Here is a 72,089-nt window from a genome sequence, read left to right on the forward strand (position 1 = left end):
GATGCAATCCTTACCTTGAATCCTTACCTAGTTATACAGATGGGGCACCACCATGGACACCCGCTAACAGGGGCCGTGGGATTACGTCCCGACCACTGAAGCGCAACCCTAGAGGTCTCACCTAGAGGCCCCAAGGAATTACACGCTGACACGGACCAACATTCATAAATCAGCAATACAAGGACATTCAATCATATTTGCAATTTCATACCAACCCCTGGGATTAATTCCTCATACGCATCACATTTGAATTCATACCACATATCATCACCACCCCATGAGTCTAAGGCCTTATCTCATATCAACACCATGTTACTTTAGTTCCAACCCACTCATTCATTTCACATGCCAACTCCCCACATTACCCATCATTCACCATTTATGAATCATGTCACGCATATATAGCAATCAATTTGGTTTATATCCATACAGAAGTACTTGTATTTCATCATAGCAATCATATCCAAACAATTTCAATCAACCAAAAGTAAACGCACAACCAAACCCAACATTGTCTCGATCAACCCTCGCACAAGCTGAAGGGTCTCGCTCAGGCGAGTCCCCTTCGCTTAGGCAAGGGCTCAAAAAGGGATATCAAGACGCATGCGGGATCTCGCTTAGGCGAGACCCCTCTCGCCTGGGCGAGATGTTCGCTCGCTCAAAATTTGAGCGGGTCTCTTGTTTGGGCGAATCCCTGTTTGTCTCGCCTAGGCGAGAATGGCTCGCTTGGGCAAGATTAACAGGTCTCGCCACTGTTTCACCTGCAGCAGCCATGTTTTTCAAACCAACCAAACATACAAAGTATTCTCACGCATCAAATCGAAGGATTAATCCATACAATCAGCAACCAACCCAAGCACAAGCCAAAACGACACAAAAACTGAAACCCTAACTTCCCGTACCTGGAAAAATGCTAACCGAACTTCGACGCGGGACCTCGGAGCACAGCCGCTCGAGTGATGGACTTGAAGAACTGGTGGAACAGCAGAACAGTGGAAGAAAACGGGATTAGTTCGAACCCTAAACGGTGAAATGCGAAGAACAACTTTAGGAAGTAAATACAGTAGGGTCAGAATCACTTACGTGGAGTAGAAATCACTTCTTGAGCTTTTAGGCGGACTGGTTCGAGGTGGGAAACAAACCCTAGCAGAGCTCTAACGGTACAGTGGAGAAGAAGGCGGTTGCGAATCTGAGAATGAATAAAGTGTGAGCGTTAGGGCACCCTGGACTAAGCTTTAACCTTTGGGCCGACTCTTAGGCCCATCAGGTTTGGGGCAGCCCCTTTTATGTAAGGCAGAAAAAGAACAGGGCCTTACAATAAAATTTAAAAATATTTTTAAAAAAATATAAAAGGAAAACAAATATTCATATTAAAATATCTTTTAAATGTTTGTTTACTTGAATTTTTTAAGGTTAAATTATACATTCGGTCCCTATTTTCGTAGCAAAATTTGAATTTGGTCCCTCAATTTTTTTATCTCAATCTGGTCCCTATTTTGGGAGATTTGATACAATCAAGTCCTTTTCGTTAATGGTGTAGTAACGATGTTAAAAGGGGTGCCACGTGTCAGCTTTTGGATTTTTTGGAATATTCTATGAGTAGATGTTGTTCGAATTGTATTGTAATATTTTATGAGTAGTTGAACTCCCTCATGTCCAGGTTTGATGTAATCAATTCCGATTCTATTCACTTCTACTCCTTGGGTATTTATCTTTTCTTTCATTCAATTTTTTGGGTTTGATTTATGCTTAATGATGGCTTGATTATCCATGTATTTAACTAGTTTGGATTGAGTTGGGAAACTGGTCTCAAACTGTGGTCCAACCAAATCATCACACATGTACTAGATGATCCATGGCATACTATAGTAGATGCTAGAGGAGAGAGTCTTGCAAATTAAAGCAAGGACTCATTCTACCAAGAGTTGAGGAATCGCATTGGGTTTGGAGTCCTTAGGTTCTAGTGTATTAGTGATGAACCTAGATCTACAAAGAAAGAGTACTCCTAGGACATTGATTTGCAAAGTAAGTAAACAAGATGGTAGTGGTGTAGTAGAAGAAGATGAGATGAAATCAATTCATAGCCCCAACTCCAGTCAATCTATCTAATTACTACTATTTTTATTTACTTGCACTCTCTATCAATCAAAAAACCCAAAAATGAAACTACCAATATAGTTGTTAAATCCTTGTGGATATGACACTTGTTAATACTTCTACGTACCAATACACTTGTTGGGAAATAGTTGTTGAGAAGTAGTCATCATTAACACAAAGGTAAATCCTAAGGAACATAACAAGGAAGGATCATTTTTCACTTCCATTTATGGACCAGATGTTGGAGAGAGTGGTTGGTCAAGCATACTACTACATTTTAGATGGATACCAGACTATAATCAAATAATAGTAGATCCCAAGGACTAGAAGAAAACTTCCTTCACATGTCCATTTTCTTTTTGCTTATAGAAAAGTGTCCTTTGGGTTGTGTAATGTCTAACTACATTTCAAGGATACATGCTAATTATCTTTTCATATTTGGTTGAAAAGAGCATTCAGATTTTCATGGATGTTTTCTTTGTTTTTGTATCATCATTTGAATTGTGCCTATAGAATCTTAATACAATGTTGAAAAAATGTGCGAAGACTAATCTAGTTATTAACTGGAAAAATTTCATTTCATGGTCAAAGAAGGTACTGTGATTGGACACAAAATCTCTCAAAAAGGCATTGAAGTTGATCTAGCCAAAGTAGAGATCATAGCAAAGCTACTTCCTCCAACACATGTCAAAGGAATCAAGACTCTCCTATGGCATGTTGCATGTTATAGGCGCTTCATTAAGGTTTTTTCAAAGATTGTTAAACATCTTAGTAATTTGCTGCTTAAAAGTTCCAAATTCACACTTGATGATGGTTGTTTAAGTGGTAAGGTTAGTGGAATTTCGTATATGGAGGAGTCTTATGAAGGAATAATGAATATAAACACATGAATGCAGCCTATTTGATCGTAAATCTAGTGGAATCAGAATTGTAGGGGTTGGAATAAGGTTCGTAGGTCTTGAGGAAATTTCTGGGTTCTTGGAATAGCAGGAACCGCTTGGTGTTCTGATTCACAAAAAAACGTTTTTCTTCGTACTTTTCACGCAACAAGAACCGTCGGGCGCTAGTTTAGTCCCGCTAGGCGCCACCTTCCTCACTTTTGGGCGCTAGGCGCCACCATTTTTCTGGTTTGTGCAGTTTTCAAAAAACTACATTTCCCGGTTCGTTAACCATCCGATTTAGGTGAAATTTTGACAGGTGGTCCATAACATGTAGTTCTTCACTTTGAATGGTGGAGATGTTATTTGGAGGTCAGTAGCTAGAGATATATGTTACTCAATATTGCTAATTTTGAGTCTTTAGAATACATGAATAAGCTCTTGATAATTTCATGTAACTTATAATGAAGCATGATTGGGTTATGTGGTAAGTCTCTATCAATTTGAATGTCCCTTTTGGTTAGTCACATGTTGAGAATTGGTTATTGGTGAATGCATGTGCGTCAATATTAATTTGCATTGGTGCATGGGATCATGTGCTTAAATTGTTAGAGTGCTGCTACTTATATTTATTTAAGCATGCGTTATGCATAAGTTAGAAGTGAATGCTAGCATGATTTAAAAGAGGGAATATATATATATATATGTATATATATATATATATATGTATATATATTATATATATACATATATGTATATACATATATGTATATATGTATATATATATATATATTATATATATACATATATATATGTATATATGTATATACATATATGTACATATATGTATGTATATACATATATATACATATATGTATGTATATACATATATATATGTATATATATATATATGTATATATATATATATATATGAAATGTGAATGGATTGTTTTTACTTGTTCTAGGTGCTGAAAAACTAGTACTGCACAAGTACTGGTGTAGCACTTGGCGGTGGTGTTTGACCGCCAGATGATGGCTACAAAACCAGTAGAGAATTGAAGCGTGTTACACCTGGCGATAAGGGTTGTCCCGCTAGGCGATACTTGTGAAAATAATAGCATTAGAGGCGCTTGGCACCTAGCAGCACGTGTCCCCCGCCAGGGGGTCTGGAAGCCTTTTGCGCTTGGTGACTCGTGTGGAATGCCAGGCGATTCTTTTTATGAAGCAGACATTGTGTTTTGCTTGCTTTGGATGTGCGTGGTCTACGAGGCTTTAGGCGATATCTCAAGGGTCAGATGCTGAAGTATTCTTGGAGTTGTGGCTTAGGATGGAGGGTAATACAAGCATTCTTTGAGTTGTGGCTCGGAATAGCGAGTGTTCCCGCATGTGTTCTACGAGTGATGGCTTGTAGGTTGGCAACAACAATATCTTGAGATTATCAATCAAAGACATAGAACATGGATTACATGGTGGTGGCAATGTGGGATGAGACCAAAGGATGGAGTTCTTTGATGTGTGTGTTTTGTTATATAAATTGTTGTATATGTTTCTATCCATTTTAAGTTCATCCTATCTGTGTGTGTTTGACGATGATCGTGTACGTGGTACACGGGAGCAAATGATGTTGCAGGTGGTTTTGGTGGAGCGTAAAGCCGGAGCGTGGGCTAGTTGGGAAACTTTGTGGCATCATTTTATCATTTGATGAGTTTTAAGGATTTTATTGTAATCATTTGAATTGTAGAACTTGGCTTTATAATGAGACTGATTTTGATAATGTATTGTGTTTATAAAAAATTGGATTTGAGTTGGTTTTATCAATGTAATAAAGTTTTAAATTTCCCACATTTTTGGGAAATGATATTTCAGTAAATGATGTTTATTTATTATTTCTTTGATTTATTATTTAAATTCGTAATATCTGGACGGGATGTTACAAGGATCATATTAATTATGCAACCACTGAAAAGCAACTTCTTGCAAAAGTGTATGGATTGGAGAAGTTTTGTCCTTTCTCCTTTGGATCACAAATCATAGTTTTCTCATATCGCTTTGTAATAAGTGCCTCTTGACCAAGCTTGATTCTAAATGGAGGTTGATCAGATCAGTTTTGTTGCTGCAAGAATTTGATTTAATGATTAAGGATAAGAAGGGTTGTGAGAAGCATGTAACAAACCACCTATCAAGAGTTATAAATGTAGAGGTAACAAGTAAGGAAAGGGATATTCCTAAAGAATTCCTTGATGAAAATGTGTTCTTAATTCAAGCAAGACCTTGATATGCTAATATGACACATTTTAAGGTTGTTGGAGTAATTTTAGAGGAGTACAATTAGCATCAGAAAAATAAGCTACTTAAAGATGTACAAGTTCATATGAGATTACCTTCACCTTTTTAAGATTAAAGGATATGGTTTTCTTAGAAGATGCATTTTCGGTGAGGTGATTAAATACATTTTGTGGCATTGTCACAATTCACCATATGTAGGTCACTATAATGGAGAGAGAACAACTACAAAAATTCTCCAATCTGGATTTTGTTGGCCCTCCATTTTTTGAGATACTTATGAACATTATAAAAAGGTGTGACAAGTGTCAAAGGAAGCCTTACAAGGTGTGTTAGAGTTGGGTGTCTTCAACTGCCAAGGAATAGACTTTGTTGGTTTGTTGCCAATGTCTTACTCCAATGAATGTATCATGGTGGTTATGGATTAGGTTTCAAAGTAGGTTGAAGGTAATGTAGTTCAAAAATATGATTTTGGAACTATAATAAAATTTTTAAAGTGGAACATATTCTATAGATTTAGGTATCAAGAGTACTCACCAATGATGGGGATGAAGGTATGACTTGGGTCGTCACAGAAATTTTATGCAATTGATGGAAGCATGCCAAGACCTTCAAAGAGATCTTAGATTTGCTTCATATTATAGAATATGAACTCTTTTTATAATTTTTAATGTTTATATTTGGGCTTTATTAGACCATTAGTCGTGTTGGGCGTTTTGTGTTTAGGACCATAGTATATAAGCCCTTATGAGACACATTTGTACACCGATTTGAGTAAGTGAAAATTTGAGTTTTGCTCTCAAGTCTTAAGGTTCTTCTTCAAACCACAAATCCTTATCGTTGAATCTTTGATTCAAAATGACATATCTTCCTCACTTATCTTGGAATCTCTTCCAAGTGACATGTCTTCCTTCCATTACACAAATCTCTCAAATCAATATCTCCATTTTCCCTCTTTCGTTCTAGAGTTCATACCCATTTCTGTCTTATACCCAGATTCACAATCCTAATCCAAAACAAGACATATATCAGATGGTGGTACTGATTTTTGTAAATAAGAAGTTGAAGAAGGTGTTGGATCACTATAATGTGAAAGATAAGGTTGCACATCCTTATAATCCTTAAAAAAATGACCAAGTAGAGTTCTTTAACAAAGAGCTAAAGAGAATTTTAAAAAAACTGTTCTAACCTCTAGAAGAGATTAGGCATTGAAACTAGATGAAACTCTTTAGGCCTACAACACAACTTTTAAAATAACAATTTGTTGGTTCTCAAGTGGGTATTCACCAAAGTCCCACATCGAGTAATATGAAGAAGAGAGTAGTAGAAAAATACTATAAAAGTAAATAGTTGGTTTTAGAGTTGTCACCACAACTCAATAGGTCTTTTGGGTATATGAGGGGTGTAAGACCCGTGAAAATTAATTAATTAAATAATTAATTAATTAATAAATGCGGGTAGAAAGAGCCTTTATGGCATTAATTATTGTTTGATGTGACGTGGAAAAGTGCTAGCTCAAATGTTTGAGAGTACTTTAATTGTGTGAGAGGACTTGGGGTTCGAGTCTTATGTATGCCAATTATGTGTTGTTGTTTTATTATTAATTTTTAATAATATGTATGAGCATGGAATTGGTAATGTAAGCTTATACTGATTGGAGTGTATCACAAAACTTGAATTTGGTTGAATTGGTTGTGCATTTGACTTGATAATTGATGGGTTGTTGGTTCAAACCTGGTTGGGAAAGAAACTAGAACTTTATTTTTTTTAAGAGGAGAGAATTAAGTGCTATTGGGGGAAGACTTGAGAGGAAGAATTAGGCGGATTGGGAAATCGGAGAAGAACCCTCAAAGGCTACTAGTTTGGTACCAAGATTTCAGGTTAGGGGAGCTGAAATCCTATTTTTTTCATACTGTTGTGATATATATATAAAATTCTGATGGGTTTATGCCATGAAATTAGAGCTATGTATGATGGAGATTAGGGGTTTGGGTGCTGTGACAATTACTTTAACAAATTTCTCAATCAATTGTATGAATGTGAGTGTTTCTATACTGTATAGATGGTTTGTGGTTCAACTTGGGTTCTTGGGAACCAAATTGTGCCCAAGTTATGTTTATATGATTGTGCATTGTTTCTTAATTGAATGGTATGATTTGTTGTGTGAATGGGGCAAGGTTGGGCGAATTGTGTGCGTGAGCAGAGTCGAAACCCTACAAGTCTCGCCTAAGCGAGTCCATCTCGCCTAAGCGAGAGTTGCAGAGTCTCATTTTTGGTTCTGGTTCGCTTTTCTCACCTAGGCGACCAGGGACAGAGTTGAGCGACTTGGTCTCTCGCTCAGGCGAGAGACACTCGCCTAAGCGAGGTCACGACGTGACCTGAGTGTTCTGAGCGTGAAACCTCGTCTAGGCGAGGAGTTGTATGGATTTGAGCGAACCAAGGTCTCGCTCAGGCGAGACAGAATTGTGTGTTTGGGCGAGAGATGACCTCGCCTAGGCGAACAGACCTCGCCTAAGCGGGATATCGTGGTGAGGCCACTGTTTCACTCTCGCTCAAGCGAGGTGATTCAGCTTGGGCGAGACAAATGCACTCGCTTGGGCGAACATGCGTGGCTTAAGCGAGAATGGCGAGGAGCCAGGTTCTTATGTGTTGTGGTACTGAATTGCTTGGTGTTTCCTAGGCTAAGGAAATCATTTGCATGTGTTTATGGTGTTTGGGCTTAAAGGACTAAGTCCAATAGGGGTCTGGGATGTGCTTGATGGTTAGACGCATGATGGGCATGGAACTATGTAGTTCCCGTCAGCTGCTAAGTGGCGAGGAGTCCTTAGTATGGTGATTACATGCGTCGAGCGCACGATGGGCAAGGAACTGTTATGTTTCCGTCGGCTGCTATTGGGCGAGGAGTCCATAGTATGGTGATTGTGTGCGTGCCATGGTCCGAGCGAGAGAGGCTTGGATGTTTTATTATAGACGAGGAGTCTGTAGGGAAGGACTATGAGCGAGATAGGCTCATAGGGTTAGACCACGAATGGGTTGGTTTCGTGGGAGCACAATGAAGTCCCAAGACCTAGTTCATGTATATGACTCATGAAGGATTATGAGGTCATGGTTGGGTAATTTGAAAATAATGAAATACTTAATCATGTTATTTTTGGGATGGTGGCATATTTATTTCATGTATGTATTCATATATTGTGCATAACTCACCTTCTCTGTTTGTGTGTGGCGATAATCGGATAACTTGTTATCCGGGAGCAGATGATTTGACAGGTGAGACAGGAGATGCTTAGAGGCGAAGTGCAGGGACTACCTGGGCTTTTGAAAGGATTTTCATATTTAGACTTTTGATGTAAATTTATTATGTTGAATTTTGGTGGATTTTGTAATAATGTAATTGCGAACATATTAATTATGTTATATTAAAGTTTTAAATTTCCCGCGTTTTGGGAAATGGACTTATAATAAATGTGATTTTTATTTTCTTATTTTTATTTTATTAATTAAAACCCGTTATATCCTATCGAGATGTTACAAGGGGGCTTGGATAGTTGTGTGTCATTGGAAAGTTTGCAATTTTTGCAAGAAAAATTGCACTATGAAAGGTTTGCAATTTTGGTCCACAAAAATTGTACTATGAAGGGTTTGCAGTTTTGGTCCATAAAAAATTGTAAGAAGGTTTGCAATTTTTGCTAGAAAAATTGCATTTGGGTTATAATACTTATTGTTGAGTTTGTGGATGTAGACCTTGAGGTGCCGAACCACGTTAAATTTCCTGTGTGCTTCCACTTGAAGAGATTATTATTTTTAATGCGTGATTTCCCAATAGTGGTATCAGAATTGAGGTTTTGACCTAGGGTTTCTAATCAAGGGAGGAGGAGGAACAATTTGGCATACTGACCAGAATCAAAGTCCTTTGAAGAGAGTGGAGTACATGGGTGGCGAGATGCTCCCAGATCTACGGAGGAGGTTGCAAATGGTGCTCGTGTGGCCTAATGAGTGATGTACAATGGAGATCTGATTTGTGTGAGTCGTAGTTTGCGACATGTGCGTGGAGGAAGTGCTCTGCGGTTTACAAATCTACTATGGTTGTTGCATCTGGTGGACTGCAATGTTTTGTAATGTTCGATCTGCATGGTGAGGGTGGAGCTCAAGGTGGCAGTGTGATGGATTCCCCTTGAGTGTTAGTGAATTGTTAGTGACAATGATGTGAAAGTTGCCGCCAACGAGTTTGATGTGCAAGACGGTAAGGGTCGTTGATGGGAAAGATTGTCACCATCAAAAAGTTCGTGCAAATCACCAATAGCAAGAGCAGTTCAAGAAAATTTGTTGACAGAGTGTCAAATGTTTGTTCCAGAGCATGTGAGACTTTTGGTGAAGGGAGGATATGTTGGTTCTCAAGTGGGTATTCACCAAAGTCCCACATCGAGTAATATGAAGAAGAGAGTAGTAGAAAAATACTATAAAAGTAAATAGTTGGTTTTAGAGTTGTCACTGCAACTCAATAGGTCTCTTGGGTGTATGAGGGGGCTTGGGTAGTTGTGTGTCATTGGAAAGTTTGCAATTTTTTCTAGAAAAATTGCACTATGAAGGGTTTCCAATTTTGGTCCACAAAAATTGTACTATGAAGGGTTTGCAGTTTTGGTCCATAAAAAGTTGTAAGAAGGTTTGCAATTTTTGCTAGAAAAATTGCACTTTGGGTGATAATACTTATGGTTGAGTTTGTGGATGTAGGCCTTGAGGTGCCGAACCACGTTAAGTTTCCTGTGTGCTTTTATTTATTTTTCTGCTCTTATTTGTGGGTGTGCTTCCGCTTGAAGAGATTATAATTTTTAGTGTGTGATTTCCCAACACAATTGGATTAACTCCATTCCAATTGATGTATGGTAAAGCTTTCCACTTGCTTGTGGAACTTGAACACAAGTTGTTATGGGCCTTGAAAGCCTTGAATTTTGATCTAAAACCTGTTGGTGTGAAAAAGAAACTCCAGATCCATGAATTTGAGGAATTAAGATTGCAAGTCTTTGAATTTTCCAAAATCTACAAGAACAAGGTGAAGGCTTATCATGGTAAAAGGATTTTGAGAGAGATGCGACCAATTTGTGCTACTATTTAATTTCAGGTCGAAACTCTTTTCAGGAAAATTGAAATCAAAGTGTTCATCGCCTTATACTATAGAAAACATCAAACGTTATGGAGCAATAAACTTGAAGATGCAGTGGCCAAAAGGAGCTCGAAAGTAAATGAACAAAGGTTGAAGGTTTATCTGCGTGATGAATTTGAAAGACTTGCTACTATCACTAGTCTTACTGATCTTTGAAGATTTCAGACATAAAGCTAAAGACATTAAACAAACGATATTGGGAGGCAGCCTAATCAATTCTTCTATATACTTTTTATTAGTTGTCTTATTTTAACATTTTCTATGATTAAATGTATGATGATTTCCAAAAGCGGGGTTCTTTTTACTAGGCAGGAAGAAAGATAGAATTTAAGAAGCGTAAACTTTAGCAAAACAAAATTTGGCAGGTGTAGTGCTAGTCTTGGAGTTAAGCCGTAGAGCACACCCCCTCGCAAATGACACGCGATTTTAAAACACTCAAAGACACACATACCACTTTTCTCTTCTCTCTCCATCCTTTCATCTTCAAAACGCTCATTTTATTTCAAATTTTCCATCTTGTCATTGTATCAATTCAGAAGTAAGCATTCTTCATCATTAATTTTTCTTTCATTCTCATCAAAATTCAAAAGTTAAGGTTCACTATTAAGCACCATGAACTATGGCTTATAAACCCACTCCTTGTTTTCATAATGCATGTGCATAAATTGTTACTTAGTGCTTTAATGATATGTTTCACGCTACATTAGGGTTCAAAGCTGATTCCAACAAGATAAAAAGAACCAAATTTATTATGTTTACCCCTGCATACCCACATTCATGCCCTGATCATCCTACATTTTGGAGTTAGTTGCATTTTTCCTAAATCTGTAAGCACAATTTCATTTAGAATGATTCATTGCATTTAATCATGTTCATTCATTGATGTTACACCTTGTGATTAGTTAAGTAGGTCAAAAGAGTATAATTGGTGTATGAGAATTGCTTGATTAATTTGTTTGCAGTATTTTTGAAATATTCAATTATGCATAGTAGTGATCGATACAATCTATAAAAAAAAAATTGTGTCGTGTTAATAGGTCATAATATTGATTTTGTTATAAATGGCACCAAAGTGAAAGATACTCATGACCATTAGGCCACTACAAATAAAAAGGGTTGTTATTAAATCAAGACATAAACGGGAGCCCAACCTTGTAATTGTGGAATCCACTAAAGAATCACCACAAGGGTTGCATCATCACCAACACTTGCTAGAAAGAAAACACCATCACTAGAACTTGCAAGATAAGGAAACCACCTCCCTCATCTCCTAGAGAAAGAGCAACTCTTGCACCTCAACATGGAGGCATTCCAACACATGAAGTTAGAATGTCAAGATTGCATTTCCTTTTAAAGCAAAACAATTCAAGTATGCATAACATGAAGAAAGGTTCATCTTAAAGGAAAAAGGGAGGAAATTCTCTTACCTTGTGTTTGGATGAAGCATTTCAACAATGCTAAGAAATTGAAATGTATTGTATTTGAATTGCTTGCAATTAAATTTCCTTCATTTTCTAAATAACTTGTTTGGATAAAGAAATAAAAATACCTTACATTTCAATTTCTTGTTTGGATAAAATAATTGAATTTATTGTGAGATAAAATTTTATTTTACAATTATTTATTTTAGTCTTAATTATGTTTTGAGTTCATGATAAATTTGGAAACGGGTTGGTCAGACTTGTTAGGTCAATAGGTCGATCGGGTCATTGGGTCTGCCCGACACGTCTGGGTCGTTAGGCCCGCCCGACACCTCTAGGTCATCTGGCCTGCCAAACCCGTGTGGGTTATCGGGCTCGCCTTTCCTGCTTGGGCCATCGGACTCACTGGCACGTCTTGGTTGTCAGGTTGGTTCAGCCCGTCTCTGTCTTCGAGCCCACCCGGCTCGTCTGGGTCATCAATCCTATTTGGGTCGTCAGAATCGCCCAAGCTGTTTATGTCGTAGGGCCATTCCGGTCCGTTAGGGCCGTTGGTCCAACCCAACATATCTAGGTCATCGAGCCTACTTGGGTAGTGCGTGTTGTCGGGCTTGACCAACCTGTTTGAGTTGTCAAGCCCGGTCGACCCATATGTGTGATCAAGTCACCTCGTTTGTCTAGGTCGTGGGGCCTGCCTAATATGTCTGGGTCGTTGAGCTCGCTCAACCCATTTGGGTCATCGGGCCGTCTCGACACGTTTGCGTCGTCAGGTTAGTCCAATCCATCTAGATCGTCTGGCCAGCCCAACCTGTCATGGTTATGGATTTTGCTGGGTCCGTTTGGGATTGAGTCTAGAGTGTGAGGTTGAGTGACAAGAATTTCAAATTCCACCTTTTTTTAGGGTATTTGAATTTCTTCTAATTTGTCTAATTGAAATACTTCAACAAAATGCATGCATTTTAAATGCTTTTTGATTTCTCTATCCAAACAAAGTATTTCATTCCAAAGAATTTCAAATTCTCCAAATAAATGAATCACCCTCTTGAATTGCCTCATCCAAACACACCATTAGGGAAATATGAGAAATTTACATCTTCCACAAAGAATAAGCACTAGAAAAAACTTATCACTCATGATCATACATACAAAGATCTCATTGTATGAAAGTTCTATGTTAATGCATATCTATTGAAGATTGATGACAAGGCTTTGATATCTTGGGTGAGGGGGAAAAGGATCAATTACAATAAGGTGCAATAAAACAATATTTCCAAATTTCCCTAAAAATGGTTGATGAAGAAAGGGTAGAGTTTCAAGCAATGATGAAGGTTGTTACCCATGAAAATATTGCTACACAATTGTGTGTGGTTGAGAAGACCTTTAAATTGGGCAGAACAACGCAACTCTAAAGGATATTAAGGATTACTATGAGGACTCTAACTCAAATATAGGTCACCTTCCTATTCTCCATGTGTGACCCCAAATTCTCGTGTTTCTGGGTTGTTAATGGACAAGGCCCAACTGATTTATTGCATCATGCGAGGGTACACGATAGATGTGGTTGATATGATCATTGAAGAGATACACAAGATAATCATCCTAGAGGCTACATTAAGAGGTACTGCAAAGCCTCAAGGATTCCCAATCCTCGTCACATGTTTGTTGATAAGTGTCTAATTTACTTATAATTGCCTATCATTTAGAAATCTTAGTAAACCAACCCATTTTGCCTTTAATTACAGAATGAGTAGTAGAGAAGTTATAAAACATTCAAATTGATATGTTTGAGTTGTTTTTGCATGTGAAAATTTGGTATTGAGCCCCACAGTTGACATTGAGAACCATAAGGTAGTTTGCTGAAGATTCTAATATGAGTTTACAACTGAGCAGCGATATCGACGGTAAGCCTTACATGAAGAAACCTTCACTATACAAAACCTTAAGCTTTATAATTGGAAACTAAGCATCAAGAGAAAACCAACATGGGTAGGAAAGCTCCATTGTTGACCACCAAGCTAGAAGCTATTGCATGGAGGAAACCCACCTAGGGAGGAAACCTCATGGTTGATCAACTTCTTGGGAGCTGAAGCAACACATTATTTTTCTGTAAAAACAAAGCATACCTCTGTTATTTGTATGTTGCTTTAGAATATTTTAGCAGTTCAGTCCCAAAGTTCTTAGGCACATATTGTAATATCCTTGGAGAGAACAATGAGAGGAGGAAAACTACTCCTCGTATTAGGAGTAGAATTTGTAAAACCCGAGAAATTTAAATAATTAATTAAATAATTATATAATAAATGTGGGTAGTAGGAGCCTTTAAGGCATTTAATGCGGATTGTAATAACATGGAAAAGTACTAGCTTAAGTGGTTGAAAGTACTTTATTGTGTGAAGCGACTTGGGTTCAAGTCCTATGTATGCCCTTTATATGCTATTTCATTTATTATTATTTTAAATATGTGTTGGATCAAGATGAGTGATAATATAATCATAGAATTATATAAATTATCACGAAACATGAATTAGTTGAATGGTTATGCATTATTTTGACATTTGGCATGATATAGGTTCGAACCTTGGTGAACCCAAATTAAACTTTCTTTTTCCCAAAATGGCAATTAAACTCAAGTTTAATGGTATTTTCGTTTTATACCATTTACCTCTCATTAAGACCACAATTCGTGACCAATCAAGAAAAAGAAAGAGTGGTTTAGGGACTGTTATTATTGCATAGCCTTAGGTATACGAAAATTTAGATTGTAAAGTGAGAATTGAGGGAAGCAAGGAGATGTATTGAGATAGAGTCAAAGGAACGTCATTGGTGATCAAGAGGGAACTCACAACAAGTCCAAAAGTAAGCTAAGGAAACCAAGTTAGGGGAGTTGGACCTTGCGTTTTACTTCACGTCATTAATTGTATGAATTGTATATTGAATTGGATGCATATACACTACTTATTTCATGTATTCTTCATGTTTCTGGAATTTTCCAGAAACCACTTCCCTGGTCGCCAGGCGCCGCAAGCCACGAAACCCAGTTCTGGGTTTTCCTATGAATAGCCTGGCGGTGGAAATTGACCCGCCAGGCGACGTGAACCAATTTTGGTTCAATTTTGATGTTCTGGATGTTTTGAGATGACTCTAATTATAGGGAAAGCAAATTTTAATGGTTAAGGGGTGATTGGATGTCAAACATCATTGAAATTCATTTAATTGAAGGCTAAATTGGATGAAAAAGTAGGAATATTATCTTAGGGTTGATGAATTGGGAATTTCTATAGTAGCAGCAATCTAAGGGGAAAATGTGAATGAATTTAGGAATGGGAAGTGTTAGGGATGAACCGTAATCCCAATAATTGGGATCCTATCCTATGGAGTCAAAATTTATGGAAATCAGAGTTGTTGTGAAGGGGGTAAGGTTTGCAGGTGCAGGAACCGCCTAATGGCACCCATTTAGCCGCCAGGCGCCATACCAAAGAGGTGTGTGGTCTTCTGTTCACGAAAAACGCTATTTTTCGTACTTTTCGTGCAAGATGAACTGCCGAGCGGTAGTTTAGTCCCACCAGGCGCCACCTTCCTCACTTTTGTCGCTAGGTGCCACCATGTTTTTCTGGTTTGCACAGTTTTCGTAACACTACATTTCCCATTTTGTTAACCGTCCGATTTAGGTGAAATTTTGGCAGGTGGTCCATAACATGTGGTTCTTCACTTTGAACGGTGAAGATTGGATTTGGAGATCAGTAGCTAGAGATATACATTACTTAATATTGCTGATTTTTGAGTCTGTAAAATACACAAATAAGCTCTTGATAAGTTCAAGTAACTTCTAATGAAGCATGATTGGGTTATGTGGTAAGTAATTTTTTAGTCACATGTGGAGAATTGGTTTGGTGAAGGCATGGATGTCAATATTAAATTGCATTGGTGAATAAGATCATGTGCTTAAAATTGTCAAAGTGATACTGCTTATATTTTGTTTGAGCATGCTTGGGATGGTCTATATGACTAGGGGATGAATGCACATGTGAGGTGCTATAAGGCCTGAAACATTATAGATGATAATGCTTTTCATTAGGGGTACTCTAGAATGAGAGCAAATGAGAGCACCCAATGTGAAGTGTGTTTGAACCTGAACAAAACCAGTACTGCGCAAGTACTGGTATAGCGCTTGGCGGTGGTGATTGACCCGCCAAGCGACAACGTAGAAATAGGGGTTTCTGGATCACGGTGGCGCCTGGCGGAAAGGATGGGTGTGCCATGCGGAGTCTGCAGTTCAGTAAATACTAAGGCACGTGACAATGAAGACTAAGGCACTTAGCGCTTAGCGGTACGTGTCCCCCGCTAGGCGATCTGGAAGCGGCAACGCCTGGCGGTACGTGTCTCCCGCCAGGCAATTTTGCTACAACAGATTGGTGTTATACTTGCTATGATGTGCGTGATCTACAAGGCTTCTAGGATATCTTAAAGGTCGACTTGCTGGTGTTCCTTGAGTTGTGGCTCGGAACGTATCCTTTGAGTTGTGGCTCGGGATAGGGGTTAAGCACGTGGTATTCCTTGAGTTGTGCTCGGGATAGGGGTTAAGCATGTGGTATTCCTTGAGTTGTGGCACGGAATCACATCTCTTGAGTTGTGGCTCGGGTTGGCGGATGAACACGAGGAACTCTTGAGTTGTGGCTCGGGTTGGCGAGTATTGCCGGTGTGAGTGGGCTGGTTGTGGCCAGTATGGATGGGTCCAAATAGATTGACCTCCTCAGTAATTAGCTGACGAGTTTGGTAGTCTTGGGACGTTACGAACTATGTTCGTATTGGAAACTCTACCTGGTGTTACGGTGTGTGATCCGTAGCATGGTTTCCCGCACATACTCTATCGGTTGTGGCCGATAGGTATGGCAACAAGACACCTAGAGGTACTCACTAGAAGATGTAGAAATCGAATAACATGGTGGTGGCCATGTGAGGTGATATTAAAGGATGGAATTCCTTTGGTGTGATTGTGTGATTTGTATATTTGTGCCATATATATATATATATATATATATATATATATATATATATATATATATATATATATATATATATGTGTGTGTGTGTTTATTTTGTTAGCTCACCCTATCTGATTGTGTTTGGCGATGATTGTGTACGCGGTACACGAGAGCAGATGATGTTGCAGGTGGATCTGGTGAGGCTTAGCAGCGGAGCGGGGAAAACTCATAGGAATAGTTTTATAGAGTTTTATCATTTATGGTTTTGGTATTTTATTGAATTTTGAGAAGATTTGAACTTAGAGTTATTTTTATTATGAAATAAATTATTTGAAATTTCCCACGTTTTTGGAAAATGGATTTAAAATAAATGTGATTTTATTTTCTTATTTTGTTTTATTATTTAAACCCGTAATCTGGTCGGGATGTTACAAAATTCATTTTCACCAGCTAAAATCTTCTAAGTTGAGGTTGGATCTAAGTTCTTTAATTCTCTCTACAACATTTGATTCAATATATTTTATGTTCTTGTTTATGTGTTGGTTTTTTGATTTACTTTATTTCTTTGGTGACTTGATCAACCATCTTACTTCATAAGCTTAAATGTAGTGGGAACTAGTTTAAGTTTATGTCCAATCAAATTTCCTAAAGCTTATTAAATGCTAGGAATAGATCTATGGTTTTAGTTGGTTTAAAAGGCCTAGTTCATTAGTGCAAAGAATCATTCAACCAAGGGTGAGAATAACACTAGGTTTGATAACCTTAGGTTTTAAATGCCAAGGATGAATTTAGAATTACCTTGAAGAGAACTTTCAAGGACACTAAAGTAAAGAACATAATTTATAACGAGTTAAAGGTAGTGCAATGGAGGAAAAGTAGCCAAGTTCAATGCCAACATCTTAACCAACATCAATTATTTTCATTATTTAAAACAAACCTTTTTTAAATCTGTCAAAATTTTATAATTTCATTGACAAACGTAAATAGATCATAGATTACTTATTTATCCAACCAAATCCATGTTATGACCTTGTTGTACTACAATTGAACCAGTACACTTGCTAGAAAATTTAGAACTGTAACTAACAAGCAACACTTGTGCAAAATGCAAGGAGTCTTAGTCCCTCATCATCCAAGAAATAATTTAAGGTTTCCCATTAACAAGGCCTGCATGTAGTTCAACTACACAAACTTCACTAGATAATGTTTCAAGCCTAACACCCAACCTACAACCAAGTTCCAAAGCTTAATTTCCTTTCCATCACTACAGGCAGTAAAGAGAGGCAATCCATTCTCTGATGGCTTGAGTGTCTTATGTCCAACAATAATTAGTTACTACACACTGAGCCTATAATGCCATTCATGAAACCCTCTACAACTTTTCACAACAACAACAATAAAGGCCTTTTTGGTGCATGCACTACAATTTCTACAATTTTTGTCATTGCCAAGGGATAATGCTTTCTTCCAGAGGGAAGCAAGTGTAGTAGCATCATGAGGACAATCACAACAACCAACATAGCAGCAACACACCATGCTAGTATTGAGCTGGCCAACAAAAAAAAATAGATCTAAAAATATGCAAGAGGAAAGAAGGGAAAATCTTCTAAGTTTGAAGATGAAGAATTTTTTAACAATGTGATCCGAGAAGAGGATCCTGATTGAGGAGAAAATTGAAGCCACCACCACAAAAAATAGACTTCATTTTTAATTTTTTGGAAATTTTAATTTCTGTTTTTAAATTTAGTATGTAAATTCATATTTTTACTTTTGTTATATAGTTTGCTTTGATAGCTAATTTGTCTTTTAGATGAATATTTTGGATATGTTTTGTGAATATTTTGTACGGAATGCATTGAATATTTTTCTAGAAATAGGTTAGATTCAAAGATTTAAAGGGGTAAAAGTTAGGAAAAATGTTTTGTCCTAATGCTTGATAGATTAGATTCATTGCAAAGATAATTCAAATTTGAAAATCGTAAATGGAAAGTGTTCCACCTAGTGAGAAGAGAGAGCCAAATACTAAATGGCGAAATGAGTGAAACGCCTTTGTTGAGTAATTTCATTGGTTTTATGTTGAGTTTTTGAATTCTATTGAACATAAGAAACATGGAAAGGATCAAGGTAAGTTCATTATTGAAAATTTGAAGCCTAGAGCCAAACAACTAACCTAGCGTTGTGAATATATCCTTTTTTGAACCTCAACCTTAAATACACACATCCAAAGCATGAAAAAAGTTATACATCTCATCTTTCTTACTAATGAGGTAGATAAAATAGTAAGTGTGTTATAAAGTTTGAAGGAGCTGTTTTAGAAAGAAAAAGAAAAGAAAGGTGAAGGTGATATCAACTAGTGGACAAAGAGAAAAAGATAATGAAGTTTCATAAAAGTATAACTTTGCATTCAAAAAGACTGAGTGAAAAAGTTTACATACCTATGAAGGGATTGTCGCAACCAAGATCGCGGAGGGACGACGAAAATAATTTAAAAAATATAGAGGAATCGCCACCATAGTTTATTATGGAAAACTATAAAAAAAACCTTAAAAAAGAAAAAAACTTCAAAACCAAATTTGGGTTAGGAAGTAGGTTACGTGTGGGGAAGATATTAGCATTCCACAACGTATGTCATAAGACAGTTTCCTTTAATTAAGCATGCAAGATAAAAAAGTAGATGATTTAAAATATTTATTATTTCCCAAAACTCAAACAAAATAAATACATATACAAACTAATAAAGATAAAAAAACAAAATTATTTTTTATTTTTTAGGGCCCGACAAGGATTGTACCTCGCTCCTACGTATTTTCTCTAGAAAATCAGGGATAATGTAGTTCTTTATAAAAAAAAGTCATTGTTTGATATTATTATTATTTTTTTTAACTTTTAGATTTTAATATATATATATATATATATATATATGTATATATATATATATATATATATATACATATATATATATATATATATATATATATATATATATATATTATTAATATCAAGAGAATCTGAGGTTCAACATGATAAAAGAGTTAGTTATCAAGCAAATTTGAGACTTGACATGATATTCAATAATAATATAATTTTTTTATTTTTTCTTTATTATTTTTTTAAAAGAGAAATAAAATTCTACGAAAAGATTTCTAATTATCAAAATAATGGTATCCCAAATAAAAGAAAGAGAAAGGTTGGGCATATCAATGACGAACCCAAACCCAAAATCACCTAACATTCGAACTCCAAACACATTTAGCCATACAATAGGTCAATCAATCATACACTTGATATTATAACAGAGTCTCAACAATACATTAATAACATTAGGAGCAAAAATAATTTACCTTTCAAGGTCACAAATAGAACAAAACCGACTGAAATGATAGTAAGGTGACCCCTTTTGTGTGTGCTCTGGTAATAAAAAAGAAGAGAGGTCTTTCAATTTTTTTTTCTTTTGTCTTGCATTAGAGAGGTTTTGTGCTTATATAGACACCTTGGGATACCACTGAAATCCTAGTCTTTAATTATAATAAAATATAGAGGAAGGAATTGGTCCCCGATGAAACATATTGTATAAATTAAATTGTTGCATAATATCTAGGGTATTTATTATAATTATTAACAAAATATTGTCTGTAATTACTAGAATTATATATTTTTCGGTAATGAAGATGTTGATCAAATCATAACATATTATTCATATAATTGATTCTAATTATTACCAGATTTCCTTCTAATTATTAAAATCGTACCATTATCTAAAAAATATTATTATCGAAAATATTTGCTTCTAATTATTAAAATAATATTTTCTCTGACTGAAAAATCAATGAGACACATCACATAAGTATAAATTCAAGATATTTATTATAATTATTATGACGAATATTGCTCCTAATATTATACCCTTCTCTAAAAACAAAAATTATAAAATGTCCTTTTTTGACATGTCATGTGTAGAGTGTAAATAGCAAACAATGGGGGTGAAAGGGTGTACAAAACATTTGAGCCTATGAAAATGGTGTGATAATTAAAGATAAATTAGATTCTCCCTTCTTTTTCTTTTGTTTTCTTTTTTTTTTCATGATAGAGTTAAAGTTAAAAAACCTACCATCAATAAAAAAACACATTTTATTTTATTTTTTATTTTTTTATTTATTCATTTATTCATTTATTTATTTATTTTTTAACAAAACATATGCATTCACCAGGACGAAATTGAGTGTTGATAGGGATGAACAAATTGTTACATAAAAATAGATGGGTTAAATATGTTTTAGGTCCCTAAAATTAAAGAATGAAAAAAAAAATATATATATATATATATATATATATATATATATATATATATATATATATATATATATATATATAGTCCTTCTAATCCAATAATGTCAACTTTCTTTTAAGTGTTCACAATGTTCTAGATTGACATTTGATTGGAACTTATCAATTGGGAACCTAATTTGGCCTTTAATACGTCAAAAGAATTTTACGCAATTGGATTAGAAAGACTATATTTATTCATTTTTAAAGTTTGCACACCAAACTGTATCAAATTTTGGGACAAAGGCAAATTCCAATTTTGTGTCCAAGTTTAATGACTAAAACCATATTTAACCAAAGAAAAACATAGATTAAAGTAGTAAAAAAGACTAGGTGAAAACTTTTTTATACAAAAGAGGAACATAGGCACATTATTCATAAGGTTGGAAAGGAAGGAACTCATGATACATGCATATTATTGAAATCTCTTTTATCAATGAGTCTTACTCATTCTGAAAACAAATTTTCTTGACAACCGAACCCCATTAGAAGCCCTTAAATACTTTAGTTATCCATGCTAATTGTGCGTACATTGTGATTAGAAACAAGATACAAAATTGTGTAAGATCTTCCAAGGTTTGGTTAGAAAGAAACATTCAAACTAGGAGGATTATCTCTTACATTTGAATGAGACTTATGGGGAGAGATATTTGTGTTCTTCTTAAACTATGAAACTGAATTGCAATTGTGTCTTGATTATTTTTTAAAAGACTCCATTTAGTACGGAAAGCTCTACCTTGAGAATTTGAATTAAAAAGTCTTTAGTATAATTTTTAAACTAACCAGTGCAAACCTTTAGAACCGTTTTGTATAGTCTTTAGACTTTGTTTGAGGACAAACAAAAAGCTAAGTTAGGGGGAATTGATAAGTGTCTAATCTAGCTGATTTTATATATGTTTTTAACACTTTCCATGAATGAATTTGACATAGTTTTAGTAAATCAACCCTCTGTAGCTTAAAATTATAGAATGAGGTACTAAGATTTACACAAATGTGAAATTAATGATTTTTTTATGAAAATGAAACACTTTTGCAAACACCGAAGAATGATTTAGCTGAGCTTCAGAAATGATTTTAAGCATTGTAAGGTAGTTATGGAAAATTCAAAATATGACTGTTATGTAAGTATTGAAATGGTTAAAATGCCAAGAAGGAGGGGTTGAATTGGCTAGTTAAAAAATATGTTGAATTTTAAAAACCTAAAACAACTTTCAATTGAATAAAATCGACCACCAAGTATGGATTTGGACAGGACACTTTCAATCGATCAAAAAGAGAATTAGCCAATTGATTTCATTAAACAGATAAAGTACTGATAGAATCAACAAGTTAAATCACGAAACAATCATTGAAAAACAGGGAAAATGCAGAAATGTGAGTTTGTGATTTAAGTCAGGAACAATATGAAAGATCAGTCAAGATAGGTTCAAATGAGTTAAACAAACATGAGCAATGCTGCAGATAATGACAAATCACACAAGAATTTCAAAAAGATTATTCAAATCAAAATTCTTTAAACTTTAAAGTGTAATACAAGAGATAAGGGTTAGAGAAAAGAGCAATGCACAAGATTTTTATACTAGTTCACTCAAACCTGAGCTACATCCAGTTAGTCAAGGTAACTTGAGCCTGACTTTACACTATTTCAAAAGATTTACAATGTTCACAACATCACAATTTCAAAATATGTAAGAACACCACCCAATGACTCTTGAATCACATGAGAATCAAATCAACACAACAAGACACCTCTTGTAGACCTGGAAAACCACCAAGCCTAACCTGAAAGCTTGAGAACGACCAAAGCCACCTTCTCCAAGCTTCAAACACCAAGCAAAAATGCTCTAAAAATGATCCAAGATCAATCTTCAATAGCTGAACATTGTATGATCACGGAAGAGAGAATTCCACAGTTTCCAAAAAGTTTTCGCGCTCAAAAATGGTTTTCACAACTCTCTTTCAAAAAATACAACTTTTATAGTCAAACTGTTATGAAATTCAATAGGTTGATTTTCAAATCAATCGGTTTATTTCACTTAACTATAGTAAAATAAGTCGATTACGAAATAAATCAACTGATTGAATAAGTATTAATTAAGATTACTCCAACAAACCTTTTAATATGTTAAAAACCCATTCAACAAATTAAAAGACACCATTTAACCTGTTGAAAAACATTTCAACAGATTAAAAGACATAACTAAGACCTTATACATCTATTTTATGCAAAATGGTCTACAACAAGAATTACAATCTTCAAACTTGTTTTCCCCATGATTAATCCTAATAGAGAGCACACATATAAGGCTTGATCAACATGTGAAACATTAAATCTTCACATCTTCATCAACGTAAGCATGGTTCCAACATATTCCAAGGAAATGACTTCAAGTACCTTCATCAAATATTTAAGCACTAAATCATCCAGGCAATTTGTGCCAACATTCTCCCCCTGATTTAATGAAGCCAACCTCCAACCTCCATTGCATATTGCTTCCATTGGGTCATCCTTTATTGAAGTGATGAAGTGTCATCTAAGCATCATATTCCAACTTGGCTTGAACTTGTGAATTTGAAAAATGTTTCCAAAAGTAGTACATACAAGATAATAACCACACACAAATACAAATGCTCCCATATCAATAATATGGGTTCAATTCCATTGATTTCAAATTTTAATGATCCAATTTTTCTCCCCTTTGGGATTTATCAAATAGAAGTAGAGCATTAAGATCACAAACAAAGAATAATCTTTCATTGATCATAGCACACGATACATCAAACAAAAACTAAAACAGTGTAGAAAAATAGATAACTAATACATTTAACAGACTGAAATTTAAAATTAACCAATTGAAAATTTGTAGAACACATAACAAAGCAACACAACCACACAAATGTAATACATGATCTTAAAGGCCAACACACTCAATCATCCTAAGGATTGTTTCTGGTCTGGAATGAAGTTAGTAGATCATGAATGACATGGATTTGGTCATCCAAATCATTGAACCTCTCATTGCAAAAGGTGTGATGTGCATTTTGAGACACATTAAGTTCATGCAGTTGATGCAACACCATCCTCTCAAACTGTGAGTATACAAGGCTCTGTCTTCTTGAGGGTTATAGGGGATAATGTCCATTGGTCCAATAGTGGGTTCTTGCTCTTCCTCTTGATTTGCTCCACTTGGGCCAGCTCATGGTCATGTGCACCACAAAATATCCACACATTTCCCACCTTGGTAAAGCCCATCTTCTGCATATTTTGATTGGAAATTTAGTTCAAAAGTCCAATTGACTCTTCCAGTTCATCTTCAACATCAACACCAAAGTACTCTATGAACTTGGACACCAAAACCACATAGGGCAACTTGAAATTTGTGATCCTTTTGGCCTTAAGCATGTGATCATGAAGCACAAAGATCCAATCCAATTGCACATTGTGTTGGATGCAATACATAAGGATCAAATCTCCCTCATTCAATGTAGAATGGTTGCTCTCACGTGGAACTATGATTTTTGTGATGATCATAGCAAGAAGCCTTTCATCCACCTTGACACCACCAACATGGAAATGCTTGATCTCAACAACAGGGTTCCTTAAGCATTGGCCAAAATATTGGACTTTGTTGAACTCTAGCATAGCACTAGTTTCACCTTTCCTCACTTGAACACCTTTTGCCTTAAGTCCAACTACATCCTTCCAAGCCTTCTTGGATATCTCCATGTGGACTCCTTTAACACTAGACAACAACATATCATTCTTGAATTGCAAGTTGGTGAAAAATATCTTCACCAAGTCAAGATAGATTTTCCCTGATAGTTAAAGGAAGGTCTTCAACCTTTGATGTTTTATATGTTGGAAAAGACTCTCAAATCCTTATGCTGTCAGCTATGAATACCTCAACACCTTAGGAGTGTTGGTTTGCTTCCTAGTCATCTCAATGAGGAACACTTGGATGTTGTCCTCATGTCCTTCGAACCAAGCCTCAATTCTCCCATGGTGATCTTGATTTGGAGATCTTGGAGTGGGAGAAGTGGAGTGTTCTTATCAGATTAGGAAGCATGTTGTTGACGACGAGGCATGATGACTATGGGTGTGGTTGTTTCTGAGGGATGTATGATGCAAATGTAAGTTTTAAAGTGCAATATTTATAATTGAACAAATTGAATTTTAGAAATAGTCGATTAAATGGTGTAAATTAATGCATCTGATTGTAGTATCTCAAGAATTCATGACGTTTCTAATGAGTTTTTATGAATGAATCAATTAGTTCAGATCATTCATGCTTTTTGGTCAAACAAATCAGAAAAATCAACACATGGCTGATGAAAAAGCAACACATTCTTCATGTCTAATATGCCTAGTTAATCTCTTAGCTTGTTAAACCTATCTCTAACTAATGGTTTTGTGAACAAATCAGCTAATTGATTTTCAGTTTTAACAAATTGAAATGATATCTAATCTATATGTGCTTGGTTTTAGAATGTTGTATTGGATTCTTGGTTAAGTTGATGGCACTAGTATTGTCACAATACAAGAGTACCTTACTTAGCTTTACACCATAGTCTATCAGTTGATGCTTCAACCGTATGACTTGTGCACATCCATGTCTAGTTGCTATGTATTCAGCTTCAGTAGTGGAGAGTGTCACACATGCTTGCTTTTTGCTATTCCATGAGATTAGACTTGAGCCAAGTAGGTGCAAAGTTCCACTTGTGCTTTTCCTATCCACTTTGCACCTTGCATAGTTAGAATCTGAAAAACCACTAAAAGTTATGTTAGAATGACATGGATACCATAAACCAATATTAGTTGTTCCTTTCAGATACTTTAAAATCCTTTTTAAAACTTATAGGTGCGACTCCTTTGGATTTGCTTGGAACCTTGCACACAAGCACACGCTAAACTGAATATCTGGCCTACTTGTTGTAAGATAGAGCAAAGACACAATCAATCCTCTATATTTGGTTGAATCACCTTGTTGCCCAACCTCATCTGCATCCATAAGACAATTTGTAGCAATTGGAGTGACAACTTCCTTACAATCCTCCATTTATAACTTTTTCCCCAAGTCAAAATAGTATTTTGATTGGCTTAAAAATGTTCCATGCTTGAGTTCCTTGACTTGCAACCCTAGGAAGTAGGTAAGCTCACCCATCACGGACATCTCAAATTCTCCCTGCATAGCTGCAACAAACTCTTCACACAAGGTGTTATTATTTGAGTCAAAGATGATATCATCAACATACACTTGAAAAAGTATAACATCCCTTTTATGTTTTCTAATAAAGAGTGTTTTATCAACTGCACCTCTAGCATATCCTTTTGATAAAAGAATGTTGCTTAGCCTTTCATACCATTGTCGTGGTGCTTGTTTCAAACCATACAAGGCCTTTTTTCAATTTGAAAACATGGTTAGGATAAAGATGTTCCTCAAAACCAAGAGGTTGTGATACATGCACTTCTTCATTTAAGAAACCATTCAAGAATGCACTTTTCACATTCATTTGATGCAATTTAATGTTACACATGTAAGCATATGCTAATAGTAATCTCATAACTTCTAGCCTAGCTACAGGTGCATATGTTTCATCAAAATTAATGTCTTCTTCTTGATTATACCATTTAGCAACAAGTCTAGCTGTGTTTCTTACTATATTACCATCTTCATCCATTTTTTTTCTAAAAACCCATTTAGTTTCAATTATATTCATGTCATCACTTCTAGGAACCAGAAACCACACATCATTTCTTGTGAATTGATTAAGTTCATCTTGCATAACAACAATCCAATTACTATCATCTAAAGCATCATTCACATTTTTAGGTTCAATTTGAGATACAAATGTAACATGTTCATAAAATACAAGTCTATGTCTAGTGGATACTCCTTGTCTAATATCATCAATAATTTTGTCCTTTGATAGCCCTGTTGGTTCTATCCAATCCTTTGATAAGTTGTTGTTTGTAGTTATTTCAGTCGGTTATTTTCCTTTTCAATCGATTGATTTTCTACGGCATATTTATTTCTATAGTAGATTGCTTTTCCTGCAGTAAATCATCTTCATCTGCATTCTTTGACACTTGATCTTACAAATTTGGGTTAGTTTCATCAAATACAGCATGCTTGGACTCTTCAATAGTCATTAGTATTTTGTTATAAACTCTATATACATGACTATGTGTAGCATAACCAAGTATCATCCTCTTTTATAAGCAAGTAGTGTATGTTATATGATGCATGATGCAGATCAAACAAGTATATATTGTTGACTCTTTTTCCTATCAACATAATGCTACCACACGCATCATAGATAAGACAATGATTAGGTTCAAACATAACTTTAAAACCTTTGTCATAAAGTTCACCAAGGTACCACAAGTCTTTCTTTTCACTAATGATAACCTGCAAAACAAAAATACATTACATGGTACCCTTTGATAGGTTGGATCCAACATGGTTAAGCCTTTCTTAATCCTTTTGGGATCCATTTCATAAAGCCCTTAGGTACATCATATTTTCTAGCTTTGCAACTTTTAGAAATATGCCCTTTTTCTCATACAATAATTGTAAGTTGTCAAAGAAATATCACTTGATACATTCTTGGAAAAGAAATTACCAAACTCCTTGACTTTCTTTTCATTAAAAGAGTTGTAACCAATTCCAACTCTTCCAAAAACACAATTTTGAAAGCCAAGAACAACGTCCAAGTTTGCTTTTCCTCTTGTGAACCTTGCACATGTTTTTATAAGGTATTTGATTTTATTTTCCAAAAGGGTGCAGTTTTCATAAGGTTTTGCAATCAACTGATTTTCACTACAACAAGTTGAATTATTGTAAATCATGTCAAGATGTTCAAAATCAACTTTTAAATCGACTATTTCTGTTTCCAGTTGATTAACTCTGTTTTTCAGCCAGTTGTTTAATCCTTTCAATCGATTGTTTATGACAAAAATTTTGTTTGATTCACAATGCAACTTTTCAAAGTCATGTAACAATTGATTATAGTCATTCTTGTCTATAGAGCTTACTTGATTTGATGAGGATGACTCATATTTAGCCATGAGGCACAAGTTGGCTTTCTCACTTCCTTCTAGTGATGAGCTACTTGTTGTATCATCATTATCTCCCCAAGCATTGTAAGCATGTCTTTCCTTAGGCTTGCTTTCCTTTTTCTTATCTGCACTTTTATCCTTATTAAGGTTTGGATATTCAATTTTGATATGTCCTTGTTTCCCAAACTTGTAACAAGTAAAATTAGAAGTATTATTTAAATAAACTTGTTTTGATTACCTTTGCTACCTTTCTTTTTTAGATACTTCTCAAACCTTTTGACAAGAAGATTCAAGTTCTCATTGTCACTTGATTTAATCACCTCATCCCTAGGTTCATCATTCCTCTTGGTGCTAATCTTCAAGGATACATTCTTCACCTTTTTCTCACTTGACTCTAGCTCATTTATCCTTTGCATCTCAATTTCATGCTCCCTTAGCTTGCCAAACAATGCAGTCGTTGTCAATGTTGATAAGTCTCTTGATTTTGAAATTGTCGTGACCTTTGGTTACCAAGATCTATCAAGACACTTGAACACCTTGATGTTTAGCTCCTCTTTGTCAAATTCCTTACCCAAATCTATGAGATGGTTGACAATGTGAGTGAATCTCTTTTGTACTTCTGCTATGAACTCTCCTTGTTGCATCTTGAATAACTCATAATCTTGAATCAAGGCATGCTTCCTTGCTCTCTTTACATCATTAGTCCCTTCATGTGTCACTTCAAGCACCTCCCACATCTCTTTGACACTTTTACATTGGGAAACTTAAAAAACTTCTCCATCTTCAAGGATGACGTGAGGATATTCTTTGCATTGCAATCATATTGAGCTCTTCTCTTTCTTTCTTTGTCCATTCAGTTCAAGGTTTGTCAACCTGTTTATCATCAACAATATGTTTAGGAGTGTAGGATCCATTCAAGATTGCATCCCATATTCTTTGATCAATTAATATACTTTCATTCTAATTTTCCAAAATTGGTTATTGATACCACTAAACATAGGGGGCCTATGAATAGAGGCACCTTTAGCAAAAGGAAGCTTGTTTTCAACCATTTCAAATAGTTAAAAAACAATTTTAGTATCAAACTTGAGTAAATTTCAAAAACCTTGCTCTCGATACCAATTGTAAGTATTGAAATGGTTGAAATTCCAAGAAGGGGAGTTGAATTGGCTAGTTAAAAAATATGATGACTTTTAAAAGCCTAAAACAATTTTCAATTGAATCAAATCAACAACCAAGTATGGATGCAAACACTAGATTGGACACTTTCAATCGATCAAAAACAGAGTTAGCCGATTGATTTCATTAAACAGATAAAGTACTGATAGAATCAACAAGTTAAATCACAAAAAAAGTCAACTGAAAAACTGGGAAAAATGCATAAATGAGAATTTGTGATTTAAGTAAGGAACAATATGAAAGATCAGTCAAGATAGGTTCAAAATGAGTTAGACAAACAAGAGTAGTCTTGCAGATAATACTAGATCACACAAGAATGTGAAAAAAAGATGATTCAAATCAAAATTCTTTTAACTTTAAAGTGTAATACAAAAGAGAAGGGTTATAGAAAAGAGCAATGCACAAGATTTTTATACTGGTTCACTCAAACCTGAGCTACATCCAGTTAGTCAAGGCAACTTGATCCTAACTTTGCACTATTTCAAAAGATTTACAACATTACACTTTCAAAATATGCAAGAATCAAACCAACACAGCATGACACCTCTTGCAAACCTGAAAAACCATCAAGCACAACATGAAAGCTTGAGAAAGACCAAACTCCAATGGTAGCACAACCTAGCCTACCAAAACCACCTTCTCCAAACTTCAAACACCAAGCAAAATGCTCTAAGAATGATCTAAGATCAATCTTCAATAATTGCACAATGTATGATCACGAAAGATAGAATTCCACAGTTTCCAAAAAGTTTTCGCGCAAAAATGGTTTTCACAGCTCTCTTTCAAAAAAATACAACTTTTATAGTCAGATTGTTACGAAATTCAACAGGTTGATTTTCAATCAATCGGTTGATTTCACTTAACTTAAGTGAAATTAGTCGATTACAAAGTAAATCAACTGATTGAATAAGTACCAGTTAAGACTACTGCAGCAAACCTTTTAATCTGTTAAAAATTCAATCAACAGATTAAAAGACACCATTTAACCTGTTGAAAAAAAATTCAACAAATTAAAAGAAATAACTAAGACCCTATACGTCTAATTAATACAAAATGGTCTACAATAAGAACTACAATCTTCAAGTTTGTTTTCCCCATTATTAATATAGATAGAGAGCACGCATACAAGGCTTGATCAACACGTGAAACATATAATCTCCGCATCTTCATCAACCTAAGCATGGTTCCAACATGTTCTAAGCCAATGACTTCAAGTACCTTCATTAAATCTTCAAGCACCAAATCATCCAAGCTATTTATGCCAACACCTTACAGCTAAGTAGCATGGAAAGTTGTTGAGCCATAAAATAAAACCATGTTGATAAGGAAATCTTTAGCACCAAGCATGGAAGCTGAGTTATGGAAGAAAACCCTCTAAGGGAGTAAACCTCAAGTGTTGATCACCAAAGTAGAAGTTAAGCCAAAAAGGAAACCATGCATACAAGGAAACCTTTACAACTAAACAAAATAAAAGAGGTTGAGCAACAATTTTAATCTCTATAAAAATATAGTGTTACCGTGTTTTAGAGAATGTAGAAAAATATACCATCTTAGGGTTTTTTTTTTCTTTGTGTTTATTCTAAGATTATTAAGAGAGTCATAAGAAGGATGCAAAAAATCCATATTCTTGTAACTAGATTCCTCATTATGTTGAGGTAGATGTAGTTTTTCTAATTCTTTGTATTGCCACTTCTTTTATTTGGTATTAATGATTTGGTTTGTATTTAATTGCTTGGATGAACTGCTTTAGAGGAACATTGGATAATGGTATTAATATATTAGATTAGTAGCAGGGCAGTAGAAGAAGATTAATGAAGTTTAACCTCAACACAATTGTCTTTATCAATTAATTCAATCTCAATTAATTATTGTTTTACTTTTTCATTATAAAATGCCAAAACATTATTTTATTTCAAATCAAGATAGATTTAAGTTACTCAATAATCTGAACAAATCTATGTGGATACAACATTTTTTTTTTGCTACAATTGACCCAATACACTTGTTAGAAGAAGGAAAACAATCAACAGAGGAAAATGATGAATATAAAAATAATGTATTATTTTAGAGCTTTCACCATTTAATAAAAGCATTTGAATTGTGAGACAACCATGTGTTTCAATCAAGGGAGACGCCTATTAGGGTAATAGATTGTTATAAGGGAAGTAATATAACTTAGTGGTTGTCCTTGGTCTAAAGTGAAGATTTACATGAAAGGTAATCATGAATGTGAAAAATTGAAAGGGTGGATTGTTTGTGTAACTGTCAAGGGCGCCAGATGAAAACGCCTAAAAAATTAGTAAAAATTAATTAACATAATAATTTATAATTATATTAATTAATTTAATTTAATTTAATAAATTAAAATTTGAATGCTTTTATTTCATAAAAGATAATGAAACTTTACTAGAATTCACGTCTCTCCTACTCATCTTTTTATTATTTAGTTATTTTAATATACTATCATGTTAGTAACGACATAACTATAATTAACCAAATTTTGTTATTTTCTAAATATATTAACAAACTATATAACATATTTTCTCAGCAAATTGACAATATAAAATATATTAAAGGTAAGGATTTTTTTTATAGAAAGAGATAAAGTTTAATAAATAATAAAATTTTATATAAATTTTAAAGTACGAAGAAAAGAATGGCATGATTAAGAAAAGAATGGCATGATTAAATAGAAGGAGAGTGCTAAATTGAAGGTAAAAGATCAAAATTTTTCAGTGAGTTATGAAATATGTATTTTTAATTATTTATTTTATGATTTCATAGATTTTGATTATAAGATTTTATTTGTTCTTGACCATGTTTAATAGGAAAAAATTTTATAATGTTTTTTTTCTTTGATATGTATGGAATTGAATAAAAGTTGGATGCAAATTATTGATAGAACTTTAATGAACTTGCATTTATTGATCTTGCGGAAGTACAATTAATATGTTGTTCATGCAAAAACTGCAATGATAATCCTTTTTGTCTAAAAGAATCATACACGAGCACTTCATCACAATTGAGATAATTGCTTTGTGTGGGTGTGTGCCGAGTAAAGTCAAGGTGTTACTCAAATATATTGTGAATGATGATTTATGTGTGCATGATGTGAATTTAATTATTTCCAATGAGGACATACTACATTGAAATATAGTAGGTGATGTATTGAATGAATAATTCAATGTAAGAAATTATCCTAACTATAATAACATTGGACTCACAAAGAAAGATGTTAGGTGATGAGAGTTAATGGAGATTCCTTGGATCAGTGTGAAAGAGAACTGTTGCAAGCCAGTTATACAAAATTTACCCTGACATATGAGTAGAGGACTTAGTTCCTGATATGTGTGGTTCTTGTGAGTGAGGGATAGTATTGAGGTGCAACATCTCAAAGTTTAATTCAATGCACAAGCCTTCTCAAAGTATAGCCAAATGTTTATGATATAAGTTCAAGCCATATGTGTTCTCAATGGATTAAGCTAAATGAGATGATAATAGATTAAGCCAGATGGATTTTTATTTATGGATATTTGATTTTGGTGTTTGTGAATGATACTTTTTTGTATGAATATATGATGATAAATGAGTGTATGATGTTTTATAAATCACTAGTTTAACTTTTATGGTTGTATTGGATTTAACTACAATGATTGTGTGATACACATAAGTAGATGATGATGCAGATAAGAGTGCTCAGTAAAGTTGAACAGATGAGAGAGTTGTGTGTTTTGTTGTGATATATATATATATATATATATATATATATATATATATATATATATATATATATATATATATATATATATAAATTAACTTAATACAAATATTTTATTATTTTTATTTATGATATAATTAACTTACCACCAAAACTTAATATTAGTATATAAATTATTAGCATAATTTTTTGTGTACACTAGGGTCAAGTTAAGATTATTACTAATATTTTCCTATTTTTATTTATGATAAAATTAGTTTCGTACATATACTTAATATTATATAAAATTACAAGAAAATATTTTATTAAAGTAACCAAAACTTGTTAGTCACACATTTACAAAATAAAATTATTAGTTACTAAAATAGTTACAATTATGAATAAAAATTTATAATTGGTCTTTAAATTGGTTTATAAAATTTAGCTACCAAGGTTTTAACTGCCAAAGAAAATTGGATACTAAACATTAATTACCAAGGTTTATGTTACGAAAGTAATTAGTTTCTAATTAATTAGTGACCAATTACAATTTTTCATTCATAATAGTGACTATTTTAGTAACTAATATTTTTTTTTTGTTATAAATTGGTATCCAAGTTGGTCACCGTAACGTCTCATCTAATAAATAAACTTAATTAAATGAAACATCACATAAAATATTATATAAAGACCACACAGTGAAGTATATTTGCATCCACCATTACAGTCATCCAAAAGTATACTTAGGAAAGATAACTAAGGCACACCAAGATGCCATGAACAATATTTAAAAAGGTTCCAAAGGCTTGCTCATAAGCAAGGGATTACAAAATAATGAAAAATCCTTCAAAAGTGGGTTCAATAGTGAGCCCAACACCAATCCATGCCCAACTAAGTTGTAGCATTTCCATCGCCACTACGATCACCAGGAGTTCCCATATTTGCTCACACCAAGAGATTGGTGATCATTGCAAAAAGGAAAACCACACACAAGAAGACAATACAAACAAGAAGGGTAAGCTAGAGTAAAAAGGTTTTATCATACAATTAGGCATGCAATTTAAAAGTTAAGAATACAGATCAATCATACAAACAAGTGATAGTAACCAAGCAAGACTCTAAGACTCAATTATCTAGATACATATAATCGGTCGGATTCACTTGACGCTTGCACTTGTGGTGGCCTCTATGTTCTGTAGAGCCATTGTCAATGGGTTTCACCATACCACGCACAAGGTTAGCCTTCAAACATCTAAGGCCATTATCCTGCCAAAGACTAGGGCGTCCTGCTACTCTCACCACTTGAGTCAATTTGCTCTACGTGAGACTAACTGACCCTTTAGTGTTTCAGGATGCAATCCTTACCTAATTATATACACTAAGGCATCACCACATAACCTTACTAAGAGGTTCGTGGAATTACGTCCATCACATATGACACCACCATGAATCTCACCAAGAGATTCATGGAATTACATCTAACACATACCATAGCCATGTCTCACCAACCAACCATAGATTTATCATGCATAACCAACTCATACCAATATCAAACCAATCATCACATCACGTTTCATGACTCCATTCATACCAATATCATCAACTCAAATCCCAATATATCACATAGAGCATACATGGCATCATACTTGAACTGTTTAAAGCACAAATCATCCAATCATGTGAGACACACAAGAATACAATCAACTTTGTCAATCTCGCTCAGGCTGAAGAGCTCTCGCTCAAGCGAGAGGAACCCCTCGCTCAAGCTACCAGCTCTCGCCTGGGCGAGACTACAAAGAGAGGTCACATCGAGGCCTCGCTTAAACTAGCCCATCTCGCTCAGGCGGGTGGCCTTCGCTAGGCGAACCCTCGAAATAGAGAGCGGGTGAGCTGCTACTATTCTCACTCAAGCGAGAGCTTCACGTTTAAGCGAGAGCTTTCGTTTTGGGCGACCACCCAGCTCGCCTGGGCGAGTTCAGTAGAACCCACCTACTTTCATGTGTGCAAACCAGATTCAAACAACTCCATCAATACAAACATCGTATTAACACATGACCAACAACATATATCAAGCATTCACAACTTAAAGTAGACCAAACAGGTAAAAATAACCAAAAACAATGAACCCTAGCCTCCCTTACCTTGGTTAAACACTAAATCGAAGAGAATGAGATCCTTAGCGGACTAGCACCTAAAGCAGGAGCAGCTAACGGAACTGAAAACAACATAGGGGTGAACGAAGATGAGGCTATGATAGAGACTAGCGTGGAACCAAAACTAGAAAACATAAAATAAACACAAGGGAGCTAAACTTACTTAATGGGGAACATTCACCAAGCTTGGAGGAAAAATGGGGACCAAACCCTAACAAAGCTCATTGTTGTAGTTCTAAGAGGGAATAGGAACAGCTTTTGGAAATCGGCAAAGTGAAAGGGTTAGGGCTAGTTTTGTGGTTTTAGGACCCTATAGGTCAGCCTTAGGCCCAACAGATTAGGGTAGGCCCTTAAACTTTTAGGATAGAAAATAAATGGGCCTTACATTCTCCCCAATAACAAATTTTTGACCTCAAAAATTAAGAGTTACCAGGAAATAGATATGGATGTGACTTCCTCACATCCTCCTCTAGCTCCCAAGTAGAGTCACCTATCCTCCGGTCCTAGATGACTTTGACAAGACTGATTGGTTTTCCCCGACGTTCCTCCTCTCAACGATCCTCAAGAGCAACGGGTGGTACTTCCATCATAAGATCCTTCCTTATCTGTACATCCTCGGCTTCTAACACATGAGATGAGTCAAAGACATACTTTCTTAACTGTGAGACATAGAATACTGGGTGGAGATTGGGCAACTAAGGAGGCAAAGCAATCTCATAAACCACATGCCCAATCCTCCTCGAGATCTGATAAGGGCCAAGAAACTTAAGAGAGAGCTTCCTTGAGCAGAGAGCCCTTCCCACGCCAGTGGTTTGGGTCACCCTAAAGAACACGTGATCTCTAGCCTCCAAGGGTCTCCTTCTAAAGACAACATAAGCCTTCTGCCTACTCTGAGAGGCCTGTAACCTATCTCTCACCATCTTCACCTTCTCCGTAGTCTGTTTCAATAACTCTAGCCCAACAAGCACTGCTTCTCCATCTTGGTACCAACATAGAGGGGTCCTGCACTTCCTGCCATAAAGAGCTTCATACGGCGCCATTTCGATGCTCGCATGGAAACTATTGTTGTAAGTGAACTCTATCCAATGCAAAACTCCATCCCAAGCACCGAAATGATCCAGCATGCATGTCCTCAATAAATCCTCAAGTGAATGAATCGTTTTCTCAGACTGACCATCAGTCTGGGGATGATAGGTTGAACTCATGGTTAACTTGCTATCCAAAGCACTCTACAAAGTCTGCCAAAATCGGAAAATGAACCGTGGATCTCTATCTGAAACTATACTCGACGTTACCCCATGCAATCTCATTATTTCCTTGATGTACAGCTAAGCCAATTTGGCCATAGACATTCTCAGGTTCATCACCAAGAAATGACAAACTTTTGGTCAATCGGTCCACCACAACCCAGATCGTATCGTGACCTCTAAAGTTTCGTGGTAAATGGGTCATAAAGTCCATAGTTATGCTATAACATTTTCACACCAGTATGTCTAAAGGTTATAGAGTTCTCTCAAGCCTCTGATGCTCTACCTTCATCTTCTAACATGTCAAACAGGCGAATACAAACTGAACCACATCCTTCTTCATGCCCTGCCACCAAAAGGTCTCATTGAGATCTTGGTACATCTTAGTCATGCCAGGATGCAAGCTAAGACAACTCTTGTGTCCTTCCTCAAGGATCAACCTCTTCACCTTAGCATCCCCAGGTACACATACCCTGCCTTTGAATCTTAGTACATTGTCCCTACCCAAGGTAAACTCTTTCGCTTCTTCTGATCCGAGCAATTCTCTCACCCCGTTCAAATTGGCATCCACCAACTACTTTTCCTTGACTAAGTTCAAAAAGTCACTAGATACAGTCAGGGTACTACACCTAATGAACTCGGATCCCAACTCAACTTGTAGCTTCATGTCACTAGATCTCTCTAGTAACTCCATCTCCTTGATCATAAGGTGTACAGTATGCACCGTCTTCCTACTCAAGGCATTTGCCACCATATTCGCCTTTCCTAGGTGGTATAAGAGTTCAAAATTGTAATCCTTCAAGAACTTTATCCACCTCCTCTGCTTCATGTTCAACTCCTTCTGATCAAACATATACTTGAGGCTCTTGTGATCACTAAACACACAGAATTGTGCACCATATAGATAGTGCCTCCAAATCTTCAAGGCAAACACTAATGTCGCAAATTCCAGGTCATAAGTAGGGTAGTTCTTTTCATGCACCTTAAGTTGCCTCGAAGCATATGTCACCGCCTTCTTCTCCTACATCAACACACAACCAAGCCCTTGATGAGAGGCATCACAGTAAACCTCAAAGGGTTTACCAATATCAGGGATAACCAAAACCGGAGCATTCATCAACTTTTGCTTAAGCTCGCGAAAGCTTTCCTTACACCTATCTATCCAAGCAAAAGGTTGGTCCTTCCTGGTAAGCTGTGTTAGAGGCGCCACTATTTTGGAGAATCCTTCTATAAATCTCCTATAGTAGGCAACTAAACCCACAAAGCTTCAGATCTCTGTTGCTGACTTGGGACTTTCCCACTTTATCACTGCTTCCACTTTTACTGGATCCATAACTATGCCCTGTGCAGATATCACATGTCCCAAGAGTTGTACTTCTCCCATCCAGAATTCGCACTTGGACAACTTAGCATGCAACTACTTCTCCCTATGAATACCAAGCACCAACCTCATGTGCTTGGCGTGTTCCTCCCAAGTCGTGAAATAGATGAGTATGTCGTCTATGAAGACTACGACAAACTTATCTAAGAAGGGCCTGAAGATCATGTTCATGTAGTCTATAAATACAGCTGGAGCATTGGTCACACCAAAAGGCATAACCACATACTCGTAGTGCCCATATCTAGATCTAAAGTTGTCTTTTGGACATCTTCCGCCTTCACCAAGATCTGGTGATATCCCGACTATAGATCAATCTTGGAAAACACCGATGCCCCATGCAACTGATCCATCAGATCATCTATCCTCGGAAGGGGGTACTTATTCTTGATCATCATCTTGTTCAACTACCTGTAGTCCACACAAAGGTGTAAGCTCTCATCCTTCTTCTTTACCAACAACATTGGTGCTCCCCATGGCGAAGTACTGGGTCGTATAAATTGTTTCCCCAATAGTTCCTCTATTTGTTTCTTAAGTTCTACCAACTCCGTTGGAGCCATGCGGTAAGGGGTCATCGATATTGGACCGATTCCTAGTACTAGATCAATAGAGAACTCAACTTTTCTTCTAGGAGGCAACCTTGGTACTTCCTCCGGGAACATATCCTCAAACTCGTTCACCATTGGTATAACTGACATCCTTTCCTCTTTCTCCACCTCTAGATTTGTGAAGATGATGAAGCACTACGCGCCACCTTGAATCTCCTTCATAACTCCTTGTGAAGACAACAACTCAAGCTCCTCTGAGTTGGAGAACAACAACCTTTCCTCTTGATAATCTATAAGAATGCGATTGACAGAGAGCCAATTCATCCCCAAGATTATTTTCAAATCTTGTAAAGGTAGGCATAAAAGATTTACTTTGAATATGACCCATATACCTCCATTGGACACCTAGCATATAAGGATGACGTCCTAACCAAACCCGACGCCGGAGTAGATACCACAAAATCATATTGCAACTCACAAACTGGTAGACCCAACTTTTGAACACAAGTTTCTAACAAAAAAGAGTGTGTCGCTCTAGAATCATACAACACATAATAGTTTTGTCCAGCTATCACACAACAACCCATAACAAGGTTACCTGAACTAGTCACCTCTACTCCGATCATAGCATATACTCTGCCTACTGCCTGAGGCTTGTTGCCTCTTCTCCTCTACTGGTTCTAGACTGGGGTCGGAACTGGTGTTGGAACTAGTGTCTGTGCTACTGCCCTCACAAGAGTGGGACAATCCTTGTTGAAGTTGCCTTCCTTGCCACAGTTGTTACATCTCTTGAAGCCCACTAACTGAGGACAAACACTCTTCATGTGTAGTCCTCCACACTAATAGCACTGCACTTTGCTCAATTGGGGAAGAAAACCCTCTAGGCCCCTAAGACTGAGGGTGAGGCCTAGCATATGGTTTTCTCCTCTCTTCATGCCTAGTTTTGGACCTAGATGGTCTACCAACTCTTTGCTGTTGGGGGTGTTGAGCTTCTACTTCCACCTTCATCCTCTCCATGACTCTAGTTTTCTCCACCAAGACTGCAAAATCCTTGATGGAGAGTGGAGCCACCATTAAGCGACTGTCTCCCCTGAGACCATTCTCAAATTTCCTACATCACCACTCCTCATCTAGTAGCATGGTGTAGAAATGCTTGAGGTGTTTAAACCTATCTGCATACTCAGTCACAGACTTGTTTCACTGGGTCAACTGGAGGAACTTCACCTCCTTAGCGTATCTCACGCTATCAGGGAAGTACTCGGAGAGGAACTTCCTCCTAAATGCTTCCCATGTGACTGGCTCCTACTTCTCTTCCATAATAGACTTCATGCTAGCCCACCAGTGTTTTGCCTCTCCAGTAAACATGTACACTACAAAGGCCAGACTACTCTCCTTTGGGCACATCTTAGCATCGAAGATTCTTTCCATGTCCATCAGCCACTGGTCTGCGACATCAAGACTGGTCTACGACATCAAGACTGGTCTTGCCATTGAACTTAAATAGGTGGTGCTTTAAAAAGTCCTTCAAGCTTCATTCCTAGTGTGGAGGCCGTGGTTCCGGACCGTAGACAAGGTTAACAGTCTTGTTCTCCTCAAATTATCGGAGGGCTTTCATATGTTGCCTCTAAGCAGCCTTAGAAGCCACCCTTGCAACCTCCATCTGCTGCATAACTAATTGTTGTTGCTCCAAAGATGTCGCATGTCGCTGCACAGAAGCCTCATACTGCTGCATCATAGTGTTGCCTTGTTGGGTTAGGATTGCCACTGTAGCCTCTATCGCCCTTGCAATATCTAGTGCATCGCCTCGAGGAGGTTGAGGATTTGTACGAGGAGGTGCCATATCACTAGGCACATAGGAAAAACCATCAATCAAACTTGATTAGATGAGAAACTTAGTTAACAACACTAGGAAGACACAACTAAAGCTAAGCAAGCACACAAGTCCACATACTCTAAGGAACGACCGCTTTGATACCATAAATGTAATGGTCCATTTAATAAATAAATTTAATTAAATGAAACATCACATATAATGTTATATAAAGACCACGCAATGAAGTATATCTGCATCCACTATTACAGTCATCCAAAAGTATACTTAGGAAAGATAACTAAGGCACACTAAGATGCCATGAACAAAATTTAAAAAGGTTCCAAAGGCTTGCTCATAAGCAAGGGATTACAAAATAATGAAAAACCTTTCAAAAGTGGGTGCAACAGTGAGCCCAACACAAATCCATGCCCAACTAAGCTGTAGCATTTTCATCGCTACTACGATCACTAGGAGTTTCCATATTTGCTCACACTAAGAGATTGGTGATCATTGCAAAAAGGAAAACCACACACAAGAAGAAAATACAAATAAGAAGGGTAAGCTAGAGTAAAAAGGTTTTATCATACAATTAGGCATGCAATTTAAAAGTTAAGAATACAGATCAATCATCCAAACAAGTGATAGTAACCAAGCAAGACTCTAAGACTCAATTATCCAGATACATATAATTGGTCGGATTCACTTGACGCTTGCACTTGTGATGGCCTCTATGCTTTGTAGAGCCATTGCCAATGAGTTTCACCATACCACGCACAAGGTTAGCCTTCAAATATCTAAGGCCATTATCCTGCCAAAGACTAGGGCCTCCTGCTACTCTCACAACTTGAGTCAATACGCTCTACGTGAGACTAACTGACCCTTTAGAGTTTCAGGATGCAATCCTTACTTGAATCCTTACCTAATTATATACACTAAGGCACCACCACGTAACCTTACTAAGATGTTCATTGAATTATGTCCATCACAAACGGCACCACCATGAATCTCACCAAGAGATTCATGGAATTACGTCCAACACATACCATAGCCATGTCTCACCAACCAACCATAGATTTATCATGCATAACCAACTCATGCCAATATCCAACCAATCATCCCCGTCATGTTTCATGACTCCATTCATATCAATCTCATAAATTCAAATCCCAATATATCACATAGAGCATACATGGCCTCATATTTAAAGCACAAATCAAATAAATCATGTGAGACACACAAGAATACAATCAACTTTGTCAATCTCGCTCAGGATGAAGAGCTCTCGCTCAAGCGAGAGGAACCCCTTGCTCAAGCTACCAGCTCTCGCCTGGGTGAGACTGCAAACAGAGGGCACGTCAAGGCCTCACTTAAGCTAGCCCATCTTGCTTAGACGAGACTACTCTCATTCAAGCGAGTGGCCTTCATTTAGGCGAGCTCTCGAAATAGAGAGGGGGTGAGCTGCTGTTGTTCTCGCTCAGACGGGAGCTCCTCGCTAAAGTGAAAGCTTTCGTTTTGGGCGACGACCCAACTTGCTTGGGCGAGTTTAGCAGAACCCACCTGCTTTCATGTGTGCCAAACCAGATTCAAACAACTCCAGTAGTACAAACATCATATTAACACACGACCAACAACATATATCAAGCATTCACAACTTAAAGCAAACCAAACAAGCAAAAATAACCAAAAACAGTGAACCCTAGCTTCCCTTACCTTGGTTAAACGCTAATTTGAAGAGAATGAGATCCTTAGCGTACTAGTACCTAAAGTAGGAGCAGCTAACGGAACTGAAAACAACATAAGGGTGAACAGAGATGAGGCTATGATAGAGACTAGCGTGGAACCAAAACTAGAAAACATAAAAGGAACACAAGGGAGCTCAACTTACTTCGAGGGAAATGTTCACCAAGCTTGGAGGAAGAATGGGAACCAAACCCTAACAGAGCTCGTTGCTGCAGTTCTAAGAGGAATAGGAACAACTTTTGGAAATGGGCAGAGAGGGTTAAGGTTGGTTTTGGGAATTTGGGTACCCTAGGGCAGTCTTACGCCCAACAGATTAAGTTTTAGGACAAAAAATAAGTGAGCCTTATAGTCATTATAATGACTAACAATTTTTTGTTATTAAAATTGATTGTTAATGAGATATTTTATTGTAGTATAAATTATTGGCATAATTTTAAAAGTATTAGTTTGATTTTATTGACAATAAGTAAATAAATTATTTCAGGTATTATATGTTTAGCTAACGAATGATTATTGAATGATTTATGGGAAAATAAAATTAATAAAAAACTCTAAATTTATAAAGTAAAATAAAATATTTATTTTTCAAATTTAATTTAAAAATGAATTAATTTCAAATTTTAGACATAATAATTTAATATATTAATTCCAACATATGAAATAAAAATATTTCTTTAATTTTTTAAAATTACCATTATATAGACCTCAACCTAATTTTATTTGAATTGTAAGCTTAATCAATTGGATTAAAGTTGAGCAACTTTAATTTACACCATTATTTGTTAGACTGCTACAATGTATTTTATGGAATATTTGAATTGGCTCTTTGTCTTAGTAGATTTTATATTTTTTAAAATATTATAGACTCCATTTTGTCTCGAATTAAAACTAATTGTATACAAGTTACTTGCGTACAGAATTATTTTAAATAAAGATTTCAAACAAAACTTGACTTTTATAAGTCCAATAAAAAAAAGCCTTTATTTTATAATAATATAATATTACTGCAAAACATGCGTAACTATATATTCAACAATTTTTCAATTCCGTACAATTATTGAGGAATCTAGCAATCCATGCAGAGCAAAACTAGTGAGAATCATGCCAACTAATTCTGAACTTTATTAAATCAATATTTTGATGGTGCTCAACATGTGAATGTCACAAAATTAAAAAAATTAAACTGTGAAGAGTCGATAATCTTTAATGCGTGTTTGAATAAAAAAAAAAAATCTTTAATTAAAAACCAATTTTAAAAAAAAAAAATAGTTAACCACGACTAATATCAACTTATAAAATTTAAAATATTGATTACTAAAATAATCATTATTATAAATAAAAATTATAATTAATACTATATTAATCATGAATTAATTTAAAACTAATTTAAAAACTAATTTATTTTAATAGTCAAAATCAAGATAACTAATTTTTAGTAACCAATTTTTTTTAATAGTTAATTTAATGACTAATTATAATTTTTTATTCATAATAATATTTATTTTAATAACTAACAATTTTAAGTTTTGTAAATTAGTATCTAAATTGGTCACTATAGTTTATAATAATTATTAATCACTAAAACCGGTCACTAAGTTGATGTTTATTTATGCACCGATTAAAATAAAAATATTTAGTAAAACTTCTACCGATTAAATGATGTATTAATTAATTTTAATTTGTATATAAAGTTTATTTCTTTTTATTTTTAAAAATTCTTAGGAAGAAATTTATTCACATATATAATTATTTTATGTTTCTTTCTTTATATATTTGACAACAATTATTTTAAGAATAATTTTGACAAAAACTATCTTTCATGTTAAATATTTTATTTTCTTGAAATTTAATTATTTTATTTTCTAATTAATTTTAATCAATTTAGTTTTAAAAAAGAATTAATTGTACATGCAAAAATAAGTAAAGTAATAATTCACCCTTCTCTCTGTCTATAATTAGAAATGTTTTTTTTTCTATGAGAAGAATTGTTGTATGGACACTTTCGTGAATGCTTGATAAATTAATTTTCATTAAAGTTATTTTTGAAATAAAGTGGTTTATTTTTTAATGTTTTAATTTAAATCTAAGTTACTAAAAGCATTTTGAAGTTAACCTAGGTTTAACTTAAAATCAATTTTAAACTCATAACTAAATTTTCAACATTAAATCAAGTGTATAAATATTTAGTGAACATTAAAAGTATTAAATGAACTCAGTTTTGAACTCGTAATTAATTATTTAACATTAAGTTAAATATTTAAGAATACTACACAAAAAATAACTTTAATATGAAAACTAATAAAGTGAGTTTTAAACCATGTTAATCACCTTAATCTAAATTATATTAGAATTTGTATTAATAATAAAAAAAGAGGTTCTTTGGTATGGACCCATTAAACAAGGCTAGTAACTTACAAGAACTTTTTTAAACAAAGTATCGTAGTGTTGTTTGTTTAATATACATTTTTTAAACTGTCATCTAATTTTAATTAACATATAAAACGTTAGGTTGGGATACTCTTGTCGGTATGGTCTTATTTTATCATCAATCAATAGGAAGGTTCAAATTGACCTATCAATATTGTTTTGGTGAATTATATATATATATATATTATCAATTTAATACGTCAAAATGTTGCTAAACTATGTTTTCAAATTTAATTATACTATCATTAAAAAATAATGATTCATATTTATTTCAATTAATCTTTTTTTTCTCCATATTTAAATAACTCTTACATTAAAATATTTTAGAAAAATAATCTACCCAAATCAAAATCATTCATTAAATAATTAACGAGACAACTAAGTCTTTGTATAGCAAAAGGATGATGTAATTGGGCTCATTTTTAATCCATCTACCAATTGATACGATGCATCACGTTAACAATTTTGCGGCTATTCTTCCTGCACCCCTATACCCATATTAAAATACCCTTGATTAAAAAAAATAATAGAAACCTAACATAAGAGCCTCTCCCTCTTATGACAGAAACGCCACAGCTGCACCTTCGTACATCTGCACCTCCATTATCGTCTGAAGGGTTAATCTCCATAGTTGAAAGGAAGCATGCACCGTAATTAATGGCAAACTTTCTAACCATGACCAAGCACATACAAGAAGAATGAACTTCATTTATGAAAGGTGGACCCAAACTCTTATGCTCTTGGACCATAATTAATTGTAAATAGTAGATTAGGTTTATTTTGGGCCCTATATAATGGGTCAGGTAATCTAAGATTTTCCTTTTGCACCTTGTATCATAGGCCAAATAGTGTAGGATTTTGAACCTAGAGAAGAAAAAACTAAAAGAGACGTCTTTGGATGGTTGACTTTAACTCAACATGTGCATATTCAAGCTTGGAGAGCAAGGTTGAGGGTGTCTTAGTCCTTTCCCCTTTTGGAGAGGCATGGGACACATGCTAGGACATGTGGCAAGCTCTCCTTTTGGTCCCCAAGTTAGCAAAACTAGGGATTTTACCTTTCATTTTGGAGACACCTCTAGGGTTTCTTAGGTTATAATATAGATCTCTTCACCATGTAAAAAACACTTTTGAGATAAGTAATGTTATGCTTTCATTTTTGTGCCATGTTTGTCTCTTAAGTTACCAAAGGCTAGAACACCCTTTTTAGGTTTCCTCTATCCACTTTTCTATAAACTTGTCCCAACCTTTCTTGAGAGCATTCAAAACACTACACCATGTATCATAATATACGCATACACTCACCATCCATATAACTTTTGCAGTCACCTTGCCTCTTCTCCATGCTTAGAGCCACCTAGCTTGAGGAGGAGACCTTCATTTAGTATCAAGAGCTTTGGTTCTTCAAGAGCTTTGGTTCTTCAAGAGCTAAGTTATTCGTTACCTTATTCTTATTTTATATTTTTCGTATTGTTACATGTTATTTTTCTTCATTGTCTTATTTTTTTCTCTGTTCATTTTGAGTTACATGGTTTTATTTTATTTTATTTTTGTTTCATCATTTGAACCATTCGATTTTTACCTTAAGTTTCCATATGGCAAGAAAGGTAAGTGGACATGAGAGATATTATTTAAATTAAAAAATAATACTTTAAATCAAAGTGAAAGTAGGATAGTAGTAAACGGATTCAGCTTAGGAAATCATATGTTTAATTTCTACTATGTGCATTGTCAACCTCACCTCTGATTTTGTCTGGATAAATAAAATGATTTTAAAGAAAATTATAATAATAAATATAAAAATAATAATAGTAAATAAAAATAGGTAAAATAAAGTTTATAAAAAGAAAATTTAAAAGAAAGTTAATTGTATTCACGCACACACTATGCTTCACTAAACTCGTGCACACTAACTGAACCCACAATCAATTTACTTACCTACACTATAAAACATAATAGAAAAGCATTCTGGGGGATTTTTTTTTTGAAGAGACATATTGAAAAGGAAAAGCAGTGGGAAGTTTAGGGGATGAAGTTTGGAGAATCAGAGAACAAATTGATTATTGGAAATTAAAGAACATAGTGAAAGAGCAATCAGTGTAGGGTTTTTTTTTTTTCTTTTTTCAGTGCCATTTTGATATTAACGTATCTTTTTTGTCACTTTTATTTTTTATTTTTTGTTGATTGATTTCTCATCTCTTATTCAGATATTTATTCGTCAACATACTTTGCATTAAGAATGTGTCTAATTGCTTATGATTTAGTTTTTTGCACAAATGATGTGTTTGATGGATACCTATCGCTACGTTACTTTAATCTCTCCATTTGCATCGATTCATCTTCACACGAGTAAATCTAGAACCACGGATAGAGTTTCATGTACAATATACAATGTTACAGAATAATTGAGCAAACTAGGGAATCAAATTTCAAAATCATGTTTCAAATTATTTGTTGAAGGTGCGAAAGTAGAAGGAAAATGTTGGAGTTGGCTTGGGTAAAGTGGACTTAAGGTTGCATGTAAAGAATTGTGAGAGTATGAATGAGTTGAAGGAGCGAAATTGGGTTGAGGCGCAATTGTGGCATGGCGAGCGACGACGGCCTTTACCTGTGGTAGGTTTCAAATCTTGCTCATTAGTGGAGGGGAGAGGATAGCAACTAGCGACGCCAGTGAGTGCTCTGATGGTAGCCTGCACTAACCAAATGTTTCACTACGGGTAGCATCCAAAACTCAGAAATGTAAAAAAGTTAGATGCAGAACACATGCAACATTGCACTCGTCACGGATACGATACGTGTATTAGATACGACACGTATCCGATACGTCGATATGTTTATTTTTAAAATAATAGGATACGATACGTGATAGATACGTGATATATGAATAATGAAAAACGTACAATCATTCTAACAAACATAATAAATATATGATTGTTAATGTGTGAATCCAAATTTTCTAATTAGAGACGAATTATTTTGGTAGTCAAAACCTTGTAGCTAATGTTAGTGACCAATTTAAAAATCAATTCATTATTGAAACTATTTTAATTATCAATTTAGAGACCGATTATAATTTTTTGGAACTATTTTAGTTGTCAATTTGGTCACTATATAGTGACTAATTATGATTTGTCACTAAAATTGGTCATTATTCAAAGATTTTATTATAGTGTACTACTACTTTATAAATTAGATACTTCATTAATAAGTATCCTAAAGTATCGGATACGATACCTGTCGAATACGGATAGGTGACCCAAATTGAAGTATCGGTGCATCGTAGGAAGACATCCAATCCAATAGAGCAAGCAATTAGTCACAACAAGGAAAACAAAGAGAGAAGCTAGTCACAGGTAAACACGCACTCTCTCTGAGCTCGATTGACTTGCCTAGTTTCACTCCGAGATAGAGACCAGTTACCGAGCCAATTAGATGCTTGCCTCGCCTTGTCTAACTCCCAAGTTTCATAAGTAAGCCAGGCAAATCACCTTGTTCAAAGATTTCAGAGCAAGTACTTCCAAAAAAATGTTTGCCTAGACAGAGCTTCCAACCACTTGGACCTGATGATACACCTGTAGGTCATCCTCTGTGAATCTGCAAGACAGGGAGAGAAAGGCATGTCAGACTCACAAGAGAAAGATAGTCAATGTAGTCAGTCAGAGAGAGATGGGAATTCTACTAACTGAATTCGGAAGACTTGCTAGTCTAAGAGAGATTGGGCCCATGCTTTCGGGAATCTCAATAGTATATCAGGAAGGCCCTATTGAGTGTCATGCCTGAACTCATGTTCCGGAGAGTGCTTGTCAGATCACTTATGCCTATGCAAGGAGAAAGCATTGCTAAGGGAAAGTTCAATCATTGGGAAGGTCAGACACAAGAAACCCGAACTGCCTGAAAGGTAACTAGCTTGTCGTCTTCTTTCCTCAACTAGTGAAAGGCCTCACTATCTACTAGATTTGGTCTACCGAGTAGCTAGATCATACTGTAGCATGTTGAGAGTCTTGTGAGGAATGATGGTCACTCTCCTTGCACTCTAGTATAGGAAAGCTAACCTGGTTGATCCACTACACTCTAAGAAGCAAGTCTCGACTAATTAAGTAAATCTGGGTTAGACCGGAAGTGATTAGAAATTGCAATCTTCTTTCACAAACTACAAACTAGCGATAGTTAAAAAGAGCGAAGTGTAGCCATGTTTAAGCTGGAAGAGATAGTGATTTCCATGTTTACTAAGCTATATATCTATCTATTAGTTAGCCGACTTAAAGAGTTAAGACTCACAATATCGAGAAAGCAAGTTGATCATAGATGGGGGTTAAGCTTGAAGTGAAGTGTCCACCCTAAGGTGAATCTGATGTTTAAACGAGACTAACACAAGAATGGAGGGACAAATTAAAGCAAGAATCCCTCAACTCCTTCGATTAACTATATCTACTTATATTTATTAGAAGAAAGGGGGTATCCCTTGGTATAAGTAAGGGGGGAAAACAACATTCATTCAAAAGTTGCGATGCATACAAAAGGTTAGATGACTTAATGTCAATCCTAACAATAGGAACATTTACATAATGGGTTAACAATAACTTCAACTATTAGACCAGACTTAACTAAAAAACTTCTTGATGTATAGATAATTAGTGAGCGCATGTTGTCTCCTTTGAAAGTCTCAAAGAAGTGAAGTGGGACCTTTCTAGGAAGTAAGGTTGATTTGTGACAACTTTCGTCACCATCTTTCTAAGTGGTATGGTATGCTAGGTAGTTGACGGGCTCTTAACTATGGTTTGGTTTCAAAGACCGGACACTTAGAAAAGTATACTACTGGATTTAAGACGTTTTGATATTGGGATGATGACAAAGTTTCTACCTGCAAACTAACACTTTAGATATTACGGGTCCCTTTTGGTGGAACGCGTAGGTTGCATCCTCATATGCAAACTCAAATTTACTAGATAATTAAATATAAATTTTAAAATAATTTTTTTCTTTGCTAATTCTTATCTTATTTTATTATAGGTAATTTATTTTACTGCATTTACTTTCTTTGTAAGCCTTCATCTTCATGTACTTATTTCTTCATTTTTATCTTTTTTTTTTTAGTTTTATTCACTATTCCATCTCTAAATGCAAAAATGCAAAAAATATGTTTGCTGGAAAAAAATGCCTTTATTCCTTATTGAAATACACATTAAAAAAGAATTCAATGACTTAAATATAATTAATATTGATCCATCATATAAGTGAGTTATAAATCAAGTTTGTTCTAAGAGTGGAATCATAAAAATCAATACAATTTAAGTCAAATTGAAAATCATTATAATTTACGGTCCAGTTGTCAAAATAATCCACATCAAGTTGATTTGAATGAATTTCAAGTACATTTAACCATATCAAACCAAAATCCTCGAAAAATAGACTCTAAATCCTCGAAAAATAAACTCTAATATTAAAATTACTATTTTACTTTTTAGATTGAACCAATTTTAAATGAAACGAATTATAATAGTTTTATTCTAATATTATTCCTTAAAATGCTGATATAGTTTTATTTTTTAATATATTTCATAAAGTGAATATTTCATCTTCCTTACCTACCCTTTCTCCTCTTAACTTATAATTTAGGATAAATTAAAAAATATAATATAAAATATGCAACTTATTTTCCTTAACGAGGATAATAATATAAATTGAATATCTCATTGGGACCTTCGTGCACTCTCTAGCATTACTTTAGAGCAGGGATAACAACGGAAAGGGACGAGTTTCACTATTTCATACCCATCTCCATAAAAATAATTTATCCTCATATCCATATCCAAATCTAATAGATATCAAACTTTTGTCTCATGCTTATCTTCATCAAGTAATGGATATATTCTCGTACTCATACAAGTACCCGTGTTCTTACTGTTTCAATATTAATTAATTTTTATAATAAAAAAATACTATAAAGAAAATGTAATATTATCAAATATTTAATGTTAAAAGGATAATTATTTCTTCGATATCAAATATCAACATAGTCAACTCTTGAGAAATAATGAAAATTGTTTTAGCAAAACAAAATGAAATAAAAATTAATAATAGAGTAAAGAAGATAAAATTTTTATATTACCTAGTAAATGATGTGTTAACACCTCATTTTGTCCACTTTGTTTTCAAAAATAAAATAAAACAAAACAGAATAAAAATAAATTACTCCTAATAAATAATCCAAAATAATCCTATACAATAATAGAAGATCAGTTTTAAAATTAAAATAATTAAAAATATGAAAACAGAATAGTAAAGGTAAGGGGGAGATGGCATTTTGCATCGAGAGGAGATAACTTTTACTATTATGCCTTCTCCTATGATTGTCATCGCATCTTGTAGATTCTAGGCCATCATCAAAAGCACTTTCCATCAACACCTTTTACGGTAGAAGACAATACCATAAAACCAAGGAAACCATCATTCTTAACCACTCTTGCAGAAAGATAAAGTCACAGAAATCACCAACTGTAGCAGGGACTAGTCTCCTCCATCAAACAACCATTGTCATTGCAGATTTCATATACTAATCCATTAAAGCAACAAAATCTCAAAATCTCCTGAAATCACAGGATTTCATCTTCTAACATCATCTAAAATCATTTACTTTCTCTGTAATAAAAATCTTCTATAAAAAGGAGAGGAGATGGATGGATAAGAGATTGAAAAAATTGGTTAAGAAGAGAACATTCCAAAATGGAAGCCTAAGCTCAAACACGCCACAACAGGACTCACAGCACTAATCAAACTTCTCGTTAGAAGTTGGTAATAAATAATTTTTACCCTCATCTTGGAATGCTCTACGTTCCATTGTGTGTTTTATGCTCTGCATTATAACTCCCCATTATTCTCCTATCTCTGCATATTGAAATCATATTTGTTTGTTTAGGATCAGTATTCAGTATGCACTTGAGATCTTTATGTTCAAAATGCCTTTAAAATTAGTATGTGAAAATGCACTTGAGATTTGTATGTTCAAAATGCCTTTAAAATCGGTATATGAAATAAGTGATATTTTCTTATCTTTTTTTTTCTCTCGTAAGTCAAATAACCCTTTGAAAGTAAACATGAAAATGCCTTGATTTTTAGAGGTCATAAAATTTCATACTTACCATCTAGACAAACTCCCGTCATAGTTGAAGATGATCCCTTTCGAATCGTATCCGATAAGTCTCGAATTTGTGTTATGACCATCCCGAAACCGCATATGAACCACGCTGGAGCAGAATCTAAGTCATTCCCTCTTGAAATCGCACCTAAACCTTTTCCGATAGAACATCAACCTCTAGTCACGTTTGAGACTGTGTTCCTTTCTCCTTCAGATCCACATTTGGACTGTCCTAGAAAGCTTCACACCAACCCCTGCAACCAGCGTTTTCTCCCTTTCCGCAGACTTCCCTTTCGTTTTCTCCCATTTTGTTATGGCTTCTTTTCCTTTTTTTATTATTTATGTTTTCTTTTCTTATCTATAATATATAAATTTGATGCATGTGTTAATTAAATTCTATTAGTATATTAACCTTCGTAGCAATCTAGACTCTGGAAACTAGCGTTTTGTTTCATTCTATAATTATAAAGTAAAATTTTAATAATAATAATAATAATAATTAAATACGTTTTAAGTAATTATAGTAAAATCACTTTATATATTTTATATTAGTTATTTAAAAAATATATATTTTTAACCACTTTAGATATACTTCTAATTTAGTTATCTTAAAATTATTCAAAATTATTCTATTGATACTTTTTATATGGTTTTTTTTTTTAAATCACTTTAGATGCACTTCTAATTTGGTTATTTCTATTTTAGATCACTTTGGATGCACTTCTAATTTGGTCATCCTAAAATTATTCAAAATTATTTTATTGATACTTTTTATAAGGTTATTTTTATTTTAAACCACTTTAGATGCACTTCTAATTTGATTATTTTTATTTTAGACCACTTTGGATGCACTTCTAATTTGGTCATTTTAAAATTATTCAAAATTATTTTATTGATATTTTTTATAAGGTTATTTTTATTTTAAACCACTTTAGATGCACTTCTAATTTGGTTATTTTTATTTTAAACCACTTTCGGTGCACTTCTAATTTGGTCATTTAAAAATTATTCAAAATTATTTTATTGATACTTTTTATAAAGTTATTTTTATTTTTTATTTTAAATCACTTTAGATGCACTTCTAATTTGGTTGTTCCTATTTTTGTATTTTAGACCACTTTGGATGTACTTCTAATTTGATCACCTTAAAATTATTTAAATTTTTTACCATTTTAAGAGATTTTTCATTTATTACAAATTTGTAACCACTTTAGATGCACTTTTAATTTGGTTATTTTATTTTAACCTTTCTGAAACCACTTTAGATTCACATCTATTTTGGTTATCTAAATTGTTTGAAACCCTTTTTATTTTTTTTATATATCACAAATATTATATAAAAATTAAAATTTATTATTATTTCTACCCGCAAATATTTTCAACAAGAACTACATAACTTTGATTCTCCATTGCACTTATAACTTTGATTCTCCATTGCATTTGGAGATACGTAGGAGCGGGGTATCATCCCTGTCGAGCTAAATAAATAGACAAATATTGCTATTTTGTTATAATAATATTAGTTTTTTTTAGAAAGGTTTTTTTTTGTTGAGGCGAAATAAATTTTCTTAAGTTAAATAATTTCCTCATTTAATTATAGGCAACCGTCTTAGGATGGACGTTGTGGGGTGCTAATACTTTTCCTACGCGTAACCGACTTACGAATCCATTTTGGTTTTTAGAACCAATTCTCTTTTAAAAGGTTTTTTCTAATATTTCCCTTGAATAAATATTGGTGGCGACTCCATTAAAATCGTTTTTTTAAATGATGGAAAGCTATCCCGTCGTGATTTCAGTTGTGACATGATGAAATGATTATGTTATTAAACACTTAAATTGATAGTGTTAAACATTATCTTGTGAAAGAAAAATACACAATAAATAAAAATATTAAAAAACAATAGAAATATTCAAATGTGAGACATAAAAAATTTAATTGACATACATTATTTGAACATAATTGCATAAATGTTATGATAAGATGAAAAATATATTGGAGATACAAACGAATTCCATGACAAACTAAACAATTAGAAGAAATATAAAATAGAAAGTGTTTAATAACATATATATATATATATATATATATATATATATATATATATAAGGTGGATTAATTAATCGTGAATATTTTAATAATTTTAAACGGGGACAGGGATATTGTAGGGACGAGATAAGGGACGAGGGTATGGAGATAAGGATGGAGTGCATATGTACATCCTCATACTAGGGGCGACTCCACGGTTTGGGAGGTCTAAAACAAACTTAAAAAAATGAGGCATTTTATTTAAAATTTATTTTTTGAACTTTTTTTGATGCATATTATTTATTAAATTGTCATAATTAATTTTATTTAACATTTATTTTTCTATAGATAATAGGATTAATCGATTAATCTTTCTTGAGACATTGTTGATGTTAAATAAGTTTTTATTATCTTTAGTTTTGAGAAACTCCTTTGGCTGAAACAACTGACACTAAAATTGTTAATATTATTCTATAAGTTATATATACATTTGGAAAAGAATTTATTTTTTATATATAATTAAAATTTTCAATTGGTTTATCATTTTCCAAACCTATAATTTCTGTTAAGATATTTAATTATGAAATTAAATCAAATCTATCAATATGCAACAAATTATCATATTTTAAAGATTTTTCAAAGTTTAAGCATTTTTCTTTGAAAAAATGAAATATCTACACACTGTACTACACAAGACATTTGCTCTTTTTTGTTCATATCATTTTATATTTGTAATGTAATTAAAGTCTCAAATTTTCTTTTCTTTTGAATTTTTGAATAGCCTGATTCAAATTTTCTAGTTGACATATCTATATATTTTTATATGAAATAAAAAATGATAATATATAAAACACTACTAAAGATAAATATATAAAACAATAAAACCTAGTTCTAGTTGTCAAGAAAATAAACTCAATAGTAGACTTGTAGTATCTTGAAATCTCAAGTCTCTTTTTTATTCTTAAGTCTCAACTTTTCACAAACTTATTAATCGTTAATAAAAATAATTTTAAAAAATTGCTCTTCTAAACTCGATAGTAAGTCCTTTTTTTTCTTTTAAACTTGAATTATCTTTTACAAAAAACTCAACTTTGAATTATGTTGCAATTAATCTATTATCCACCAAAAGATTAAACCATAATCTAATTAATAGATTTGTAAAAATAGTTCTCTTTCTCCTCAAGATATATGCAAAAAAAAAACTCTCCAAACTCATAAATCTAAAAGTACTGAAAAACAAATAGAAAGAAAAAACATACTAACAAGAAATGGGGATGAAAAAATTGGTACACACGAGCAACTTGACATTCAAGAGATTTAAGGGATGTAATCTGCCAAAATCCTAGAAAAGACTATTAGAAAAAAATAAAGTAAGGAGAAGTAAGAGAAGTCATAGAGAGATAAAAAAAGAAAATTCCAGATTGATTATAAGAGAATAAAGATAGCTAATCAATCTCTTTCTTGAACACAAAATTATAAATTACTAAAAAAATGTTTTAACTCATTAATCATCATTTTTACTACCAATAAATATTAACACTGATAATAATTTAATTAAATTTTATTCCCAAACATAAAATTATAATTAATTTAATAGAGCTATATTAGTAATAAAATATTTTTTGTGAGGCCTTTTTTATCTTAAACATAATTTTATAATTAGTTTAGTAGATGTATATTAATTAGTACTAAAAAAATTTTGAGGCCTTTTTTCTTAAACATAATTTTATAATTAATTTAATAGAGAAATATTAGTAGTAAAAAAAATTTTAGGTCTTCTTGTCCTTGAGGCCTAAAGCGTGTGTTTTACTCGCTTTACCTCGAGCCGGTCCTAATTATATCCAATTGAAAAAGTTGAATATTTTCTATACCCATACTTATACCCAATCAATACGAAGATTCTTAACAAAACGAAAACGAATTTGAGCATTACCCACGAGAACAAATTTATTTTCCATCCCAACTTTGGAGTTTTTGTCTATATGAGCATGCAATACATGATCAAGTATTGAGGGAATCATCCTACTGATATATATATATATATATATATATATATATATATATATATATATATATATATATATATATATATATATATATATATATATATATATATATATATATATATATATATATATATATATATATATAATATGTTATTTTTTATAATTCTTGATTATTATTATTGCACCTTATATTGTAAATTCCACATTATAAGGTACACAAATAATACGTTTGGTCTTTTAAAGAAAATTTTAATTTTATTTAAAAGTAATACTTTCGATTCTTGTGTGTATATATGTACAGGTAATGATACACAAAAATAATATTTTCTTGTTTAAACTTGTCCAACATTAATAAAATAGTATTTTTATTTTAAAATACAAAATAAATTGAGATGAATAAAATAGAAAAGTAAAGGTATTATTTTTTGTTAAGTATTTGAAAGGTAGAGAGATTAAAAAGTTAATGTTTACTATAGTTCATATTTTTTGATATATTGACACGAAACCGACACTTGTAACTGCAGTAGAAAAGCAGTGGTTCTGGATGCAATGCAAAGCAAAAGACAGAAGCATCTTTGAATTGTGGTGTGGGTATTATATTGGGACGTGAACCAACTAATCAATTGAATAGTGAGAACTAGAATGGGTGCCATGCAACGATGGAGAAGTAGAATGTGCGAAGGTGTATAGAACGGTGGGTGACCACTTCATGGAGTAACCGTATGAATATCAGTATCAATCATATCTTCACTCTTCAACAACTAGTAATTATAAACTAATTTTTTATTATTAAAGCTTTCTTGATTTTTTTTTAAGTTTTCAAGATTTTAAAAGTGATAGTGATTTAAAATATTTAACATATTAAAATAATATATCAATTATTTTCTAATTTTTTAAGTTTTCTTGATTTTAGAAGTGGTAGTGGTTTAAAAGAATAGTGAACATTTTAGTATAAATATAATTGTTATAAATGAGTTTTATTATTTTCAAATACATGATTTTTCTATAAATCACTTTTCTAGTGTTCTCTAACTCCTCTCTGAAAGTTCTTCCTTCCTGCTCCTCTGATTGAAGATTTGAGGTTGTAGGAGTGATCCTCGCAGCGAGCTCTTCATTTTTTGGACCAATTAATTTTTCCGTTCGCGTAAGTTGAGTTGCAACCTTTTTTTCTTGAATATATTTTGATGATTAAACTAAAGTGTTGTGGTAAATCTATTTGGTGTTATGCTTGTGGAATCATATGTGATGTCTGAAACCTTGAGATATAGGTCTAATTTTGCTTGTTTAGAAATGTTGGATGTTTTTGAATTGCAATAGAAATCAATTGATATTGATGATTGTGGTGAAATTGAGTTTAGGATGTTTCTTGCATTTATGATGGCTTTGGACTGGAATGACATAATTATGCAAAATCAGGTTTTGTAGAATTATGCAGACTCATTGGTCAAGTGGGTGTTTGCTGAGCGAATCCAAAGTCATGGAGTTTCTGACTTGGTAGTTACTAAGCCAGAATATTCTCGTTGAGCGAACCCAAAGTCAGGGAGTTTCTGAATTGGTAATTGTTGGTCGAGTATATGCTCGTTGGGCGAATCTAAAGTCACAAAACTTATTGACTTTATAGTCGTTGGTCTAGAATACACTCGTTGGGCGAATTTTAGAGGAATTTACCTCTGTGAGTTCCAATGATTCACTCATAGGGTGAGTTATCTAGTTGTTGGACGAGTGAGGCCTATATGAATGAATGATTTCAAGGAGACTATATGATGTGGTTGCCAGAATTTCAAGGAGAAAGTCTATATGGTGGTAAGTTTAGTGTATGCATTGACTTCTTTGCATTCACCTACACTATATATTTTTGTATCATTTATGAAGTATTTTCTTAGTGTAAATAAAGTGATAATTCTTATTGATATATGTATAGTTTTGAATTTCACAAGAAAATAAAGATATCGAATATACTGTACAAATTAACTGGTTGTTATACGTCAATATATATCTTTAAACAATATTTCATGTTTCAATAGATGGAAATCATGATTCGAAACGAGACTCCTAACAAGAATCCCAAATGATATATATATATATATATATATATATATATATATATATATATATATATATATATATATATATATTCATAAAGTTTTATTAACATTCACATTCAATCTATATTTTATAAATTGATTTTGAAAAATTTTGTTAAGATTAAATCCAAATTTTATAATTAATATTAGTCCTATCTCAAGAATTATTTTTTGTCTATTTACCAGTTATTTATCATCGACTTAAATCATTACCAAGTGTAGATGAATAATAATTCACGTACATTTTAATTTTGGCTATATTTATTATTATTATTTTCTTATTACATCATATAATTAACCTAATTTGTAATGTGTGTTAATGTAATTTTTTTGTCTACATTAAGTGTTAATCTTTTTTGGTGTACATCATATAATCTTGCTTTTTGATGTAATTCTGAGGTAGCTCTAACTTGGACTCCAATGTCATCCAGGTATTGGTAAGTAGATCTTCAAGTCCTATCCTAATGTTACATTTTCCACATGTATACTCATTGTTTCTAATTTTTTCTGAATGGTGAGATTCTATTTTTGTGTTCTGTCTCTGCAAACATTACTCTACAACAGAGATTGTGCATATCCAAGACCATTTGCATTAGTTGTATTTCAACTTATTATGACTGTTGGGCAACTTTTCATTGGTATTGGATGGCCAGGGTCAATGTATGTTTGGCACTTTACTGTGTGGACTTGGTTACGGGGCTCATTGGGCAATTGTTCCAGCCACTGCTTCAGAGTTGTTTGGTCTAAAAAACTTTGGTGCACTGTACAATTTCATTTCTCTCGCAAACCCTGCAGGAACACCAGTCTTCTCTAGTCTCATTGCCAGCACCAAAGTATGGGATCACTGCTGTTGCATTTGCCAAATGTTGCTCGAGTCTCTGAAGTGTGATGGTAGCGTATGCTTTTTCCAAACTTCCATTATCATGGCAACATTGTGCAAATTGCAGCAAGGCTATGCACGGTTCTAGTGTTAAGAACAAGGATTGTTTATCCCAACCTTAGGTGGTTGGTTCGTCCTGAGATATGTACAATGTTTAGTTTTCTTTTTTAAATGTATGAATAAATTTTAAAGTTGTAGGAATCTTTATATATACAATTTGATATAGTAAGTCTTTTTTAAATAATGTTTATTGGATAAAGTAAGTCAATGAAATATTTTATTTGAGAATTATACATTATTATATTCAGGTAATCATATTATGAATGAAGGAAAACTGAAACAAAAATATTCACTTTTTATGTAAGGTCTGGGAATATCTATCATAATAAATTGAATTTAATGTGAGAGGTATTCAAAGACCGATTATAGTTGTCAAATGTTTTCTACGGAGATAACACTCAAAAATAAAGAATGAACAAAAAATTAAATAAATTATAAAAAAATATAATTGAATAAATACACAACATTTATTTGAGAAAACACTATTTATTGATGAAAAATAAATAGAAAGCGCTTGTGTCTCCAAATGTTGTCTATATATTATTGTATTTCGAAGAATACATAGATAGCATTTCATGTAAAAAGTGCCGTCTTTTTGAAAATACATAGATAACATTTGTTTAGTCAAGCGCTATTTATAAGGTGTCATTAGATAGCGCTTTTTTACAAACGCTATCTATTAATAGATATCGCTCCAATAGATAGCGCTTAAAAAACGCTATCTATTAGCAAAAAAAATGTTGTCTATTGACAATTTTGGCGTAGTGTAAGAATACAATATGGAGGTATCATTTCTCTAATAACTACTCACACTCAAGTAGAGACAGTAGGTTATATTGTGAAGAGAAGAAGGAGGTTTTAGTCATTGGACTTGTTTGGTCCTATGTGTGAAGGAGATTTACCTTGTGTGTCGTTGAGTGATAACCTTTTAAGGCCAAACTCTACAGAGTTTAGGAACCATTATAGGTGCACAGAACCAATGAGTATGATGTCAAGTGCATGTATCCAAATAATTGAGTTTTGTGGTAACTGTTTGTGTGATTATAGACATATATATGTTTTATACCATGTTTGTAGGTATTTGACATGATTTATATGTATGAATATTTCTTTTATAGACTAGCTTACCCTTTTTTGTCCACTTGGTGTTTTCTTGTGTGGCTTGTATTTTTCTTTTGTGATGATCACATATTCGGTAGGAGCAAATGAAGTTGTAAGTTTAAAGACACCTTTGAAAGATGGGGATTTATTAATTAAAATAGTGAAAGGTTTCAAAGATTTTAGTAGTTGTAAGTTTTGTACATGGCTTATTTTATATTCATGTCTTTTCCTAGATTAATATATATTATATACCAGATTACCTATTTTGAATATTATGTAGTTAATACTGAAATTAACGATTAGGCATATAATACAAATTATAAAGTTAGATATTTTGGATTAGATATTCTAACCTATATGATCAACCTCAGCTCACACGACAAATAATACGATATATTTTAATAAAAATAAGTTTTAAGAATATAAAAATTATTTTACTGAAAATTCATATAAAACTTTTTTCATAACTTTTTAATTTTCTGATTAATTGTACTAACTTCTTTTTCGACTGAACCGTTCTGTCTTTCACTATTTTCAGATTGAGAGGACGATGGTTCATGCTTTGAGTTTGCTTGGACTGCTCGATGGCACGTGTTTCATGCTAAATGCTTAATTGGATCAGAAAAATTCAGAAGAAAGATAGGTAAGAATTGTGATCCTTATAATATATATTCGTGATTTATGGAAAGTCCTATAATCTCAGCCCCGGAGTGTTTCTGAAAATTTTAAGACTTTCATAATTTAACGAATTTTATTTTATATTTTTTTCAACTCTTTTAACCGAAAATTATTGATTAAAAATCATTATCAAGTAATTTCAATATATTACGGTCAATTCACATAATTATTATTTCTATCATTCGTTATGGTATGGAAATTGTTTTTATTCATCTTAGTAGAGTATTAAAACATGAAAAAATTTATTGTAGAAGTTGTAAAACTGTAGGTCTCCCATATACTCATTATTTTATAAAATTCAAAAGAAGCTGTACTACTATTTATGATTAGAAAAAAAATTGTCTTCAGATTTTAAATGTAGTAATTCATCTTGACATGAAAATCAATCTCAAGATTCTTGAATAAGTGATTTGGATGAAATGATCCCAATAAATAATAATTGAAGAAAAAGTTATAAATAAAATATTTGGGGGAACACTTAACGCAAGAGGTTGAAAAAAAGAAAAAAAAATGTAATATGAAGCAATCGAAAGAAAAAAATAGCAATAGGTGGAAATTGGTTTATTTTCAAAATGCCATGTTGTAACTCTATAAATAAGATTTGATAGATACATTATAATACAAAAATAAACATTTGTAACATAAATTATCTATGTAACATTTTGTAACAAAATGGAAATGATTAAGATTTTTTGTTATGCCTTTTTACATCTTATATCTGAATTATATAATAATATATAAAAAATATTGAATCGTATAATAAAACTCTCATGGCAGAAAAGGATTTCGGCTGCAGTTATTTTAGTCATTTGGCTTTGATTTAAGATCTGAGATATATCTAGTCGAGATAAAAAATGGTTACCTTTCTGTCTCGGTTAAACTGATGTATATTTAGTCCTTACTACTTCGGTTTTGAAGGTAACCGAGGCAGAAAAGTGAAAATTGTTGATAAGTATTTGATATAATGAAATTGTTACCGTTCGTCAACTACTCATGATACAAGCAGGAACAACGATTGAACTATGAAAAAGGTAATTTTTTAAGATACAATTATATAAGAAAGTTCATAACATTGAGGTTCTTAACAATCTATTACTTGTTTGAGATGGTTAGGGGGAGGTTTGTGCAAGAAACAAAGTCACACAGTAATGTTGTTCTTAATGGAAACAACAAGTACCTGCTAATGATGCCTAAATTCAAAAAAAGATTCATTGTTGTACCTTAAAACTCATTGTTATAGGCCTAGAGTAAAATTGAGAACCTTAGAGCGTGAAATTTGAACAATAATGGAGGAAGATGCAATAGAACCCACAACTTTGGAGAGTTACAAAGTCCCACGACAATGCAATAGTACCTGAAAACATAGTTATAAAAAATGAAACCATCTAAACAAACATTGATAAAACTTTAAAGTTAAGTCTGATGAAATTCATACCTACTCAATCCTATGATCCAAACTAATACCTACTCAATCCTATGATCCAAACTAAGTTATAAAATTTGGAAAAGCAAGTCAAGTTCATAATTTTGCATAATTTGCAAAATCAAGCAAAGTCAAAGAATGAAAATATCTATAAAAATTTAAAAATCCAATTTCTACAAAAAATAATCTCCATCAGTCAAATCTTTACAAACTAAAGCAAAGCATATTCCAACCAATTACATACATAGGAGAATAAAACAACAACGCCAAAACTTAACAATGCCAACAACTCCTAAATCATCACAATCTCAAATTTAAAGTGGAAAATTCAAGAATAGGTACAAACAAATCATCACCTTAGTACACTACAACAAAAAATAGACAGAAAACACTAAAAAAATGAATTCAAATCGCAAAACGAAAACGCAAAAAATACCACAATTCGCGGACGAACGTGGTGGCGCAGCTACTGTTCTCATCATTGGAGGCACAACGCCGGTAGGAGATAGACATGGCGGTAGAGATGTTCTATGGTGATGGGTCGCAAGACAGAAATGGAGAAGAAGAAGTGCAAAATTCTTACAAAGAAGACTAAATTGCTTCTGATTTTGGGGTTTTCTAACTTAACCTTTTATCTCTATTTAATTGAAAATATAGGCATAAAAGCTCTTATGCCTCGATTCCAAAACAACCGATGGCATAACACCCTATTCTACCTTGATTCCAGGACAACTAAGGCCATAGAATGCAGAAACTTTTTTTAAAAAAATATTATTTTTCTGACTACACAAAAAACCAAGTAGATAATTAGTTTATGCCTCGGGTCCTCCATAACCGACGCATAAACTCTTTTTGTTCAAATTTAAAAATTAAAAATAGCAAGAATGGTGAAAATTTTGAGAGGCATTAAGCATCGAGTGTGTGGGAACCGAGGTAGAAGGGTAGTTTTTGCCTCAAGTGTAAGAGTAACTGAGGCATAAAAGGTTGCGTAAATTTCAAAATTGCCACCGCGTGTTTATAAGTCTTGTTTTCGCTATGATCGAGGCATAAAGTGTAACACTCCTTTCGAGATGTCACGTGTAAATTCTTTTTTTCAAACTTCAAAAAACACACTCATTGGTACCATCTATTAAATAGGAATTTCCACAATTATTTTATCTCAAAATAACACCTGCCAAAAGTTTGACTGAAACAAGTTATATTTTCTAAAAATAAACATCATTCAACAACCAACTGATTTAAATCATCAAAATGAAACTTAAGACAAGGTCTTTCAAGTCCAAAACTTAAAACACTAACTATTACATTTTATTCAAAATAACATTTTCAAATGAAAAAGACAAGCTCCCAAAAGCATCCCCACAAGCTCCTAACAGCTAGGCTTCTTTAGCTGTATCTACATCAACATCTACTCCCATATAACACAAGTTATGCGATCATCGTAGGAAGAAACCACAACCACAGACATGCAAGGGTGAGCTAACATATCACATACAACTCACCAAGCATTACCACAACATATCATAACTCATCCAAGCTATCAACTATCACATGTTCTCAAAGCGACCACACATAATCATCAATATATTACCACCAAGTAATATTAAACGAAATGGCATTATCTCATAATTAACCACCCAACGAATTCTCATACGCAATTTACCAAATATGCCATTTCCTATTACTCTCATAATGAGCTCCGACGAAGTATATCACTTCCCATTACTCATATCAAGAGCCTTGGCGAAGTCCACAACTTTCTATTACTATTATTGAGCCATGACAACATGCGCAACTTCTCATTACTCTTATCGAGCCCTATAAAAGTGCACAACTTCCCATTACTCTTACCAAGAGCCCTAACGAAGTGCATCTCCAATATAATTTACGTAGGTATACCTTCAATACATTCATATTTAAGTATACATTATTCCATCATGATCACATATCAATCAACAATCACATGATTATCTGCATTCATGATCAATAAAAACACAAGCACATCAAGGCTTCATCATCACATGTATCACAACAAATTGACATCATACAATCCTCATCATCATATTTAACATACATTATTCATCATGCCTAACATCCAATATACTATAAACAGAGCCTATCACAATTTATGACAACAAAATATCAAAACAATACAATCACGAAGAACCAGCAATCATGGGTAACAAATATCTCCAACAATAGACCCCCAAACTAATGTCACACTGTTAAAACTAAAGAACAACATGTTATGGGGCAACTATCAAAATTTTAGCTCAATTCAATGGTTAACGAACTGGGAAACTCCATTGTAAGAAAACTGTGTAGACCAGAAAATAGTGGCGCCCAACGCCCAGAACTTGGTGCCCAACAGCCATAAACCTGAGACTTGGTGCTCAACGGTAGGAAAACAGCGCTTGACAGCCCCAAAACCTGAAACTCAAGGCTTGGCAGAAGGAAATCAGTGCCCGATGGCCCCTGTTGCGCGAAAATACGAAAAACATCATTTTTCATGAACAATGCACTTGTTCCACACATACTAAGATCCAAAACATGCACATAATTTACCAACCATGTACTAGCATCTTTGCTTAACTCAAGAAATCAAAATACATCCTAAGCACAAATTATCTCAATCAATCATGACACAACCTCATGAATTCTTATTACCATTAAACCTTTTCTGCACCCAAAAGTCCAAGATAATTTGCACACACTGAAAGCATTTTCACTTCCTAACCTTTCACTCGAAATAACCAAAGTTAGCCCCAAAACCATTATCAACACAACTCATTAGCAATCTCTATAAAAAGATGAATTTCCCTATTGCATCATTACCCTAGTTTTCATTAACAAACATGATTAAAAAATATTTAAAATGCTCGTATGCTAAAGTTCATAGCCATCAAAATTACAAATATTAAATTTACATCAACATGCTCCAGATAATTTTCTTGCACCTCTTTTAACAACACAAATCAACACGCCAAAGTTATAATAATTCCAACTAACTTACCTCCCAATGGCCTCCTCTCCACCACCAAAAATCACAATTCCAAAAAAAAATAAAATTCAATTATATTATTACTATTGTCTTCACAACAATATCAAAAAATTGTAAGATGAAAAAAAAAATTAATTCCAAAGTACACTATGAATTCATCCACACCATCGAACAAACATTTATCTTCTAAAAAGAAACCACTAACCTATCATGATTCTCCAACATTTTTCTGAAAAGGCTTAACTGCACAATAAATTTCCCTATTGCATCATTCCCCTAGTTTTCATTAACAAACATGATTAAAAAATATTTAAAATGCTCGTATGCTAAAGTTTATAGCCATCAAAATTACAAATATTAAATTTACATCAACATGCTCCAGATAATTTTCTTGCACCTCTTTTAACAACACAAGTCAACACGCCAAAGTTATAATAATTCCAACTAACTTGCCTCCCAATGGCCTCCTTCTCCACCACCAAAAATCACAATTCCAAAAAAAATAAAATTCAATTATATTATTACTATTGTCTTCACAATAATATCACAAAATTGTAAGATAAAAAAAAATTAATTCCAAAGTACACTATGAATTCATCCACACCATCGAACAAACATTTATCTTCTAAAAAGAAACCACTAACCTATCATGATTCTCCATCATTTTTCAGAAAAGGTTTAACTGCACAATGAATTTCCGTATTGCATCATTCCCCTAGTTTTCATTAACAAACATGATTAAAAATTATTTAAAATGCTCGTATGCTAAAGTTCATAGCCATCAAAATTACAAATATTAAATTTACATTAACATGCTCCAGATAATTTTCTTGCACCTCTTTTAATAACACAAATCTACACGCCAAAGTTATAATAATTCTAACTAACTTACCTCCCAATGGCCTCCTTCTCCACCACCAAAAATCACAATTCCAAAAAAAATAAAATTCAATTATATTATTACTATTGTCTTCACAATAATATGACAAAATTGTAAGATGAAAAAAAAAAATTAATTCCAAAGTACACTATGAATTCATCCACACCATCGAACAAACATTTATCTTCTAAAAAGAAACCACCAACCTATCATGATTCTCCAACATTTTTCTGAAAAGGCTTAACTGCACAATGAATTTCCCTATTGCATCATTCCCCTAGTTTTCATTAACAAACATGATTAAAAATTATTTAAAATGCTCGTATGCTAAAGTTCATAGCCATCAAAATTACAAATATTAAATTTACATCAACATGCTCCGGATAATTTTCTTGCACCTCTTTTAATAACACAAATCAACACGCCAAAGTTATAATAATTCCAACTAACTTACCTCCCAATGGCCTCCTTCTCCACCACCAAAAATCACAATTCCAAAAAAAATAAAATTCAATTATATTATTACTATTGTCTTCACAACAATATCACAAAATTGTAAGATGAAAAAAAAATTAATTCCAAAGTACACTATGAATTCATCCACACCATCGAACAAACATTTATCTTCTAAAAAGAAACCACTAACCTATCATGATTTTCCAACATTTTTCTGAAAAGGCTTAACTGCAAAATTTTTCTGCTCCAACATTTTCTTCTCCTAACTTCTAGTTACTAATTTTTCTACCCAATTACTCACCTTAATTTCACTTTTAACCTTCCTAAGTGTACCATGAATTTACCAAAATAAATAAATACACACAAGTTTCGCATTCTTAGTTTTACTAGGATTTGAACACACAACCCCCAAGACTCAAACAACATTTCAAACCACATATACCATCATGTTTTTTCGGTCATTCAACACGCGCATCAACATTTCAATAACATCCACACATTCACTGCATTCAAGAACAAAACCAAATAAATTCTAAACATACCAAATAAAATATAAGTCACCCCAACATGTAAGTCACGCTCAAAATGCATATAAGCACCTCCACACAATTTATAAAAATATAATTTCTCCAAATGCACACATTAGAAATCAAACCCTTGACCACCAACTCATGACTAAGGCTTTAACCAATTGTGCCACTCTTCGCTTCTATTTATGACCTTACGTATTAATTCAATTAATATTTCTCACGTCCAATTATCACCTTAGAAATATAATTATTTTTTTTCGAGTCTTACATAAAGCCTGAGTTAGAAAGCTAAATATGCACTAGTGTCTTTTGTAACATTCTCGTAAGATATTACTTAATAAAAGAAAATTTAAAATCCACCACGGCAGAAAATTAAAATAATCCGTAAACAATTTATTACAAGTTCAAAATCTAAAGCCAACTAGTAATTAATAATTACAAGTTCCAAAACATATGTCTTTCATAAGATTTCCCCGTAGCTAGCCCTCACTTCGGCTTTATGCCTCACCATCATCACCTAGAATAACATCTGCTTTTGTGTGATAAGTCACATGATCATCATCAAACACAAACATAAAGGGTAAACTCAATAGAATAAAACATGCAAAAAACACAAATACCTCACCCAAAAGGAATACTCCACTTAGCAAGAATCACACACTTAGAGATCTTATAACTCAAGATAAATATATGCCATCCTCTCATAAACTATATAAGACTAGCACATCCAAATACATCGTGCTCATATTCGACCATGGCCATAGGGATATCATATGCTTCCACGAACCTGCCCGTTTGTGGTCCAACTCTATGAACCTCTCAGTTCGTAGTCCAACTCTTCCAACCTCCCCACTCATAGTCCAACTCTACAAACCTCTCCGTTTGTAGTCAGACACGCGTGAACACAACCTGTTATGAACCTCCCCGCTCATAACATCCTCGAGTGTGAGCACTTAACATACGAACCTCCTCGTTCGTATCCTCATACAAGAGAACATCCAATACGAACCTCCCTGTCCATATTATTCACATGTTTCCAACTCCATTACAAACCTCCCCGCTCGTAATCCATGCCAAAATATCCCATACCAAGGACCATCATCACGAAACATGCAAAACACACAAAAAAACAACCTGCCTTGGAGCATTGCTTGGCACGACCTAAGCACCGCCAGACGATGTCACGCTAAAAACTACTTGGTCGTTCCATAATACCGACGAGCACCACTAATCACAAGGCTTCCCTATTTTCTGCTATCGCCTAGCGGTTCACTTTGCACTACTAGACGCTACACCAGTAGTGCGAAACTACTTGTTTTAGGCACTCTAAGGTAGTTCTCAACATTCAATCATTCAACTCTCATACATCTACAAGCCAAAATGCGCATTCATATCATTCAATATACTCTAAATTGCATCATCATACCTCATAAGCATCACTCAAGTATCCACACACATGCAATCACAACTTGAAACCAAGCCATCACTAGAATATATATATATATATATATATATATATATAGATATATATATATATATATATATAGATATATATATATATATATATATATATATATATATATATATATATATATATATATATATATATATATATATATATATATATATATATATATATATATATATATCTATATATATATATATATACACACGAGCCTTGATTCTTATCATAAAAGACTAAAGTAAAATAAGAAAAATTAATTTCACATAAGTGTTTATCCAAAAATACAACATTTTTTTTAACTTTAAAAAATGAAAAAAAAAATAATAACAAAAGATTCTAAATCCAAAAAAGTTATTTTGAAATTCCAAAAATATAGAATTCAACGCAACTAAAGCTAAGGGAAAAAATCTATAGAAAAAATTATGAAAAAATAAATAAAATTAATTAAAATATAAAATTATCTAGTTTATTGCAATCAAAAAATAATTTAAAAAATTGAAAATAAAATATATTGTAGATAGTGGATGGTAGATAAGTGAGTTATAAAGAAGGTTGACGTAGACATTTTCCAAATGTTTTCAAAATGCAAGCAAGAAAACGTTAACTAAGTTGAGAGATATTTCTTTTGGAACATGTCATATCAATTAAAATAGAATCGATCAAAATTAATATTTTCCATAATTCTGGTGGCAGTAATAGGTGGACTAGAAGGAATAAATCTTGATGGCTACATATCTCAACCATCTGAAACAAGTTAAATACAATGATAAAGTTTATCGTAATCAAACAGAAAATGAAGTGAATCTATGAAATGATTATCTTAAATTGTTCTATCAATATGGAACAGATTAAGAAATGTAATTTATTTATTTCTTTTGTAGACGGTGTAAACTGTTTAAATATATATATATATATATATATATATATATGGAGGATTTATCAAATGATACGGTTGCGCTGAGTTCGGTTTGTCTTAATAGATTAAGTTAAAAAAAATGAAAAAAAAAAAATAACAGGCCACTCTAGTTTATTTTAAAATGAGTCGTAATTTTTTACCTAACTTGACCTAATGTTAGGTCCATATGTCCACATACTATTTTCATCTAATTAAAAATTAAAGAAATATTATAACCCGTTTATTCAAAATATTATATTATTGTCAAAAGTTTAAAGTTGAATATTCAACAACAACATATACTATGTAATAACATACATTTTAATCTAAATATTACTTAAAATACTTATATTTAATTTCCACATTGACAATATGTGCAACTAAAATTAGTACAAATTTATAAAAATAAACAAAAATTCATATATTGTAAAATTCATCAAAGTTTTTTTTTATGACGACGTGATAGTTAATAATAACAAATTTAATGAAAAATAATAAATAAATAAGTTCATTATCAAAACCAGCTTGACCTTATCCATATGGACATTGAACCAAGTTATTTTTTAAGTGTTTCATTAAAATGTTTCATTATTAACCGTAGCTAAAGATTGTTAGTCACTATAGTGATCAATTTATATACCAATTTACAAAATAAAAGTTATTGGATACTAAAATAATCACTATTTTGAATAAATGGTTATAATTAGTCTCTAAATTAGTTTATAAAATTTAGCTACCAAGGTTTTAGATACCAAAGGAAATTGGTCACTAAACATTAGTTACTAAGGTTTTTGCTACCGATGGATTTGGTTTCTAAATTAGTTTCTAATTAATTAGTGACCAATTTAGTGACCAGTTATAATCTTTTATTCACAATAGTGATTATTTTAGTAACCAATAATTTGTTATTTTGTAAATTTGTATATAAATTGGTCACTATAGTGACTAACAACTTTTGGTCACTAAAAATAGTTGTTAAAGGGAAATTTTCTTATAGTGTTATAACTCACACAAGTTGGTTTCTCGGATAAAAATCCATTTTGATAGTTCTATGTATACTAACCAAAATGTTGTGCTTGAAAGAAATGTTATGTAAGTTAAGTATGAAATAGAAAAAAAAAACACACTTTTATAGCCTAATTTAATAGAGGGAAAGTCTCTCAATTAGAGATAAAAGGTTAATCTTGATATTCAAGTAGTTGATGAACGAGTGGGCTTGAGCTTGACTACAAAGGTCAACTCTAAGTTTGTGTTTTTGTTTTGTCGGTACAATGTTCATGAAGTTAGAAAAGTGAGTGTGACTTGAGTTTCTTTAGTTGATTTGTATGTAAAAGCTGTTGGGTAAACTTAAATGAGGATAGTTGGGAAAATGCAAAAGACAGGAGTGCTTCTTAGTAACAATTATGTAGTTCATTTAATTGTGTTTAGGTAGTAGTTGGGTAGTTGTGTTTAGGTCTAGAAGTTCATTAATACGATTTTGGAAGTAGTTGTGTAACTATTAATTGTGGTTTAGTAGTAGTTATATTTAATTATGTGGTTGAAGGGTCAAGTTAAATGGCCTATAAATAGTTCATGTAATACTCAATGTAAAACATAACCACTCTGAATATAGAGAGTGTTTATCTGAAATATTTTTTTGTCAACAAATTTGCATTCAAGTTTGAGAGCCTAAGTGTTTGAGTTCTTAAGAAAGATTGTTTGAGAGCAAGAGAGTTTGAGCGAGATGGCTAACCTAACAAACAACATACCCCTGCTGAAGTTATCAAAAGGTGTTAATTATGACAATTGGATATGAGAAGTGGTCGAAAATGGGCACTAAGAACAAAACCATATTGAAGAACATACGATTGCTCAGCTTGTTGAGTTGAGAGAAACGCGAGTAAAGGATAAAACAATTATGTATATGTTGTACGGAGCTATCGATGAGTTCGACTTTGAGAAGATAGAAAATGCTAATTTGTCAAAGGAAGCATGAGATATATTAGAGAAGATTTCTAAAGGGGATAATCCTGTGAAGCAAGTTAGGCTTCAAACTCTCAAAGGTGAGCTTGAAAGTATGAGGATTAAAGAGGCCGAAAGAGCTGCTAAGTATGTCTCTCGGGTTTAGACCATGGTGAACCAGCTTGAACAAAATGGAAAAACACTGCCCATTTGCTTAGTGGTGGAACAAATATTAAGGTCGTTGATAGACGACTTTGAGAATATTGTGTGTGCATTGAGGAGTACAAGGACTTGTCAATGCTCTCGGTAGAAGACTTTGTCGGGTCACTTGAGGCGCATGAGCAACAGAGAATGAACAAGAAAAAGGAGGAGTCCGTCGATCAAGCCCTTCAAGCAAAGGCAACCATAAAGGAAAAGAAGACATTTTATACTCAGAACACTTAAGGCAGAGGTCGATACTAAGGAGGTAAAGAAAGCAATCGTGGTGGTAGAAGTCATGAACAAGAAGAGGAGAAAGAACAATTCAATCAAGAAAATTGGCATGGCCGAGGACAAGGTCAATGGAGAGGATGTAGGTTAAGAAAATCAAGCATTGAGTGCTTCAATTATGGCAAGTATGGTTATTAAGCAAATAAGTGCAAATCGTTTAAGTGTTTCAATTGTGGTATGGTCGAACACTATGCAAGGGATTGTAGATCCGAAAATAAGAGGGAAGAGATGACCAATCTTCTCACAAAAGATTTTGAAGAAGAAGCGGTACTGTTGATAATGGGATGTAGCTTGGAGGTCTAGAACAAGCAAGTGAACATCTCGGAAAGCTCAATGGGGAGCCTAGGTAGATCGGTGGTGCTTGTGCATAGCTCGAATAAGATGATGGAGTAAGTTGAGTGCTAGGAAAGCTTGGTGGAGAAGGTGAACAAACCCAGAAAGCTTGGTGGAGTAGGTGAGCAATTCAGAAAACTCAATGAGACATCTTGATAGCTTGGGTAACTTAGTGTAGAGTGTGGGTAGCTCAGATCTTGAAGAGGACGAGTCTATTATTCAAAGGTTAGTGCTTGCAAAAGGCGTTTTGCAACAAAGAATTGAAAAGGAAGTTAGAGGCAATGCAGAGTTACAAGAAAGTTTAGAGAGAAGAAAATAGGTTTTG

This window comes from Vigna unguiculata, chromosome 3 (assembly GCF_004118075.2).
Source record: "Vigna unguiculata cultivar IT97K-499-35 chromosome 3, ASM411807v1, whole genome shotgun sequence".
NCBI classification, from domain to species: domain Eukaryota; kingdom Viridiplantae; phylum Streptophyta; class Magnoliopsida; order Fabales; family Fabaceae; genus Vigna; species Vigna unguiculata.